We start from the raw sequence: 72089 nt of genomic DNA on the forward strand, positions 1-72089 counted from the left end.
TCTATTTGTAAATGTAAAATATTTTAAGGTTGTATATATAATTCAATACTTATTTTTCTCCCAAATTCTATACGATCAATGAGAGAGTTTGGGTTCGCTTAAGTTTAATGAGCTCAGCCGAATCAAACATGAGTTTTGACGAGCTCAATTCGAGCTTAGATTCGGCTCGGCTCGATTCATTTGAGTTTAACGAGCCAAACTCGAGCCAAGATGTTCAAGTTCGAATCGAACCTGAGCCGAACTCGAGCTAGACTAGTATCTTAACGAACCCAACCGAGCCGAACCCGAGCCTTGAAAAATTTTAACGAGCTGAACTCAAGCCAAGTTGTTTAGGCTCAAATCGAACTCGAGCCGAACTTGAGCCGAACTCATACCTTAACGAACCCGAGCCGAACTTAACAGGGTTCAGCTTGATTCGGTTCGTTTACAGCCCTACCCATCGATTTGGCGTAGACGACTGAACTAACCGACAGAAGCCCGGTCAGATTCGTTTCCGTACCGGCGTAGCACAATGTTGCTAGTTATACTTCTTCTCCTTGCTTTTTTCCCTTCTTTGATTCAATGTAGAGTCCGCCACCCCATCTCCTCCCTACCCACACTCTCCTCACCACGAGACACCATCTTGTTGACACCACCCACTCTCTCCTCACCGCCAGACACTCTCTCCATACCACCACCATAGCCCTTGATGTCGCCCTTTCCGGACATGCATGCCGGTAACTACTTATTCTCCACCACCACCCATTCCTCAGTATTGTTGTGTACTGGTTGCTCCAATAGGTTTTCAGAACCACTCCTTCTCAGTATGTTTCTTTCCAAATATTATTCTCATTTCTCTACGTCTCTTTTCACTTGTTACGTGCAATATAAACCAACAAATTTTCTACACCATAAAAATAGCATTCACAAACTATATAACTCTAACAATTATTATTGAGTGGGATAAGGACATTCAAAATTTCAAATACAGAATCTACTCAAGGGTTTTAAGCCCCTTTATTTCCATGCTTCAACATACTCTTTACCTACTACTATTTTGCAATACCTACTTTCCTAAAATGGACTTAATCCACCAAATGCCCTTGGTGTCCTTGGGGCCTTCTTCCTCTGGTGGGGGATTGATGTGCTTTGTCTTGTGAAGCTTGCTCACACCATAACCCTCCTCTTTGACTTTCTGGACTAGCTAATTGTACATCTCTTCGTCAAGATGGTTCTCTCTGCATAGTATCTAAATAGACAAATAACACAAAAAGAAAATTAATTGGTTAATGGAAGATTTGCCGATCGCTAACTTTAGGGCTCCGAAGTTTGTCGGGGAGCGCACAAGCTGGTCCAGACATCCAATTTTTTTATAAAAAAAACGTAGAGAAAGAACATGCATAGTTACAAAAACATACCCGAAGATACTTCTTGAAGGGCTGCCCAATCAAAATTTAACTGATAATCCCCATTAAGATATAAAACCCAGTAATCCCCAACAATAGGGATTATGGGCAAGAAGGGGGAACATAGAATTTGACCTTGAGCTTGGCCTCGTCACTTGAAGGGTTGGCCTTGTAGGCCGTCCCTTCTATGGACCCTCTCTTCCCGTTAGTCCAAGTCTTGTTCAGGACATGCACGGTGCCATCATCCCTTAAAGTGTAGAAGGGGGAACATAGAATTTGACCTTGAGCTTGGCCTCTCCGCTAGAAGGGTCGGCCTCGTAGGCCGTCCCTTTTATGGACCCTCTCTTCCCGTCAGTCCAAGTCTCGTTCAGGACATGCACGGTGTCATCCAAGAGCGGATTCAATTAAGACACAGATGGGTCACTTGACCAATCTGAAATTAACGGGATTTTTTTGGTTTGTGAACCCAAAAATAAGTAATATATATTAAAATACCTGAAAAGTCTTGTTCGAGTGGTAGGGGCTTCCTTTTCCACGCGTGTGGTCGTGGTTCGAGGTTCGGTAGTATCCTTCTACTTTTTGTTTTTAACGTTTACGTGGTTTGGGAAAATATTACCACAATTCCAACATGCAACCTCTTTCACCAATAACAGTATAGGAGTAATAAGTTATCAAGTACAAATACAGAAAACATCAATATATTTTTATTTTTGGTTCTCGTTATATTATTTCACGTTCTTATTATATTGGATTGTGAGAATCTTTATATTCCCTCCGTCCCTAAAAAAAAATTTAGCAGGCAAATTTAGGTTTTTAAAAAGATGCATTTTTTTATTAAAAAAATTCAACATTTTTTTACAACTTGAAAAAACTCATTGATATCTATAGATTTTTGAAAAAAAAATTAAAATTTTTAACGAATAAAATGCATCTTTTTAGAGATTTAGATTTGCGGTCTAGACATTTATTTAGGGACAGATGGAGTAAAATTTATGCTCAAAAAGTGACCCATTTGTGTGAAATTTCTGGATCCACCACTGGTGCCATCATCCCTTAAAGTGTATGTAGCCCTAGTGTCGGTCCCATTCTTGGGCTTGTTCCTTGATGGGAATGAGGCAATTTCGTACCAGCGGCCCATGTACCTGTTTAGGTCCAGACCCTTCACCACTTCCATCTCTTCACAATTTGAGGAGAGAGAGAGAGAGATTTTTATGGGTTTAGGGACGTGGAATGTTGATAAGGTGAAGAGATTGGATATATAGATTTCTGGGGCCAACGTGGATGGATGAGAACCTGACATGTGGGCGGTGTAGGTCTTGGGTAAGGCAAGGACTACGAGAAATGGATCATTCTGGAATGAGAATTGAGAAGTGTTACTTGTTTGGGAAGTTAGCCAAATTTTGATGGAAGATAGATAGAGTGGGGAAAGGTCCAGTCCAGCTTTTTTAATGTCTAGTCCGGTCGAGTTTTGAGCCGCTGGAGAGGTCCACAACACCAATCAAAATCGTCAAAAGAGTTTATTTTAAATTCGAATCGTCAAAATCACTTATGGACGACCGTAATTGTGCCTTGCAGGATGCACTAGATTTCAGATTCCTACAAAATACTAGCGAGATGTTGTACAAAAAAAAGTTCCCTTACAACCATGAGCATACACTAGCCACATAATACTCTGTAGTCTGCGTTTCCTACAAAAAAGTAATTTCCTCTTGCATCTTGGTTTAATGGTTTCCAGATTGAAAATGAAAGCTAATAGTACTCTGTTATCTGCATTTCCGTTCATATCCTGAACACTCGTTATCTTCTGGTGTTATACACGATCTCATCCCTCTCCTGTACAGATGTGAAAAGTAAAGGATTGATTGGAATATTTCAATCTATTAACACGGTCCTGCATGCTTGTGGTTATGAACACATGTTTTTATGAGTTGGGAGATCCTTTACCTTCTGGTTTAGTTTTTAACCAGCAAAGTTACCGATCCAGATGTCCCGAGACACATCTGTACACAAAGGTGTTTGAAATTGACCTACACATGTTGGATGGTCCTGGACACTTCTATTTCCAAATGAACTAAGCAATTTCCGATTTTAATCACGTCCTGAGTTTCATAGCCTAACTTCTTCTTTTTTCTTTTTTGACAAAAATAGCCTAAGTTTTTATGCGTATGTAGTATTGCTGGATCTGTTTAGAGCAACTCATGCAGAGAGTAGATCCTACTGATTTGGTCCTTTCCAAGCTTACATGGAGAGATGGTGGTTGTGAATGTATTCGATCTGTCGACGCCATGTATTCATTCTGGTTTATATGTGACACTGTGTTTGGAAATGTGTTCGCGTGTTCCTTGATTACTATTCCATAATGCATTGGGTTGTAGATTAACCGAGTTACTCTCAAGAAACTCTAGGCTACTTGAAGCTTGGTAGACTTGTTCCAGCTTAGTTCGTAAGACATAATTTTGGACTTGTTCAGTGAAAGAGGCATAATTTTGGGCATATTCTAATACTAACATAGTTGCTATTTTTACTCTTCTATGGAATAGTAGTATAAAACACTAACAAGCTCGAGTTTGAGCTCAATTATTCGAGCATGAGCTTAATTAATTTTTAGCGAGTCACCTCGAAGCTCGGTTTGAGATACTTCAAAGCTTGACTAGATTTGGCTTGTTTGTAGCCTTACTACGATCCAAACTATGTGCACTTCTATTGACACAATAGGCATCATACGATGCGCATTAGTTTTTCAGAACCACTCCCTCCCTCTCAGCATGATACCCAATAGGTTTTCTCCCCAAATATTATTCCCATTCTCTACATTTCTTTTTATGTAAAAATTGTGAAGTTATTATTCATGAAATACTTAGACTATAGCGTATAATCTCTGAGAGACATTATTCTTATGAAACGATCAATCTTAATGAAAAGCTCTTTTTTAGGAGGGTGCATGGCATTCCTCATCCCCTTAATTAAGTGTAATACCCGAATTTTGAATACTATGATTATTTATGCAAATGGTGGGTTTTAAGTGGTGCTTTGAATGCATTTACAAGTATAAAGAAAATGGTAAGTTAAGAGAGATTAGAGAAGAAAATGTCTAAATTGCACAAAAGACAGATTTTGGTCACGTGGATTTGTGCACTTGAGGTCATGTGGTGTGTGTAATGGATATTTATGTTTCCTTGTATATCTTTGGAGGAGGGAGTTTGTCTTATACGTGGTAAATGTTAAGACTTAAAAGAGAGAAGAATTGGAACAAGGAAATATGGATGAATGAGGTGGTGTTATATGTCTACGTGGGGTATGTGCATGGGGACACACGTACATTTGAGTTTCTATATATTATGTAAAAAGGAAGCAGTGGGGGAGGAAAAAAAAAAGAGAGCCAGGGGGAGTGGCTTAAGTCTTGGGTGGTGAATTTTTGGTAATTGACATGGGAAAATCATCTATGTGTGCGTGGGAGTTTTGGAAGCGAAGTTTTTGCGTCGAGTGGTTGATTTTAAAATAAAAGTATTTGAGGATCCAAGTTAATACATCTAAGTTTTACAAATTTAATTTTTACGTTTTGGGTGCTTGTGGGTTGGGGTGTTACATTAAGGTTCTACTGATAAGAGGTGAGGAAAGTGTTATATGGATGGTGAGTAATTTTAAGTTGTGCACAACATGCATTCACCAAACAATGGTATATATTCACAACCTCGGTCACTTGTCAACACGTTGATCTCTTTTTGCCAAGTTTATTGTCAACTTCATTTTTCCAAATAAATAAAGAATGAATTTGTCCAAAATCTCATATTTGCTATTCCCGTTGTTTGAACCATTTCTGACTCAGAACAACACACACACACATGTATATAAGCATGTAGTGTGCATATGAAGATCCCATTGGTTATGGACACCGTGTTTCAAATACTAGTAGAATTCCGTATGTTTATACCAGGAGTATATTGGAGAATCACTTCTAGTGAAGTTGGCAAGGCCCTGTTCTAGTTTCTTTCTGAAAGTACTTTTTGAAAAAGAATGTAATTTCAAACTTAAAAATTATGTGTTTACGTAAATAATTTTCCTACCGATATAAATCTTATTTGATAGATTTCATTGAGATCTTTTAAATAGTGCAAAAAAAATTGAAAAATTATTTTTCATTTTCATTATATTTGAACTTGAAATTACTTTTTTTTTTAAAAAGAAGAATTAAAAAGAAAGCGGAATGACACCTAACTCATCTCCCTCCCCCTAGTGGTGACCAAAGTTGGTGTCCCACGAGGGACCGGGCTTTGGGAGCCAGGGCTATGGATAGCCTCTGAACCCCCCTGTGCTAATCTTAACACCCTCCACTAACCCCCGTTAATGTATATTGCCTGACAAAAATAAAAATAAAAAAATACTAGGAGTATATTGAATATTGATGCTAATTATTCCTTATTTATTGATGGAGGAGAAACGATTAGTTAGTTTGTGCTAACTGCCAAGGGGCACAGGAACCATTTTTTGACTCATTTTAATGGATCTATTATATTCAGACTATTATGGAAAATCTGTTGTGGGTTCTTGTGACTATTGGAAGAACATCAATCGCCGCATATGAAAGTATCATTTGGAAAAACATGAATGTACGCGAAACTTTTGAGGTTTGTAGCAAGGGGTTTGGTCGGCGGAATTTTGACAGTAATGCTACACACATAGCAAAAATGTACAGATTTGTTGTGGGGCCCACTATGGGTCTCACACAAACGATCTGAGCTGTCTATTAAATGTAAAATATTTTTTCAAGGGTCCTTGTGAAAAATCAACTTAATCCGATACCTATAGGTGCTCGATTTAATCATCTAACTTTTCATTTGAATTTCAGGATAATGAAAAGATAGATGATTTAATCGAACACCTATAAATATCGAATTGAGTTGATTTTTCAAGGAAACCCTTGAAAAAGTGAATAAGTTATTCTCATTCTTAATTTTTACACCCATAAAAGTCTCAAAGTTGATGGTACACGGTTTCGGCCAACCGTGGATGTGCTTTCGCGTGAAGTGGTTCCGCGAGAGATAGGTCTCCATCAGACTCGTTCAACTCAATCTTGGACACGGTGGGTGGCAATTTCCAAGAAAACCCTTGCAAGAGCCTAGCCATAAGCATGGTTGTAATTGTGGACCCCAGATTAACCGCTGGGCATCCACGCCTCCCTATGCTGAACGACAACATTTTCAAATCGGGTTCAGTTAGCACCACGTTTGAGCCGTCTTTTTTCAGGTGGCGCTCTGGTCTAAACTGAAGTGGCTCATCCCAAACTCTAGGGTTGCGCCCGAGCCCTGGGCGACTTAGCAAAATGTGGCTACCTTTGGGGATGAAATAACCAAGAATGGTGGCATCAGTATTTGAGACATGGGGGACATTGAAAGGTGCAACGGGGTGGAGGCGGAATGATTCCCTCACGCATGATTTGACATAGTTGAGTTGTGAGAGATCGGATTCTTGAACCAGTCTCTAATCCCCCACCACTCTGTCTAGTTCCTCCGTGGCTCTTTCAAGTGTTACCGGTTGATTTATCATCTCGGCAAGTGCCCACTCCACCTACTGGATTAAGTTTTCGAATTGGATCCAAATTTGAATATGAAAAAAAAAAAAACCCTCAATAAATTAGCATCTTGTGATGGCAGACCCAAGAGAAATACAAAAATGATAGAATTAAAAGAAGTTAGAGCATCTCTAGCGACTGAGTTGCTATTTGGTTCGCTATTGCGATGATATAGTAATAAATAGAGTCAAATTGCTATGCTATAGCAATTAATGTTGCTCCAATGATGCATGTCATTTTTCTATTTTTTTCACAAAATATGTCAATTCGATTTGTCATTTATGAGTCCCATAATGAGAAAGGTAGAAACAAAGGGGCAAAATTATATTAATAGCTATACCTTGTGTTTTATTTGGCACAAATATAAATACATGTAAATATGGCATGCGTTTTATCTCACCATTGAAGAAGGAAATTTTGAGCTTCATGCTATAATGTAGGTATAATACGTAACACATGTAACCTGCCATTGGAGATGCTCTTACAAGTGCATACCTACAAATTAAACAGCTACACATTTATGACATTGTATTGATTCCTATTACATGCAAATTGATAACAAAATGTGTTTCAACTTTTAGATTTCCTGTTTTACAAGCAACGTTGCTGTAGTTGTATGTTGGCAGTCTATAAAAACTAGTAATAATATTAAGTGCCAAAATGTACACGTGAAGGTCCCTTGATTTATATTCGTTAAGTTCTCAATAGATGTTATTGTACTTTCGCTTATGGTTGGCTTCTCGCCGACCTTTTTTCCTGATAGCGGGTGGCATATATATGATTGTCTTCGGTTAGGTGTCAACCTTGTGTTGAATGTAGGTGTTAAGATATAATGTCTCACATTGCTTGGGAGTGGAATGAGTAATCACTTAATAATAGTTAGAACATCTCCACTCATTGCCAATTGGTTTTGAGATAGATATAAAATTTCTACATGGTATTAGAGCGAAATCCATTCCACCCCACATTTTATAAAAAATTTCAATCCACACCCTGCGATGACAGACCAGCAAAAAGGCTGCGCGATGATAAGACCCAAAAGTAGCCACACGTGACAGACCTCAAAAGCGGCTGCAAGTGAGGGGGGATGTTAAGATATAAAGTCTCACATTGCTTGAGAATAGAATGAGTGATCATTTAATAACAACTGGGACCTCTTCACTCATTGCCAATTGATTTTGAGATGGATATAAAGTTTCTACGGTAAGCCTTTGGTTGTGATGTCTTCTCCCCGTTTTCTTTTAATCTTTGTAATTATATTTCTTTGATTAATATTTTTTTTTTCCGATGAAATAAAGAGTTCTCAATAGATGTTGACCTACTTTGGTCCCTTTCCAATATTCTTAGGCTGGGTTCCGGAAACAAGTTAAGAAAACAAGTTAAGAACTTATTTTTTGTTGAATAAGAAGGGTTGTTTCGGAAAATAAGAAGGGTTTTACTTATTTTGGAAGAATTTATATAGGTACCAATGGGCGCCGGGAGGGAAATCATACTGGCGGCCGTGCCGGGCCGTCTCCGGCCACCGGACGGCCGATCCGAGCCGTCCAAAAATTCTATAAAAAAAAATCGAGGGGGCCTTCGCGGGAATCAACGGCATCCGAGGTGTGTAGGGTGCTTGATCCGAGCACCCCTTTTCCGTGTATATATGATTTTTGGACGGCTCGGATCGGCCGTCCGGTGTTCGGAGACGGCCCGGCACGGCCGCCGGTACGATTTTCCTCCCCCGGCGCCCATTATCATAGCAACAGTCTTATTTTTTGTATAAAGCAACTTCAAGCTCAAAAATCATGTGTTTACGCAAATAATTTTCCTATCATTATGGATCTTGTTTGATAGATCTCATTGAGATCTTTAATACGGTGCAAAAAAAATTGAATTTTTTTTTCATTTACATTATTTTTGAGTTTAAAAATGTGAAAGGAACTTTTTTATTTGAATTTTGTGGAATGACCCTTCTTATTTTTTGAATAAAAAGTGGCAAAATAAGTACTTATTTTTTAAGAAAGTTTTCGGAACGGAGCCTTAAAAAATGATGGGCCGCTCCGACTTTTAAAAATGGTAGCTCAGCAAGTCCTTTCAGCATAAGTGCATTTTCCCACTAGGTACTGTCTATAAATTATCCACGCGCCTCTCTATGCATGTGCCCAGCATTTAATGCTAATGCCCAACTGGTCTCAGCATATCCGCCCGCCCCTCTCTCTGTACATATATATATATGGAGAGCAATTATTCTAGGACCATACCTAAATACACACTTATACACACAAGTGCATGGGCCCCACATACACTAGAGAACAATTATTCTAGAACCACATCTAAACACACCTAAACACACACTCATACACATAAGTGCGTGAGCGGGGCCCACGCACTTGTGTGTGTAGATGTGTATTTGGTTGTGTGTTTTAGGTGTGGAGGTAGAATTATTCACGAGAAAAAGTACTACCAGTTGAATCCAGGAATCCTGATCCCCCTCCCCCCTCCCTCTATCTCTCCTCTTTAAATCTCAAAATTTTTAAAAGATTTTGTTATTGTCAGCCTGCTGAGCTGACAATAAACACCTTAAAAGACAAGAAAAACATATATTTTTGTGTACTTTATATACTCTTTAATACACATTCATACACTCATTATTGTCAGCCTATTGAGTTGATTTTAAAATTTTCCATTTTTAAATAGTCATAGTTTTAATTTTGCTTATCCAATTTTGAAAAACATAATAATTTTGAAATCTACTCAAAAAAGATCTATGAAAAAAGCCCCATATCAATTGTGAAATTCTGTAACATAAAAATTATTTTTTGTGTGTAGGTTCCTATTTTTTATTTTTGCAAACTTTAAAAACGCTATAACTTATATTATCCATGTCTATAACTTTATCAGTAATGCTAATTTTTAATTGCCTTTTAATTATTAATTAGTAGTATTTTTAATCTCCAAATCATACAATTATAATTTTAATTGTTAATTACCAGTAATGTTAATTAGCAGTGTTTTCAATCCCAAAATTCTAATTCTAAAAACCCTAAATCCCAATTGTAACTGTTAATTAGATGTGTTTTCAATGCCAAACCTTAAATCCTAAACCCAAAAAACTCTAAACCATAAACCACAAACGTACCCTATGTGAGAACCCACCTTATGGAAATAAGAGTCCCACCTTACGAAAAAAGCTATTGACCTTACGAAAAAAGCTATTGACCTTTTTAATTGTTAATTAACAGTATTTTCAATCCCCAAACTATAACCCTAAATTCTAATTTTTAACTATTAATTAGCAGTAATTTCAATTCCTAAAACTCCAAAAGCCCTAATTTTATTTGTTAATTATCAGTGTTTTAACCTTAAAATCTACCCCCTCCGTCCCAAATTGTTTGTCCGGTCCGGAAAATGATAACTTAAAAAAATGAAAATTTTTTAAAGAAAAAATTTAAACTTTTTTCACGAATTAATAGAATTCATTGATATCTAGTAAGTTGTTAAAAAACTTTTGAATTTTTCTTGCAAAAATTGTATTATTTTTAAGACTCCGTTTTGCGAACCGAACAAATATTTTGGGATGGAGGGAGTAATTTGAACAAAATAAAACAAATAAAATTATATTTAACATAATTAATTATGCATTTAAACTATTAATTATTAGTTTTAACACTATTAATTGCAAATTTAGATTGTTAATTACAAATTTAAACAAAATAAATCAAACATTGGAAAATAAAAGTTTAATTTTTTATAATTTTATATTCAATATTGATCTCAATAGATAGAGCTCTATAAATAGTAAAATATAAATCTTATAAAAGCTAGATATGCTAAAAAAAAGTTATAGACATTATAAGTTTTAAATTGTAAAATATAAAAAGGAAAGAGAAGAGAGAGAAGAGAGGGAGAGAAATTTGGATGAGAGAGGAAACTACGGATGTGAGAGAGAAAGAGAGAGAGAGAGAGAGAGAGAGCGAGGGGGGGGGGGGACCACGTGCGAGGGGAAGAGAGAGGAGAGAGAAAGAGAGGGAGAGAGGGGACAATTTCTACATGTGCATGCGCGTGTGAGGGAAAGAGAGAAAAGAGAGGGAGAGTCTCCAGCTGGGCGTGCGTGGGGAAGGACTTGGTGGGAAAAGTAATTATGGGCATTTGTGCGTAAGGACCCGGTGGAGCAGAATCCACTCACACAGGACAGACTGGGAAGAAGCCCCATGTTATTACAGAGATCACCGGAGCCATTTGCATGAAATGGGCCTTAATTTGGAGGTTTAAAGACACAAAGCCGAATCCGGTTGCAATTAGGAAAGCCCAAGTGAGAAATAGAGGAAGAAATTAATACAATGCTAGAAGGTTTAGAAGTCTTGGATATATACTTGTTGTTCAAGGAAATTAATCTAGCTCAATATAGTCATGCAATGGTTCTAATTAGTACGTGATTGGGGTGATTAAGATAGATTATGATTGGAGATGAGTCGTGTCCAGCCTAAGATCGTATGCCCGATCGAAGAATCGTAATAATCTTCGTGACGATTATTGATAGGGATTGCAAACCCTAGAACTAATCTTAATTGATATGAACATTAACCGGATTTATATATAACTTCTTTATGCAATGGTGGTGGATTCGAAACCCAAAACTTCTCTTCTTTAGCTTTTTGCCACTTTTATTATTTTGTTTAATCTAGTTCTAGCTGTCTTATCTTGAATGAATTTAAAAATTAATTGAATTTAACCTTACTCAGCTATTCAATCCCCTTGAATGCTATTCGGCCTTAACACTTGTTCTTCGGAGTCGTAGTTAACTCTAAAGTTTTATAAATTTGTATTGATACCAAAATGACATGATGAAAAAACCTACCTCATAATCTCTTCATGTGTAGTGTGGTTTTCGAGTGTAAGGTTGGGCTTTTCGCTCTCGGTTTTTTTTTTTTTTTGGGTGGAGGGGAACCGAATGAGGCAGATAATTGGGGGAGAGAGAGAGAGAGAGAGAGAGAGCTTACAACTATTTGTGCTTTGATCTCTTCTGGTGAGAGCAAGGCGCTACCATCTTTCCTTTTAAGGCCAATGAGGACGTCGAGGAAGTCCTCTTGCTCGGTCCTACTACCTTCTGTCCAACCTTTGATCCTCTCGTCAATCTCAGGATCTTGATATCTTGCCACGCTTGCAATGGCCGTTCTGATGGTCTTCTTGTTGCGGAAACTAAGGATCAAACCAGAACACAAACACACACACAAACACAGAGACAAAGATTTACGTGGTTCCCCAAAATCGGGTACGTCCACGGGGGGCAGCCAGATTATATTTAGGAGGAGGAGGATTACAAATCACTCAAACTCACACTCTCTCAAACTGATACAAAATCAGATACGTTTCTGATTTCCCACTCTCTGGTCTCTCACTCAAGAGAGATACAAAAACATGGAGCAAAGCTCGAATTTTATAGGCTGTGCAAACTTCACTGTTCATGGCCATGCGAGGATCAATGCAAATCCACGCCTGAGATTTTTCCTGATTTGAGCGTGGCTTGAGAAATCTTCATAGGCTGCCAATCTTTGACTTCAATCACCCACATGGGAGAATGAATTGCATTCAATGCAACCCACGCCAAATCTTCTGAGTAAATGCAAATCTGCATTTGTATAGGATGGAGCCAAAACATGGCCTCAAAAGTCAACAATCTCCACCTTGGCGACAATTCTCCAAGATCCGATGCTGCCCCCAATGCGCCCTTAGGCGCTCTGAACCGGAGAGATGTTGATCAAGTCCAAACAATGATTGAACTTGATCCCAGTAACAACCTTTGTCAACATATCAGCTGGGTTGTCTGCAGTGGCAATCTTTTCAAGCAATATGTCCCCTTCTTCTAGAATTTCCCGAACAAAGTGAAAACGGACATCTATATGCTTTGTCCTGGTATGGTGCACCTGATTCTTTGCCAAATGAATGGCACTCTGACTATCGCAATAGACATTGATGTGCTCCTGTTTGGCACCCAAATCACCAATCAAACCCTGCAACCAGATGGCTTCTTTTATGGCCTCAGTCACCGCCATATATTCAGCCTCCGTAGTAGATAGTGCAACCGTGGACTGTAAAGTCGAACGCCAACTAACTGGTCCTCCTGCCATAGTGAAAACATAACCAGTAATTGACCGCCTCTTATCCAGATCACCAGCGTAATCTGAATCTACATAACCAACTGCAAGCTGATCACCAAATTTCTGATCTCTCCCAAATTTTAGGCCAACATTAACTGTTCCCTGAATGTATCTGAGAATCCATTTCACGGCCTGCCAATGACCCTTTCCTGGATCATGCATATATCTGCTAACCATACTGACAGCGTGTGAAATATCGGGTCTGGTACATACCATTGCATACATCAAGGATCCCACAGCGTTGGCATACGGAACTTGGGCCATCTGTTTTCGTTCCGCATCAGTACGAGGTGACATCGAAGCGCTGAGCTTAAAGTGCGGGGCTAACGGTGTACTAACGGGTTTAGCTTTGCCATCTATGCCAAACCGTTGGAGTACAGTCTTTAGATACTGAGTCTGCGATAAGCAAACTGTGCCCTGCTTCCTGTTGCGCTGAATCTCCATCCCAATGACCTTCTTTGCTTCTCCAAGGTCTTTCATTTCGAATTCTGAACTCAGTTGTGCCTTCAACCGAGAAATCTCCACCTTGCTCTTAGATGCAATTAGCATATCATCAACATATAAGAGCAAATAGATAAAGGAACCATCCCGAAGTTTACGAAAGTAAACACAATGGTCAAAACTGCTGCGAGTATACCTCTGCGTAGCCATAAACTGATCAAATCTCTTGTACCATTGTCGTGGCGACTGCTTTAGGCCATATAGTGACTTGCGAAGACGGCAAGCCCAATTTTCCTTTCCAGAGACCTTGAAACCATCTGGTTGTGACATATAGATCTCTTCGTCCAAGTCGCCATGCAAAAATGCAGTCTTAACATCGAGTTGCTGTAACTCGAGGTCGTACTGCGCAACCAAAGATAATAGAATGCGAATCGATGCATGCTTCACCACTGGAGAGAAGACCTCATTGTAGTCAATCCCTTCGCGCTGAGCATAACCCTTTGCCACCAATCTGGCCTTATGTCTAACACCACCCTTGACCGAACTGTCCTCTTTGTTGGCGTAGACCCATTTGCATCCTATTGCTTTATTCCCTTTGGGAAGTGGTACCAGCTCCCAAGTCTTATTCTTGTGAAGAGAACTCATCTCCTCATTCATAGCCTGCTTCCATTGAGAACTGTCAGAACCTGAAACGGCCTCCCTATACGTATTCGGAACACCTGTGATAACCGGAAGGGCGTATGCAACCATACCATCATATCGGGCAGGTTTTCGAATCTCCCTCCTCGGACGGCTAGTAGCAATAGACTGTGTTGGCGCTATAGCCTCGGGAACTGAAACATCATCAGACTCAGAACTCGAATCTGAAACATCACTGTGGTGCTCCTGTGGTGGCGAAATGGTAGGAACTTGAACTACAGGAACCTCTAGCTCCACCTGCTCTGACTGCTCCACCTGATCTGAACACCTTGGAATGGTGTTAACCTTTCGAGAGTTGGTTTGAAGCATGGCCGACTCATCGAAAGTAACATCTCGGCTGGTAATAATCTTCTTAGACTCCGGGCACCAGAGTCTATAGGCCTTTACACCTGGAGTAAAGCCAACAAATATAGCCTTCCTAGCTCGAGGATCCAGCTTAGATTCTGTGACATGAAAATAAGCAGGACAACCAAATACATGCAGCCGATCGTAATCAATCGAAGATTGACCAAAGTATACCTCCATGGGAGTCCGTCCGCCAAGTGCCTCTGACGGTAGCCTGTTGATCAACTGACAGGCATAGGCGACTGCCTCTCCCCAAAATACTTTGCTCAAACCGGCGTTGGACAACATACACCGCACCTTAGTCACCAAAGTACGGTTCATCCTCTCTGCAACTCCATTTTGCTGTGGAGTCTTCGCGGCGGTGAAATGTCGGACTATCCCCTCCTCCTGACAGATTTTGAGAAAGGGATCTGAAGTATACTCACCACCGTTGTCTGACCGAAGTACCTTGATTTTTCTGCCAGTCTGAGTCTCCACCCTCTGCTTCCAACGAAGGAAGGTGTCAAGGACCTCGTCCTTGCGTTTCATGGGATAAACCCATACTCTCCGTGAAAAATCATCAATAAACGTGACAAACCACCGTTTGCCACCAAAAGTTGCTGTCGTTGTGGGCCCCCAAACATCTGAATGAACATAATCCAGAATACCCTTCGTACGATGAACTGCGGTGCCAAATTTGACCCTGGTCTGTTTGCCCAGAACACAGTGCTCACAGAATCCAAACTTCCCTGTCTTGGCCCCCTTTAGGAGACCTTTCTTCACCAATCCTTGTAAAGCTTTCTCTCCGGCATGACCTAGGCGCATGTGCCAGAGTCGGGAAATGTCATCTGTAGCATCATCTGAGCTGCTGTTGGAGATGGCTACTCCTCCTGTAACTGTGCGCCCGTCGAGGAAGTATAAATTTCCCCTCCGAGTGCCTTTCAGGACCACTAATGCACCATGGGTTACTTTCAGGGCTCCACCTTCTAAAGTAATCTTGTAACCTTTTGCATCCAAGGTTCCAAGAGAAATCAAATTTTTCTTCAAATCCGGGACATACCGGACATCTGTCAAAAGCTTGGTTGTACCGTTGCGCAACTTGAGTCGGATTGTACCTATCCCCTGAGTTTTGCAGGCATTGTCGTTGCCCATCAAAACTACGCCACCGTCAATCTCCTGAAAGTTTGAGAACCAGTCCCGATGGGGACACATATGGTAGGTACATCCCGAGTCCAGAATCCATTCATCTGAATTCGTGTCTGATGAAACAATCAAGGCTGACGCCAAGTCGTCAACCTCTCCTCTTGCAACATTCGCTCGTTGTTGTTGTTGTTCCTTGATTTTGGGGCAATCCTTCTTCCAGTGCCCCGTTTCATGACAGTAAGCACACTCATCCTTTGCAATCTGCTTCCTGTCACCGGATTTCTGATTCCTTTCAGCTGATTTGCCTTTTGACCTGGACCTGGACTGTCTCCTCCCGGACTGTCTATTCCTCGATTCAGTCCTTCCCCTTACTGATAGTGCTGATGAAGAGGGATCTCGATGAACTTGTTGATCCTTCTTCCGTACCTCGTTGTTAATCAAAGTAGAGCAAACGTCATTAAAACGAATTTCATCTTTTTCATACAGTAAGGTAGTAACCAAGTGGTCATATGTATCAGGCAAAGAATTTATCAACAAAAGTGCCTTATCCTCATCGTCAATTTTAACATCAAGGTTTTGCAAATCGGCCAAAATTTTATTGAAACTATTTAGATGTTCGTTCATTGACGCACCTTGTTGATACTGAAAACGATACAGTCTCTTCTTCAGGTAGAGTCTGTTCTCTATGCTCTTCGTCATGTACTTGCTCTCTAATTTCTGCCACAACTCCTTGGCTGAATTGTCCCTCATGATGGAATACTTGATGTCTTTGGACAAACAAAGACGGATCGTGCCACAAGCTTGCCGATTAAGCTTGTCCCAATCGGAGGTGGACATATCCTCAGGACGATCCTCCAAAGTGAATTCCAAATCTTGTTGATTTAGAATATCCAAAACTTCGCATTGCCACATGCCGAAGTTAATTGTGCCATCGAACTTATCCACTTCGAATTTGGCATTCGAAACCGAGCTCCTCCTCATGTAGGAACTGACCGAGGGCTCGTCTGAAGTCTTCTTATCTGATGATTTGTCCATAGGTGTTGAAGAAACAACACTAGGGCTCTCCTCGTCAATGCTGGACATCCAACGAAGTCAAAAACGAGAGTTTTACCGCTGAAAATACTCCCAACAGATTTTTTCGGAACGGAAACTCGAAAAACGGGGCACGGGGTTGGATCTGGAACGTCGAGATAGTCAAAATCGACTACTCACGGGCGCAAAACGGAGTTCGGACGCCTCCGAAATCACAGAAAAAAATAATCTGGCAGTTTGACCATTGACCAGCCACTGTACCGCTGACTGGACTGCCACGTCATCGTTGACCGGCTGACGTGGACAGTTGACCGCTGACGTGTCACCAAAATGGGACCCTTCTTGCTGACGTGGCACCGCCACGTGTTCGATGACGTGGCTGCTGACTGGGCCGCTGACTCATCGCCTAGTCAGCGTTGACTGCCCATGTGGCGTTGACCGGCACACGCTCTCCACACGCCAGCGTGTGCTCTCCGCGTGCCAGCGTGCGCTATCCACGCGCGCGCGCAGATCTGACGCGCTCCGCACGCCCCACCTTTGACCGGCGCGTGCTCGCTCCTCCGGCCACCTCCGGCGACGTTCCGACCACCGTTGTGATCGTCTCAACAATCCGAATTTGGGTCTTTGATCAAAAAAAAATTTCCGATCACTTTTCGGAACTGGGTTCTATCTGGACAGAACTCGCGGTGAACACGCCGCCGTCGAACGGAGCGTTCTGCTTCTGTGGTGCTCGGTTCGCGACGGGCCTTGGTGCGTTGGAATCGTCTCGGAGAGACGCACGAGACTCAGTGATCAAACTGAGTTTTTGATCAGAATTCCGTGACTGTAATTTTCTGGACAGAAACGGAAAACAGAGCCGAAACAGAGTTTGTGTTCTTGGTAACCAAATGCTTTGATACCAATTGTTGCGGAAACTAAGGATCAAACCAGAACACAAACACACACACAAACACAGAGACAAAGATTTACGTGGTTCTCCAAAATCGGGTACGTCCACGGGGGGCAGCCAGATTATATTTAGGAGGAGGAGGATTACAAATCACTCAAACTCACACTCTCTCAAACTGATACAAAATCAGATACGTTTCTGATTTCCCACTCTCTGGTCTCTCACTCAAGAGAGATACAAAAACATGGAGCAAAGCTCGAATTTTATAGGCTGTGCAAACTTCACTGTTCATGGCCATGCGAGGATCAATGCAAATCCACGCCTGAGATTTTTCCTGATTTGAGCGTGGCTTGAGAAATCTTCATAGGCTGCCAATCTTTGACTTCAATCACCCACATGGGAGAATGAATTGCATTCAATGCAACCCACGCCAAATCTTCTGAGTAAATGCAAATCTGCATTTGTATAGGATGGAGCCAAAACATGGCCTCAAAAGTCAACACTTCTCATGACCATCCAAATCAACACGGCCACGCAAGCATGGAAAATAATCAGACACGCAAAAGGCATATAGGTATTGGAGAATTGTGAACAATGCACTCACGTGCTCTTCTTCCTCAACCCCCGGCCCTCCATCAGCCCTTCCCTTCCCAAAAAATCTCTTGCCGAAAACCATCTTCCTTATCACATTCCCGCAAAACTGTCGGGCAATGGCTCTCACGTTCACCACACCCGCGGTAGCCGAGTCCGTGGCTTGATTATACACAAACCTAACGAGGTGGTCGGCTTCCTCTGCTCGTTTGCCCTGAAGCCACCGACGCCTTGCTGCTGAGAGAACCTCGGAAGAGAGGACTCTCCTCATTTTCTCCCATTGTTCTCCCAACGGAGCTAAGACCGTTGTTAGATATCCTCTGCTCGTGAGTTCCGCCGATAGGACAACTGGTCTGGATGAGAAAACAGCGTCCTGTTTTCTCAGGAACTCGATGGCAATTTCGGGGGAGGTGACGGGGATCACGTGGACATTCCCTAGACGGATGCACATGATTTCGGTGTTCATTTCCTCCATCATTTTGTGCACCCAGCGGAACGTGGGCTTGTTTTTTAGAAGTTCTGGGAGGCTCCCGACGAAGGGCCATGGTTTTGGGCCCGGCGGAAGTGAGAGAGGTACTGTGGCTCGTCTCTTCCACAGGATGAAAAGATTTGATGCCATGGAAAGGAGAACTAAGCAATAGCTCAAGAGAGACGGTGAAATGCCACTAATGCTTGAGGTTCGAGTGTTGTGGAGCCTGGAGGCATTGGCAGAGGGGGTATTTCCCATTTTTGTGCGAGAAATTTCCCATTTTTGCTGCTATTTTTGTCTTCCCAAATTTTTCGGCCATAATTCTTGACTTTGCGATTTTGACCAGCCTTAATTCTTCACTTTGTGATTATAGCCTAATAATAGCAATTTAATGTTACTTACCAAAATGCACTGATTATTTACTTCAAAATTCTAAAATATCTTGTAGATTTGTTTAGTGCAGCTTTATATAAGCTAGAATAAAGTTAAAACTGTTCGTTAAATAAAGTGAAAAATGACTTATTATTTCAACTATAAATGTCTAGATATTTGACCACTCAATCATTCTATAGAAGCACCTTTCAGTTAAGTGGTTTTTTTTTTTTGTAAAACGTGTTTTTACAGCTTCAAATAGTAAAAAAAAAAAAGAGTGGAGATTATTCATAAGCTAGAAAATCGCAATTAGTGCTAACTCTATCTCATTTTTGTTTTTTGTCAAATAAGCTAGAAAAACTAACTAAATAAGTGATTATTCATAATTGATATCAAATACCATTCATCAACTTTTTTAAGCGAATAAATTAAATTATAAATGCTAGTACATGGGCCGATGTGCATAGATTTTATAGGTCATGACTACCAACTAACTTGAAAGCAAATCAAATATAGAAATTGAATCAAGTAGAAGCGCCCCCCCCCCCCAAAAAAAAAAACTTGCAAAATTTGGTTGAAGCCTATTCCACCGAATTAAGGAATAAATGGCGAAACAATGCTGTTAAAAAATTTGCTTGACCATATATTATTGATCGTAATTTGTTGCCCCATGTTAGAAGAATTCACACTTTATTCTGAAGTACCATAAGGAAAAGAAGAAGAAGAATTCGCAAGAATATTAGGAGTCACTTTTTCTCCATGATGGTAGTACTCAAAATCTCATTACAGTTACACAATCAGTTACCCACGTGAGAGTGACAAAATTGGGATCGATAAGCCCATTTATTTACACTATTGAGGGCTTATCACTTTTCCCACTCACCGGTCACCACTACCACCGACTCCCTCCAATCAGATCTAGTCTCCAGAAACCCTAACCCAATCAGATCCAGTTTCCATAAACCCTAACCCAATTAGATCACAGAATGCTGTCGTGGACGTGCCTCACCTGCAAAAGGGAGTTTAACACTGCCCTTGCTCTTGTTGCCCACAAACCTCAAGGCGTCTGCAGTCAACTGTGATCGAATCTCAATTGAGTGAAACCGTGAAAAAAGAACGCAATGTTTTCCAAAAAAAAAAAATGCGTAGTTCTTAAACTGACATGTCAGATTCTCAGTACTCAAAACATAAAACAAACACAAGACCACCCAAAAGATAACCTTTTTTCCTCTATGGAATAGCATACCAGCAGCACCAACACCTGCAAATTTAAAGTTGAAACCAATCATATTAAGGAAAAAAATGGGCGAATTTCCAATAAGAAAACTAGGATAGGGAAACCAGTCTCATTTTTATCCTATGTAGCATTGACACTCCATCGAGGGTGACATACAGAGGATTGAACGGTTTGGATCATCTTTACGAGATCTGAGACAAGTCCAGTAAAAAATCGCTGTAGTATGTGCTTAAGTTATTTGTGTAAGTAGACTTTTCAAATCCATTATAAAAGGACTCGGCCCAGCCCGATGGGAAGGGTTATAGAAAGGAAATCATCTCTCCGGCTTAGAGAGAAAAGTTTAAATCTAGAATCCCAAAACGAACAAATAAAGCATTACTATTTACTAATGATTTTTGCTTCAGGCCACTGCTTGTGCTCCACGTGCTGCTTATGTTCGACGGGCTCCTGCTTTACCAGTTGCTACTCCCACTCTGCCAGCAGCTGCTCCCACTCTGGCTAACCATGGTTAGCTATGGGTAAGAATGCAAGCTTTATTATCTGTTTTAGGGCACAAGTTAAATTAGTGTAAATACGATATTGGGGCAGATCCAAATTTAGAGTAACTCATACTATAGGCAAACCAAACACAAGTATATTTAGGTTTGCTGATCAGCAAGGTTTCTTGGTAGTGATGAATTTAATTTTTGTGTCTTTGCTAAAAATGAACTTAATTTTCATGGCATATATGTATGTATGTATGTATGTATATGTATATGTATATATATATAAATGTTGCAAAGTGTATACCGGACAGGGGTCAAACCAACCCTGCTATAGAGAGCTTTGAAAGAGTGAGCTTTATCATTGTAGTGGATCACATGAACCGACCCAATTTCTTTTGGTCATTTTTACAAACGCATGGAGAAACGAAAACAAACTTGAAGGTCATGATTAAATGTTGGGAAAAGAAAACCGCCCAACCTAGTGCATGAGGGAGTGTATCATTCCTAAGATTGCGTGCCTTGCCAACCCCACATACTTTTTTGTAAACACTTACCTATGGATAGTTTGGTTGATAATTTGACTAACTATTTCTATTAGAAAGATGTTGAGGTTACTCTAACAAAAAATCATATATCATGAGAAGAAGGGAAGAATATATGTCCAGATGAAAGATGAACACATCATCACATGGCCACAAATAAAAAAGAATGCACAAGGCATGTAACTCTACGTGTAAATAGTCGATATGAGTGGAAAATCGAGAACATAAATGAAAGTAAAAAATTGCAATACCTGCATGTATATTTTTCTTTTAGATTCTTGATCCACCTTTACCTTTACATTTACGGACTTTGTGCCAATTTATAAGGTGAATTCTCTTAGAATTATCAGTGTCTTTTGCTTGTTGGTTCTGAACTAGGCATTGTAAGGGAAGCATTTCCAAATCGCACCCTCTGCCATTCTTGGATCTCTCATTGGAGAGCTCAGTAATGGGTTAGGGTTTTGCTTTGGTAGTGGAGAGTAATGTGTGTTAAAAATCAAGATAATGATCTCTAATGATTTAGAGGGATTGATCAACAGAAAAAAAAAAAAAAATCAAAATTGCTACAGCTACTGGCCGGAGAGACCAATCTTACGTATCAACAGCACGCAGGGCCGACTCCGAACCCCGGACAGATGATCCGAGCCAACTAGGACAACACAACAACCCAAGAGAAGAAAAATGAATATGTAGTGAAAACTCTTCAATCGGCATGACCATATATAGTCTTCGATCTCTTCGGTATATGACTAGATGTATTATTTGATCTAAGGGCTAACATTCAGTCTTCCAAAACATTCCCAAACTATATTGTTGAATCATCCACTCTGTTCAACGTTTTTAGTGGAGCTCTCTATGCTTTCTAGTTTCTAGGATGCTCTATCAACCTTTCAGTCAATTTTGAAGATTTCGATTTTGGCACTCTAAAATTTATTGTCAGCTCTCCAAAAGTAGAGTGCCAAAATCAATCTCTATTAGGAATCGAATTTAGCACTCCACTTGTTAGGGCGCTTGTAGTAATTTTTGGAACTCAAAAATCAATATCCTTTTGAAAATTGTCTACCTTATGAATTTGTTTAGAACCGATGAAAAAACAAGTTCTTTATTTTAAATAGGTTATTTTATGATATGAATTAAATTATAAAAAGCAAGTTCTTTAATAACCTGCGAAAAAGTAAATACTTTTGTGGTCGTCTTTGTTATATAGATTAAAAGGGAAGTGCTACAACACACACCCCTTATTTGGGTGTGTATCATATGCATCCTTATTAAAACACACTAAAATGTTATGATTCTCAAAATGTTATGAATCTATTGCTAAAAAGTTACGAATCATATTGATAAAAAGTTACGAATTTTTAGTATAAAAGTTACGATACGAAATAAAATGTTATGAATGACCGGTCCTACAAGGAATTTTTTATGAGGTGGCACAATATGAACCACACAAATAGGTGCATATAGTACACACCTTAAAAGGGTGTGTATTGAAGACTTTCCCTAGATTGAAATTATTTGGGTACACAGTCCAAACTTTTAAAGAAAATCACTAATGGCTGAAAGCGAAAAAAATTATACGAACTTTGATTTCCGTCTTTAATAAAGAAAATGGAACTTTTTATTGATTGTAATAAAATTGTTTTGGTTTATCCGACGGAGAAAAACCATGAAAACAAATTTGACCAGAAAGTGAAAAGTCCATTATAGTGTAGGCGAAGATTTAAAAGATAAAGCTCCGTTTATTTGAGCGTAAAATATTTTTAGGGATGGCAATGGGGCGCGTCGGAGTCAGATTTAGGATGACCTCACACTATATTTTTTTGTCTCCAGACTAATGCCAAAATATCACTTGTTTCCCCACTAGAAATATCAGAAAACCATTTAGGCCATTTATATAAGGAAAATGAATTGTCTTAAATAGTGAACAATTTTGGACCATATACCATTATATGTAGAGAGCTGCTAATGGTACAGCAGTGGGGGTACAGCAGCCCCGTACAGATGGGTTTTGCGCCCATCTCGGGTCCCGCAAAGATGATCGGAGCCGCTCATTTTATTCAAAACATATTGTTTACGGTCCCTGTAAAAAATCATCTCAATCCGATATCGGAAAAGGCGTTTACGAATCATCCAACTTTGCTTCAGGGAACGTAAACAATATGTTTTGAACAAAATGAGCGGCTCCGATCATCTTTGCGGGATCCGAGATGGGCGCAAAACCCATCTGTACGGGGCTGCTGTACCCCCACTGCTGTACCTCAATCTTTACTGTTATATGTAGTCCTCAATCTGCTCATGTATTTGTGGGGGCATTGACAGAGCGGGATAAATCGCAGAGATGCCAGAGTCGAAGAATAATCGATCCCCATTCAATGTTTGTCCAATCAAAAAATACCCATTCTAGTCGGTGCAGGAAAGTTAGAGACATCGTAACTTGTCTATTTTTTATTTTTTTTTAGTAAGAAGACTATCATCTCCCTATTGGAAAAATGAATGAGATCGAAATACTCCCAAAAAATGGGCTTGGGGTGTGTTCGGCCTGGGCTCGGGCTATTAAGCCCGTAAGACTGTGGGCTATTCTGTGTAGCAGCTGGAGACTCCAAAGGTGAATTACACAGAATAGCCCACAGTCTTACGGGCTTAATAGCCCGAGCCCAGGCCAAACACACCCCAAGCCCATTTTTTGGGAGTATTTCAATCTCATTCGTAAATTCACACAATGCCTTGGAGACTCCTAGGATCTTTTGAACTAACTCCCAATAATGTATTCAACTAAGAATTAAATTCACACGCATTTCTGCTGTAAGTTTATCCTTGTTGAAAATTATTTCAAAATTTTCCTTTTGTTCATACAGGATTCTATCAATTTGTTTTTGAAATTTTTTCTTTTCCAGACTATGGCATGACTGAGAATGTGTTCAGACTCGAAAGCTCATTTGAGGATAAGCTGGAGATGTTTGCAAGCCAAGATGGTTTATTGCAGACTGAGATGTGTGATCCTCACAACTTGACACTTCTGACACCATCATTCCAGTTCTCTGAGTAAGATTGCTCTCAATCTGGTTCCTTGATTATTTTGTATCTACTAGATAAATTCTAACGTCATTCCTACTTTAACCATCTAGCCATCAAAAGGATGCGTCAAAATCCCAGTTCTCTACCCAAAGATGCCTCCCATCACCTGAATCCAATATTACTTTCTTTCCACCCTATGGAAAGTCACCGGTTTCCGAAAATTCTCATGGTCATGCCTTGTTACTGAAAGATATGAAAAACATTGAAGACATATCTTCTCATCAGGACTTGGATTATAGCAATGGAGAGGCCATAGATGAATTCTCATTGGGATATGATGGCCTTTTCGATTCATGTGATCTCAGTACATTGCCCAATCTTCCATCGTCAGTGAATTCCCATTGTTGGCGAAATACACCAATCACTTCTTTTGCTCAATTTAGTAGGACCCAACTTATTTGGGCAGTTGCCAAATCCCGGGTTCAAAATTACTGGATGAGGTAAGTCGTATGTAAGGAGGGGGTTCCCCTGGGATTGAAGATTGAACCCTGTAAGTTTCCAATCACATATGCAAGCTGAACCTTTTCTGCGACTATGTCCTCTCTTTCTCTCTCTCTGTAGAGAAATGAAAATGCATAGTACTCTGGAAATGTATTTTGGCAAACAATGCTCACTCATGTAGAACTTGTCTATGCGTATTTTGTTTGGGGATTGATGTATATTAACCAGAACTTTGTCTGTGCTTTACAGTAAGTAATAAAGCCATGGCCTGCTGTCTTTTGTGGTATAAAAAGTACTCTAGCAGAGCTTGCTTTGTGAAGTGCCTTGGTAAATTTCTGCTTAAGAGCATACAATTCTATTAAGCTATGCAGAAATATTGGTTGATTTGCTCAAGTATTCTTAGATAGTGCTTATGAATCTGTTTGTTTCTGGAAATACTGGTATGGCTTCGGATGGAACTGAGGAGAGAAATAACAGAGTGCCAAAGAGCTTGAATAAAGGATCCTTTTTGTTAACTTGTTTGGCAAACAGCTTCTAACCTTTTTCCCAGGCGAATGTTAGAATTTTTCAAATACATAAGATCAAAAGATATTGGGATTTTTGTTTTAAAAAGTAGTTCCGAAACCTGTTCTGCAAACCTGTATTCAAAGAAAGGTACCAAATTGGGCATGTTTTCGTTTTACCTGTCCTTTTTCCAAGCTGTTTGTAATCCATATTCTTCTCTCTGGTTTATGATCATCTTCTTTCTTTGAGTGCATCCAGTATTTTCTCTGTTTCTTTTTGTGATTTTTTTTGGGGCAATTTCTTGTATTGCATTGCAGCCGTCATTATTGTATCAGCTGGTCTGGCGGCAGTTCTATTTGTTCTAAGATTTGACAATAAAAGGCATTGGCTTCACTTGGCATTGGTGGTTCTGGTAAGTGCCTATCCATGTTCACTTATCCTCTCCACACCAATAGCCACTTTCTGCACACTTTCAAAGCCAGCAACCTTTGGGCTTTAATCAAAGGGGGAGAGTATCTCGAAACTCTCTCTAAGATAAAGATCTTGGCTTTCGACAAAACTGGTACAATTACAAGAGGAGAATTCGTGGTCACAAATTTTCATTCGGTGTCCAATGAAGTTACACTGAACACACTGCTTTACTGGTAATTACTATTAGTACTTCATTAAATAGATTATAGCCAAAAAGGAAAAAGGATACCCTGTAGTTTTGAGAAAGGAAATAATTCGGACTTCAGACTGTCACAAAGTTTGTAATGCATTACTGGATGCTAAAATCTAACATATCTGTTATTTTGAAGGGTTTCAGGCATCGAAAGCAAATCAAGTCATCCAATGGTGGCTGCACTTATTGACTATGCACAGACGCTTTCCATCAAGGTGAAACCTGAAAGAGTGGAAGAATTTGAAAATTTTCGAGGAGAAGGGGTTCATGGGAAAATTGATGGGAAGGATGTCTACGTTGGAAACCAAAAAATTGCATTGAGAGCCAGGTGTGTGACAAGTGAAGAGCTTCACCCATACTTTTCAATCTTATTCTGAAACAACAAGATTTACAATAATGCAATTGAAAGCGTTATCTCTGGGGGAGTATTTTATTTTGAGGGGTAAACTTCGATTGCCCCGTTGTGATTAGTGCTCAAGGAGGATTACCTTCCCAACATTTTGAAACTAGCACATAATGCTGCATGTTTTGTGGACCAAAGCGCATAGGCAATCAAAGTGAAATTTGCTCTATTTTTAACATGAAATTGTTGGTGGACTCCAATCCTACTGCATTTGCGGCTGGGTCTTTTTCTTTGTCCTATTCGACCTTATCATCAGACTCATTTCAAACTATTTTCAGCTCCAAGCATAGGCCACTGTGGTGAAGGAAAGTCCGTTGGTTACATATTCTTGGGAGCGGCTCCAGCTGGAATTTTTAGCCTCTCTGATAGTTGTCGAACTGGTGTAAGAGAAGCGATCAACGAGCTAAAGTCAATGAACATCAAAATTGTAATGATGACCTGAGATAGCCAGGAGGCAGCCATAGAAGCACAAAAACAGGTGAAGGGTCAGCCTTGAAATTTCAAATTTTGGCTGGCATACAAGTTAGTATTTTGCAAGCAGTGGCAAATTGCAGTAAGCCACTAGGGGGGACAACGTCCCCACAAATTTTTCTAAAACTGCACTTTGGTCTACATATTTTAATTTTTATTTCAGGTTATATCCTCCAAAATAGCATATATGCCGCCATTTAGATTGATTTAATAGTTGTTAACTCTGAACAAAATATTCCTGACTGCATTGCTGCTTCCAAACATTGATTTTTCTTCGTGTTTTTATTATAAATTGCTAAGAGAGGAGATGAATTTTTTTGAACAGCTAGCGGGTGCTAAGGGCGTAGTGCATGACGGTCTATCTCCCAAAGACAAGGCACAAATCATATCCAACTTTTAGAAAGAAGCTCCAACAGCCATTGTGGGTGATGGAGTGAATGATGCCCCTGCATTATTTGCAACACATGTCTACCAACTACTGCTTGCTAAGACATCATTGAAGTCATAGCTGATATCAGATACTACGATGTGCTACTTCTACCAAAACAAAGCCACGAATTGTAAAATGTTTTCTTTTCTTACTTGCTTCTGACTTCCTCTTCTTAGAAGCGTAAGATCATAAAAGAAATTAACATAATTTCTCCTACAATAACACCTCAATATTTCACTATTAAGAACCACTACGAGAACAAAAAAAAACTTGCAAATAACAAATCAACAAATGAGCACGCGAAAAAGTGCGAAGCACGTGCATTACACTAGTATTTGAAAAGTTTCTCCCACTTTCTTACTGTATAATTTGGTTCCTCCCTTCATCATCCGAAACAATCTTACACCAACTATTCTTTGGAACACAGAACTTACTCTCGTTGTAAGCAGAGAAATGAAGATAAAATTGGTACTTTCTGATATGGCAGGAAAGGGGATTACAATTTCGTGTACATAAAAAGTCGAGTCTTGCTATTTTCAAGGAAGATTTGCAGGGAACCACGCAAAGAAAAACGCGTTTGGGTTCATTCCGAGTCCCACAAAAATCTAGAAAAATATCCATAAATTTTAGAATATTATTTTATGGGGCCCTATAAAAAATCTGCTCCAACGGATATCGATAAGTATTACTTTTGGATTCGTAGGGGCGAACTGAGCAAGGAATCACTTAAGGAAAAATGTGTTTGGGCCCATTCTGGGTCCCACAAAAATCTAAAAAAATATTCATAAATTTTTGAATATTATTTTATGGGCTCCTGTAAAAAACCAACTCCAACGGATATCGGTAAGTATTACTTTTGGATTCGCAGGGCAAAACTGCTCAGTTTGCCCCTACGCATCCAAAAGTAATACTTATCGATATCCGTTGGAGCAGATTTTTTATAAGGCCCCATAAAATAATATTCTAAAATTTATGAATATTTTTCTAGATTTTTGTGGAACCCAGAATGAACCCAAATGCATTTTTCCTTGCGTGGTTCCCTTCAAATCTTCCCTGCGAATAGCAAGACTCAGAGCCCGTGAGACTTGGGATATCTTAGAACAACAATGACGTTAGTTATTTATTTGTCAAAACATATATAAACGATGACGATTTTGTAAAGGATGTATCTCTGTAATTTTTTCCCCCTCCAGTAGAAAGGTGGGCTGAATTGGAATCAGCATAGCAACCTCCGATCAACAGGGGAACTCATCCAATCTAGAATGTTTGGACTTAAGCCAGACTCGATCGGGAGGATATATTGTTCTGTCACCATGTAGCGGGCTCTGTCATTAGACCCCCACAAAAGTGTAAGTTAAATTGAACCCTCCTCTCCCAACCATCTAGTCCAATGTATCGAAATTGGGACCGGTGGAAGAGGAGCAACCATATGTTAAGAAAAAAAATAAAAGTAGTACGTCCAGGGGGAGATTTCGATTAAATCCATTTTGGGCTATACAATAAACAGATTCCATTTGTGTATGTGCTCCCGGAAAATATATGGTACTCTATTCCATATTCTGTTCCCTGGATGGGGAGCAATCAAAAAATCAGACCTAGTAGCTCTATCTATCTCTTGAAATACTAAATATAATGCTACCAAGAATTGTACTAATCCATGTATGTCTTTATCCCATCAATCAGTATCTCTCTTGTCCAACGAATGACCGAACAGCTTAGAAGTTCTGTTGATCTCCAAAACCAGCCCCATCTGCCAAATAATATACGACAAAATTACATTTGTTTTCACACTAATGGTGAATGATCATAGCCAAGCAAAAAAAAAAAAAGGTGCTGATAAAGATGAATTCATTTCATTTTGAAACCCCTAGCACACATTGCAAAAATAAAAGCGGAATTCATGACAGAAAAATATAATCCAACATGAAGCCGCTTATCTAGTCGGGCCGACTTCGTCACTTTTGTGCTTTACTTTTTCCATATTAAGTTGGGATGATTTTCTAAAACGTTGTTGGATACATAAATTAGTGTGTGAAAACCTTGCTGAATGATTAATGCTAATAACAATTCATGCATAAAAGTGTAACATTAATTATGGAAGATGAGATTTTCGGAAGTAACAAAAAGGCAATAGGAATAAGTCCCATCACTCGCGTGCGCGTGTGAGAGTGGGAGCACGAGTGTAGAAACGGCTTCGAAATACATCCAAACTACTAAACTTCGTGAAAGCGAGATTAGAGAGTGTTGATTGAGAGTGCGAGCACAAAGCAAATTTCATCTTTTCTTCTGTTTTATCAACGATGAAAATATCGAATAAGGTAACTCCTCTTCCTCCTCCTCTCTCTCTTTCTCGATCTGTCGATCTGTAATTTTTAATTTCGAGTTAGGGTTTTTTATTTCGTTCTTTAGGGGTTTTTTCTTACTTCAAGTTAGGGTTTCGTTTTTTAAGAAAATTGGTATTTTAGAAAAAACTCATCTGTCGATCTGTAGTTTTTTTAACTTTGAGTTAGGGCTTTTTTTGAAAGAGAAAAAACAATTGTTATACTGTTGATTTGTAGTTTTTTAGAAGTAACTCATCTGTCGATTTGTAGTTTTTTTAATTTCGAGTTAACTTTCATTCTAGCAAATGATTAATCTGTGTTTGTTTCTTGGCTGGAGATTAGTTTGAATCACAAGAAAATGGAGAATTTGAGTAGTAATGGTGGTGGTTGTGCTTCTTGAAGTGTTATAGGAAATCTGCATTTATTTCATGTTAAAAGAGATTGTATTCTGCGATTTACATGTTGCTGCTTTTCACAAATCTGTCTCAAAGTGTGTTCATTTTCAACATCTTGTACCATGCATTACCAATTAAAAATGGACCCACAAGTTATGGAGGACCCCCAAGTTAAAAATGGAGGCGGCAAAACACGAAATGAAAACAAGGAAGGAGAGATTTTCATTCCCACTCCTTGTTCAAATAAGGGGTAATTTTAATAAGGGGCAAAAAATTACAAGTGCCAACTGGTTTGATTTGGGAAATTACAAAGCTTCAATTTCACAAGCCTCAAAATTATATAAGTGTAACCAAATCCTAAAATTGCTAAAACCTGTGAAATTTCAAAACTTAACCGAAACAGATTTTCATTCCCAATCCCCCCGTCGCAAAAAAGAAACAAAAGTCCCTGTTTTCCAGATCAAGTATCAAGTTTCCAAACTTAGATGTAAACCACAAAAAAAAAAAAAAAATCATTCCCATTCACAAGAGCCAAATATGGGGCAAAAACTCACAAGAGCCAACTGGTTCGATTTGGTAAATTACAGAGCTTCAATTTCACAAGCCTCGGAATTATAAAAGTGCAACCGAATCCCAAAATTGCTAAACCTATGACATTTGGGAGCTTTAACCGAAACAGATTTTCATTCCCATTGCTCACGTCGCAAAAAAAGAAACACAAGAGTACTTTTAAGTATATTGTTCTAAGTTGAAGCTCTAGTCCAGTACGTGTGGCCACCCACAATGCACATTCTTCCAGCTAACGTGCCGACCTGCACAAGAACTCCATAAGTTAATAAGATGTGTTGCTCCACAAAGAACTAGATATCTGGTAGTAAATTGAACCAGAGAGAGAGAGAGAGAGCCCAATGTCACAAACGAACCAGAGACTAGAAAACTAAATATGGCATTCGAAATATCACAAACGAAAACAGTTTATACACCACACCGCTTGATTCTTCTATATTTTCTCTTTTCTACTTCCGCTCCCGCTCCCGCTCCCACACCGTCTCCGTGCAACAAGCTTACAACTCCTGTAATGGTAGCAAGGGGCTCTATCCTCAAATTGTGGACCAAATCCAATAGTTAGGAATGTAGTGATCATGTAGGAAACTAGCTAGCTAGTTTCTCTGATGGTTCTGTGGTTAGTTTCTCTGGGATCCCATACATATGATATATAGTATGTGTGTATTTGTGTGATTCGTCTTCAAAGACCAAGACTTAGGAAGTCGTCTTGGGTCTTCCTTTTTGCTTTCCGGCCAATAGTAGTTAATGGGAGGAAGCGGGAACATTAATAATGGCTATTGCTTGAAGACTTTGACTGCTGTACCACAAGAAGTTTATGGTCTTTGGCCCTAGTCTTTCATACTTTTTTTGATCATTCTGACCACAGTTTTGGTGCAATTTTTTTTTTTTTTTGTAAAGTGCAATTTTAATAAGTTCAAACAATCAAGGAAAACAAGGCCTAAGCCAGCAGTACTATCCATACTTAGTACTTCACAAATCTATAAAAAAAAAACAGTAAGCAGCAAAAATTCTAAAAGGAATCCTCCATCTGATGGCAAGCAGCCTGTTAAGAGTCACTCTTCTTGACGCACCTCCAAGAGAACATACAAGCCCTAACGTCCTCCTTAATTTGATTGATCAATCCTCCAACATCCCTGCTTTGATTCTGGAAAATCAGAAGATTCCCTCTCCCTCCAAATTCAAATCCAGTACAGAGAGGCAGTCAAAGACAACAAAGCCCAAGTTCTCTACCCAGCTAGGCCAAGCACATTCCTTGCAACATTGTTCTTACCCAAGAAATAACCCCGAACTTGACAAGAAAATGGGCAAGCAAAAAAACAGAAGTTAATTCATGGGACTCCACTTAGCCATTACAAAGACATCATGCCATATCTGCCTGCAAGCCCCAACTGGGGCCTGTCCTAATTAGTAGATAATCTACCCCAGAAAATGAGCCATTCAATGAATGCCCATCTAGGGACATGATGGAAGAACCAGACAACAAGAGGCTCCAAGTCTCGGTATTACACTGTCACTGTCATGTTTATATAACTTTCCCCTCTTTGTCCTAGGTCAGCTCTCATAGTGTGAAAAGCTGATAAAAAAGATCAAATGGAGTGTTTAAAAAGGAAGGTTAGTTGTTAGCATGCCATTGTCGACTTGGTGGATCATTGGAGTCATGTCCAACATCAATGAGGTTATTACAACCCTTTATGGCTCAACTTGACAAGAAAATGGCCAAGCAAAAAACAAATGTTCATGGGACTCCACTTAGCCATTTCAAAGACAGCATGCCATAACTAACCTGCCAGGCCCAACTTTCCAGCCTGTCCTTAGTAGATAATCTGCCCCAGAAAATGAGCCATTCAATGAATGCCCATCTAGGGACAGAATGGGCGAACGAGACAATTTTTTTTCAAAGAAATGGTAGGCTGGACCTCCCTCTAAGCATTCCAGTTGGTCCAGAATTAAATTATTGAAACAAAATTTTGAAATAAAACACGAAAGCATTATTGAAAATATCATCAGAGCTTCTATTTATTAATTGAACACTCACAGATAAATAGTACACTCTCAGTTTATTACAAATCATCGGGTTTGCTAAGGCCAACTAGAAAAGGGATAAATAGACAAGTAACATGTCATGCCATATCATAACATGCTCGCGATTCATTTTTTTGCCCTAGTCAATAGAAGAGATCATTTACATCATATAGTATAACATGCTCGCAATTCAAGTAACTAAAATAACTAAATGATACAAAAGAGGGATAGCCAACTTAGTGCCAAATGCTAAATCTTGTCCCCTCCTCATGATCGCCTGAAAAGGGATAAACCAGCCCACAAAGGTTGCGAAAAAGTGTGAATAAGTTTGGGTTTTCAGTTTGGATTCCAGGTATCCCACTTAAATAGCCGTAGGCTGGGTTGTACTTAGACAAATCAAGCTTCTCCAACCTCGTCAAGCGCAAGAACTCCATTGGAATCTGCCCAACAAAATCAGTGTTTGACAAATTCAAATATTTTAGATTTGTGAGGATTCCAAAACTGGATGGAATTTGCGTTGGGTCCGGGTTGAAGCTGTTGCAAGCCAAGTTCAGCTTCTCTAGAAACTTGAGCCCGAAAGTGGTTTAATCCTCTGGAGATTGATTCCGTGTTCAGGTCGAGACCTATGGTTCCTTCATAGGTATACCTTTAAGGCCAAGTGTATAGGCTAAAAGAGGATCCATGGTTAGTTGGGTCTGGTCATTACATTTTTTCCATTAGAGAAGCTACTGGGATGTTGCTATATTATATATTCGTTCAAGTGATTTCTCCATATTTGACAAGTCTGTTTTGATAGCTATATATTTGGAATGCTGCTATATTAGCAAGGCCGGCTCATAAGTTTTGGAGGCCGGAAGCAAACCTCTTGAATGAGGCCTCCCTATATTTTTCATACAAAAATGAAAACCTTTCTTGCAATTCTCTCTAATTTCCTCGCTGTTTATTTAACATTAGTCAATTAGAACTTAAAAGTGAAACGAAACAAATCAGACAATACTAAGAAGTGTAAACCTCACTTCTAGAAACGGGAAAAGAAATGCAATAGATTATGAGCTACGTTCACACTAGTTTCATAGAAAAGACTCAGGACTCCTTTACAGCATTGGGCCAGATAACACAACAGAAAATACTCACACATTCTTTATGGTAGCATTAATTTCTTGAAGCTCTTCCAATGCCGCCTTGAAGAGGCCTGAGAAAGAAAAAATAAGGCATTGTTTGATTTATTGAATGTGAAGTACATTGCCTCCCTTCAAATTAATTAACACTGTATTGCACTAAAAGAGTATTATGATGTCATGACAATACCATTGCTACGATTAGTAGGAAGCTCTCTAGTTGGAATATGCATCTTCTCTCTTCTAATGCATTCACTCTGCTCCAACTTCTTGGCTTTCTGTTGCTCCATTTTCTTGCGGAGCTCTGATGCAGTTTTGGTCAACTCTGTCGGAAGCATTAAGGCATAAACACATTTACTGATAGCAGAAATCCAACACAAACTATCAACCATTCTCACAAACAATCTAGACAGAAAGTCCAACACAAATTGCCATGCTTATCCAGTGGTTTTCAAAATCATGAAAGCGAGTGATAATTACCAACGAAATCTATGATTCCAATTGGTATTTGCACATTAACCTAGTTCGTGGTTATCTTAGAAGAGCGAACACAATAGTACAGTCCAGGAGCATATTCTAGAAAATAGAGTCAGCTCAGAAGTTTAATCAAACAAGATTTCTGTCTTGGATAAAAGGGTCTGACAGCCTAGAAGAAAGTTTCTAACATAAACCTTATCTCGGAGAATGCGAAACATCTCAGCAAATATCATAATCTGACCCCCTTACAGTTGGCAATTGAAGCATGTCCATCACAATTTTTCAAAGAACTGATTATAGAACAAACTACATTAGTAAAATTAACAAGTGGCATCAAATATGATGCATTGACATGATTCAATATCAGGACAAGAACATCAAAAACAATCAAAACGTGAGTCTCAACACAATCGGGAGTAGGGATAGTGAATGATATGGATTGGGAATTAATTGTTTCTTCATTTACCTTGGAACATGTCGTGCACAGAGTGTTGCTCATATAACTGCAATGCTTCATTCACGGATCCAGCATAACGATTACTTAAAAGAGACTGTCTTTCCAGTGCTCTACGCTCTTTGTCCAGCTCAGAATTCTCCTTTCCAAGCTGGTTCAAGTTTAAAACTTGAAGTTAATCCAAGAAAAAAGAAGAAAAAAAGGAAGCAATTGGAGACTGCAGGATCCTTCTTACCAATGCAAGCTGATTCCTCAGTTAGTCCAACTGTGCATCAAGCTCTTGATCACTTGAAATATCAAGATCCATAGAACTATCGCCAGCAAATTCATTCTAGAAAGCATTTTTAAGAGACATTTTAGCTATAAAAATTATATCTCAAGAGTCAATGCAAAGGAAACTACTGGATACCACAGATGATCGCATATCGAAGCAAAAACAGTGTCAGTTTTTTTTGAAGGACAATCACAAACAGTTTGATAACTTTGATTGAGCACAAAAAGCCTGACAGCGACACATGTCTCCATACCATCAGTGCCATGCAAGAAAATCAATTATGCGAAAAAGTTGACATATAACCTGCATAATCCAATACTTAGTTGCACAAAGCGGGAGTGATGCGGATAGTGTGAGAATATAGGAGAATCTAATGCTGAGACCATCTAATCTATAGGAGCATATATACGTAAAATGTAAAATAATAACCTAATCACTCTGGTATAAATGCAGGAATTTGGCTGCAACTGCAACTTTTTCGATATATAAAAATAAATATTATGTTTACACTACGTACTTGAGCGAGTTAAACTACCATTTTTTAGTATCTAATTGTTATTCCATATTTTCTATCGCTTGGTAGCAGTTCTTTTGATTTTTTGGGATTCATGTACCTCAGATATTCAATCCTTGTTCAGAAAAATATGGTTCTTTCTCAATGGAAGTGAGGTTCCTAGGAAATTTTGAGGTGAAATCAGGTGGATTCATCATCTGATAGGAGGATGTTGTAACTAAGATTCAATATCGACCGCCCAACGAAAACAATTGGTCAAAGTAAACAAGGGCATCATATACATCTCAAGAAGGAGGGAAAAAATTATGGAGCATTGCTCAGGAATCCCAGAAGCAAACATCCCTATATCCCAGAAGCCAATATCACTGGCTAATATTCACGAAAATGCTCCAGCTACTTACAGTCAATCAAAAGTCTATCAATTCAGCTATTCATATGCCCCAGCCCTCCCCTTTTATGGGACCAGGTGAATGAAAAGTGAAAACCTTTAGGACCAAATCAGATAATTATTGAAATGCTTGTTTATATTCAAATCCACATGTACCATAACTGATAATACCAATAGCAAATGGCATATAAACACTCTGATGGCAAACTCAAATCTATGAATTTTGAAAATTAGGCACTTTCCCGCTCATGCCCCTCACCCCACACCTGATTAATCTAGAGAATATAACAATGATGAGAAAGGATCAAAACAGAAGAGTACTTATAGAAGAGCTTTATTTAAACAAAGTATGAGTAGCACACCAGAAAGCATGATAATACAAGAAAATAAAGACAAGAAAACTTCAAATCTGAGGTCTTCAAGGAAAGGCAACACTGTATACAGTGGGGAGAGTTCTAGTTGGATCACGGGTTCAGACCAGAAAGTTTCAGCTTTAAGTACATTGATGCTATGGCTCCAGCATAGGCAGATAGACTGTAATGGTGCAGAACATCTACTTCTACTGTTTTCTTTTAAAGGTTCTCTACTAAAACGTGTGATAGTTGACAGGGTACAAGGTTGCCCTAAAGGCTTTAGCCCCGAAAGTCTTTTGGAGCTGGTTACAGACTCCAAGCCATTCGAGCTTTTGCTTTTGTCGTTTCTGTTGACTCAGTCCCCCAATTGAGAGAGATTGAGAGAGACATGGGTGGCCAAAACCCACCACCAACCACCGACATGGGCACCCTTCGGCACCACCCCAAAGAGTTATCTATGTTCAATAGCTTAATATACATTATTGGATCCAATCTAACAGCCAATTTATACCGCCTGTGGTAAGTCTTTTTGCTGTAGACCCTTAAATTTAAGTACACCAACCTTGCTGATTGTCCATGTCAAAATACCAGGCTGATCAGATGTACCAATCTCCCAATTACATAAGTAACGTTTTATCCAATCAAAAGTACCACGTGTTATTAGGTACGAGAAAGCTATTGCCTTTGGACACAGAAGGCAAATGCCCCACTTGCTTATCTCTATGGCTAAGAACTGCCATGGGTTAAACCAAGTTGTATGGCACCACAACAAACCAATATTTATCATTTAGTAGAAAGGAAGGGAAAAGCTATTCATGGTGATCTCACTTTTGAAAGAGCGTCTCGAAAACTCCAACTCTAAATGTTTGGCATCAATGGCATGCATGTTTAGTGCAAGATTAGACGTGAACCAAAGGTGGACACTATAACATACGAGTTCTATAAACTATATAACCAAGTATTCAGAAATAAAGCCGTTTTTTATGTCATCACGAGTAATACACAAACAAAAATGTAGATGGAAAGATAAACATGGATAATTAACTCCAAAACTCTTTTTTTCCCAAAAAAAGAAAAAGAAAAAAACTTACAGCTTTGGGCAGTGAGAATCCTTCTGGGACAACAAAACATTGCCGCAGACAATAGTTCTCCCACCGTGCCATTGGCTTATCCAGCGCCGAGTGCACCATTTCCCGGAGGTAAGCAATACCCTGCAAGTAGAATTTGTACCAGAAGTGCCAAACAAAATGGCAGAGTTTACAAGGCAGCCCTAATCTATTTGAGCAAAACGAACCAATGTTCTCAAAATCGCTAGGCGGTAGTCGGGTGGAAAAAGGGCGCTAGCGCCTATGTGCCAACTACTCGGCTGCCTATCGCCTAGACAGTCTAGGCGTCGACGATTCAGCTGCCTGCCTAATTTAGGTGTTGGTCCTTAAGGTGTTAATTTACTATTACTAATCGGCCTAGGTGGCCGACTTTTAGAATGCTGAATCGAACAGCACCCAAACCCTAAAAAAAGACCAAGAGCAATGAATTTAAGAAATAGTAATAGTAAATCAAAAAAGAGGCGTGAGATTGGATTTACTTCGCTTATATATTGGGACCTTTCTGTGCCTTCCTCGATTTTCAACATCTCCGAGGCGTTCCTGGGCAGTAATACTCCCTTTGGAACGAGTGATTTCGAGCGAGAAGAAAGGAGGGGGTGAGGAATCCGACTCTCTCCCACGTTTGGGAGAGCCATCAGGCGAGAAAGGGTTGGGGAAGGAGAGAAACCGAAACCTCTCAAGACCCCATTTCTGAATCGCGCCGGATGTGGCGCGATTCGGTGAGAAAGGAAAGGAAGGCGCGCATGCGGGCTACGCCGGAGTTGCTCGCTTGTTGCCGGAGTTGCTAGCTCGTCGCCGGTGTTGGGAGATCGTCGCCGGAGAAAGCTTCGTCGCCGGAGAAAGCTTCGTCGCCGGAGTTTACAGATCTTGGTCGCCGGAGAGGGTTTGATTTCTCACGGTTGTTTGGGTTGCACAGTGAGAAATCACTCCCCTCTCTTCTCCTTTCTCACCATTAATGGAGAAGACTCCCCTTTCTTCTCCTTTCTCACCCCTCCATCCAAAGGGGCCGTAACACTGATGATAGCAGTCGAAAGCATCATCGACCATGTCGTGGACACAATTGAATGCCACGTTGATGAAAAGCTGGGGGTTGAGGTTTAGCGCATCGAAGACCGCTTCGCTTTCACTGCCTTCCATTTTCGTACTCACCGGAGAAAGAGAGATTCTGAAACTTACGTAGAACTCGCATCATTTTCCCGCCAAAACATAAAAGAAGAAAAAAATCGATCACCTCTGAAATTTTAAAAGAGGAATGTTGCAAACGCATTTAAAAACACAATTTCAGAACTAACGGTGTCCGCAATCGGTTAGATGCACATGAATCGGTACTGCTAATTCGATACAAAGCTAACGGTTCTAAGTAGCATTATTGTGTTTGAAGTTGTGTTTTAAAAAATGCGTCAGTAGACCTTTTGTTCTTAAAATTCTGCAATCCAAATGATAAGAATTGCTCTGCTTTTGAGCAAAAGAGGGAGCATGTAGAGATTCATAATTGTTTTCTCAAAATGATTGTTTAACATGTGTTTGGGTTGTCAAAATGTGACTTAAAGAATGATGTGAATAGATATGTGTGGGGTCAATGTGGGATAACTTGTTAGTTGTGGGAGTTGTTGTATTAGTGAAGGGGTTTAAGTGTTATATGTGATATATATATACACATATACAAATCTTCTTATAAGGGCACTCTTACTGTATTACGGTAAGGACTTCCCTTTTCCGATCAATTTACGATGATCCAAGCCACTCAATATGTTCAGAACGTGATTTTTAGGGTATTAGCGAGGAATCAGCAAAAAATAAGACCGAAAAGAGCTTAATCCGAGCAGTTTTTGTTTGTATTTTATCGAATGGTTCAAATAAAAAATGCTCAAATCAAGCCCTTCCTGGTCTTTTTTTTGCTGATTTCTTACCATTATTTTTAAAATCACGTTTTAAACACATTGAGCGGCTCGGATTATCGAAATTTGGCCGGGAAAGAGTCTGAACTGGTCAAAACTTCACTATATGGTTTAGGTCTTGTTTGGTGTTTTTTTTTTTTGACTGGAAAAGCGAAATAAGAAGATAAGCAAGGGTAACATCCCTTGTTCTGCACCCTAGCAAATATGTTTTGGTACGAATGTTCCGAACATTGGTGCACTTTCGTTCCAAAATGGTAAGTATAGCGATCCAAAAGCGATCCCAGAAATTGTTTCGAAAAATTAACCTTTTAATGTAAAATCTAGAGTGATTGAAATTTTGATGAGAGAAAGTGTAGTCACATTATCCATTGAATTTTTGAATGAATAATTTTGAAAATCATACTTAGTTTTAGTAGATGTTCATCACTTGGTAGGGGTAAGTTTTGATTTTGTTATCACACAAGTCCGCCCTAGCGTTCAACAAGTTAGACACGTGGCAATCCACATATCCGTTCCAGTTCCCCATACCAATACGATCAGCATTCTAGGTAACATAGTTTTATCATGTACAATGTAGTTTTCTCAATTGGGAAGGTTCTAATCTTAACTTCCTTAAAAAACACACCCAAGCATGTCATATATCTAATCGCTGATCAGGTATTTACATGTTACAAAAGAATTAGCAACAAATTCACTTCAAGAAACCGTACTTTCATACCAAACTAACCAAGTTTCAAGATCCCATGTAAAGAACACTAGCCAACACGATTGCGAATAGATGAAAACCCACAGTAGCAACACTGTTGGCACCATTTGAGCCTGATTTTCCCGTCGGGGCAGTGGCGGCATAGAAGCAGAGCCGTTGGATGCAGCTCGTAGTGGTGGATCGACGACGTCCGCGACTTCGAGGACTGGTGCAGGGGCTTCTGCAGGCGGCAAAATGGATGGTGGAACCAAGTAAAGTAGGTGGCCTGGTCTAATTGGTAAGATGTATGACAAATTTGTGTCCGGGTTCGAACAAGGGCTTCCTGCAACAACCAAAGATGACAGTCATGTTATGTTCTTGAGCATTTGTACCATTTTAGCACAAGCTTTTGAACTCAACCTGTGTGAATTGTTTGTTAAGTTTATCCCAGATGTTGTTTCTGTGATGAATATAGAATTCTGACAATAACTTCTTTGTGGATATCGATGTTTATATAGCTAAAATAATGTCTTCTCATAACATGTCTATGTGATTCCGTTAATAAGAGGCTTTTAAGCTGTTTGATTACTACTACCACATATGGTACATGAACTCGGGCACTGGCCTCAGATGTGACACCTTTGTAGGGATCAGATTAATCTCTTTCCTGTTTATAAGAAAGACGAGCAACAACAAAATGTCAACGTCTGAGTATATATCTTTCTTGAATGCAGTAAGGTTCTAATGAAAATGTTTGTATCTCTGTCATACATGTAAGTAGCGTCTATAAGGTGTCGTAGAACATTTCGTGCAAAAGGTATATGGTAGACTGAACTCATGGACATACTTCGCTGGATCTTACTTATTAGCTTGACTCTCACACCTGTCATATTCTTACCCAAGTACGTACCCCTGACAGAGGTACAAGAAAACTTTTTTTTTTTTTGTTTTAAAACCGGATGTTCGGGCCAGGTTGTGCGCACATTGACTAAGAAGGGTACACGCGACATCACAAAGTATGGTAGCTTAGGAGTACCAATAACCAGCCGTTTAATTTACATTCCTACATCTATATTGGCATTCAGATGTATTGTTTGGTAAGGAATATCATTTTCAGTCCCCTCTCAATAACGATTCATTAGTCTAAACGATGATGGAAGAACAACGCACAATATTATCCCCAGATTGAATGCATACCTTCTTGAGAGGTCACAGTGCAAACTCCACATAATTTATTTGCATTTAGACTCTTGAAAATTTCACCGAAACACAAGAGTATAAGGTTCGTCAACTTGCTCAAGTATGCATTTGCTGTAGCAGGGAACTCCGTCATCACCCCATCGACTCCAAGACCATCGTGAGCCAAATAAGTCGCAAGCTCCATCATCGGATCTGAAAAGAAATCAAAGGCCAGGCTGGCAAATTTGTTTCTAAAAGGGAAGGCATAAACCGAAATATTCGCAGCCTGCATATCATCAACAACAGTGGTGAAAGACGTGGTGAAGGAATTAGAACCCTTAATCATCAAGGCTCTTCTGATTGAAACTGCATCCGCATACTTTCTGATTTCGTCCACTGTCATATTCGGTGCAGCACTTATTGTCTCGTTGATCAACAGTACTTTTTGAAAATTCCGGTCGCTCATGAACTTTGAAAGGACTTGAGTGTCGTCTGACTGGATCAAAACTTTTTGAGCACGTTGCTTAGCGAAGGTGGTGTTGGCTAAGGCAGTGGCAACAACATCTGTTATGACAAGACCCTTCTGGGATGCTAGGTAGGTAGCATTCTAGGAGAGAGAGTGTAGATGTTAGCACACAACATTAAGATGGAAAATTCCTTGACTAGAAATTGCTTCGGTGGCATTTTCTGCTGAGAACAACATAGCGAAAGGGAGAAGGAAAAAAAAAGACAGACAAAAATACTTCAAAGAAACAAGAAAGACGGCCAACTCCTCATCTATAGCTTTGGCCACCAACTCTGGAAGTTCTTCACCACTCGGTGATCCTTGAAATCCCAAAAAAAAAAAAAAAGAAGCCCAAGCAGCCAGTTCATGAGTACTTCAATTCGTAAAAAAATCCTAAGCAGCCAGTTCATGAGCACTTCGATTTGTTGCTCTCGGAGTATAGAGAAACACCAAAAAGGCTTATCAAACACAAGCAGCTGAATGTCCTTTACCAAAAGGGGCTATCTACTACCATGAGAGATCCTCTTTTGCATTCTGGCAAGCTTTAACTACTTCCAGGACATCCCCTTCAAAAATAGCATTTGACCATTGATCTTCAAGCGCCCATAGGAGATCCTCTTTTGCTTGGGTGGGATCTGGTAACATTGCAAGTTTTCTGCTTTTTGCTTACCATATGAAGGGAAACATGTTCTCGTTGTTTATGTACGAGAACATGTTTGGTACATACACGTTTTCATACCAGTATTTTCCATGTTCATATAGTTGCAACATTCAAATTTCTCACGCTTCACTTGTACACTCTGACTCAGCTATTTAAGGCTACTGGCGGCGGCAATAATTTAACCTGGTAGGGGCGAATGATCTTGCGGGCGGGTATCAGAATTTTCAAAAGATTCTTAGGGACTCTATATTCCTCAAACATATTCTCAAATATTGAGAAAATACCAGTAGGAAAATGGGGTTCAATCTGTCATGTTTCGGAAGCAGGGGCGGAGCTAATCAGGGGAGGTGGCAGGTGCCACCCCCTGTTTCAAAAAAAGAAAAAAGAAAAAATACACATAATAAGGTTATATATTAATACGTGAAGAAATCTACATAAGCGGTTTGGTTGGTCAAGTGGCAAACTCCATGTAAGGTTTCGACTGCTGGGGTTCGAATCCTCTGGCAGGCTTTCTCTCACACATCTTTGGTAAACTAAACACATACACACACAAGGACAGAAACAGGATTTTACCCTAGCAGTGGCGAAATGTATATTAAAAAAATAAAAAGATGCATTACAATATTAATAATTAATAATCATCGGCTCCAACAAAAATTAAAATGATATAATAAAAGCTATAGTAAATGATGTTTTTCATTTGCATATGGACTATAAAAAAGGACTAATTTTAATTTTGGACATCGATAATACAACAACAACAACAGCAAAACCCATGTAGTCTTTAATCATTGGCGGTATGAGCAGGGGAGGATTGGAGACAGACTTAACTTTTAACAATATGTACAAAGTGGCTGATCTCATAATATCACTTAAACAGTAGCCCCCCTATATGCGTTTTGGTGCGGAACCATGCCCCCAAATCAAAGCCAAATGGCATTAGAGAGGGCAAGTCTAGAGACCCAATTCAATTTATGTGCACATTATCATGTTTCCTTCATTGATAGTCCATAGCATCGGTATGCACAAAGATAATGCCACTCCCCAAATTTATAATGTAATTCCCCAAATCCCTATATAGATTTCCCAAATTGATAACCGCACTCCGTTTTGGGTGTGACATTATAAATTTGGGGAGTGACATTATAATTAAATTTCCTTAATTTTTTAGGGTTATAATTAACGTGAGTTTTTTTTCTTAATTACACATCATCATTTATATTATTTCACTTTGGCCTATTGAATTTAGTTTTAGAATACTTTTTTGGGTCTTCTTTCTTGAAAAAAATAGAAGATTTATGACTAGTATATAATAACAAATAATGAAAAAAAATTGGCAGTGGCGAAACTATATAAGTTGGGGATAAAAAAAAAATTTCACATATAATAATTGTGTTTTCTAAAATTCTTGTCGTGGCGGCTGCCACCACTAGACCCCCCTAGTCCCATCCTTGTACACACACACACACCTCCCCTCTCTCTCTCTCTCTCTCTCTCTCTCTCTCTCTCTCTCTCTCTCTCTCTCTCTCTCTCTCTCTCTCTCTCTCTCTCTCTCTCACACACACACACACACACACACACACACACACACACTTGTTGTACAAGTTCTTAGTTCTTACAAGATTTGTAATTTTTTTTCCCACTAATTGGAAAAGAAAAGAAGGTAATCCATTTGGAAATTAAAATTTTCAATGATTCATTCGAACAAATAATTTTTTTTTTATAGACTAACTAATGTGGTTCAACTAGGTATTTGTGGGTATGGAAAAAAAACTAATATGAATACGAATACTCTAAAAAAATGCAACTTAGGTTTGGACTAAGAAAATTAATATCATAATGTCTTGCACTTACATACCACAAGAAAGTTTAAGAAAGCTTTTATTTCTTTCTAGAAAAAAAGTTCACGACAAAATCTAATTATACAACTTCACAATTAATTTTTTTCTTCATAATTTTCCACACAACATGTAATGAGATTTTCATTGAACGGTGCCACCCCCGCGTTCGAATCTTGGCTCCACCGCTGCATATTAAACCCATTTAAACCCATGTACGAGACAACCACGACGAAGCGGTGGGTCATGTTGACGTTAGCAAAAAGCCAAATATAAGACATAGATCACCCCAGAAATGATCACCCCAGTGCAAATCCAACCGAAGGTACTCACGAACAATTGATGTAGCATGGAGTACTGTGAGTTCTCCGTGGGAGGTGGCGGTGCAGCCAAAACACAACAACAACACTGGGGAATGGTGGGGGCAGCGGGGAAGGGGTTACCGGCATGTTCGGGACCGGCGGCAACAAGGGCTGTGAGGAGAGTATGGGTGGGGAGGAGATGAGGTGGTGGAATCTACAAAGAGTTGGAGAAGGAAACACAAGGAGAAGAAGAAGCAATGGTTTTCGGAAATTAGGATATTTATAGTTGATTCTCACCAAATCCATGAAAAAAGTACCGGCACGAAAAAAAAACGGAAAAAGCACTGGCACAAAAAAAGTACGAGCACAAAAAAAGCACGGAAAAAGCACGACAAGGGCACGGAAATTAAACTTCGTTGGTCAATTTGTCTTTATTTTTGAAATGTATTTGCTAGCTGTACGTCTATGTATATCATTGCATTCAATAAATTAAAATCACGGGCTTATATACTTTATGTTGTCAAGTAAAATACATGATTTAGTTTGAAAACTACATGCTACTCAATCATTCGTCTCATTTTGTTTGCTTTGTACAAAAAATCGTGTCCTTTTTATCTTTGAAAAAATGTCCTTTTGAGAAATGCATGTGTCTTATTTCACTGCCTTAGGTAAATTCTTTTTTTGTTTTTTTGTTTTTGTTTGGATCTAAGTCACGAGTTATAAAACTCACGTGTGCGTGTGAGAGCGGGAGCACGAGTGTAAAAACGGCTTCTAAATACATCCCAAACTAAACTTCGCGAAAGCGAGATTAGAAAGTGTTGATATAGAGAATGGAAGCACAGAGCAAATTTCATCTTTTACTCTTTTTTTATCAACGATGAAAATATCAAAATAAAAATCTGTAGAAGCAATCCAATTCATGGAGTATTTCATAACTCCAATGGGCCAATGGCTACATTAATCAATCCAGTTCCTAAACTAAACTGTTGACCATCCCAACTTCAAAATGGCACAAAGGCACATCTTTTTCTTATAATTAATAATTCAAACAGAGCATAAAAAAGAAGTTTGTAGAAACAGGATCAATAGAGTGCCGAAAAAAACCCAGAGATCACTAGAGATTTAGTAAACTTCCATGTCATTAACATTCCATACAAAATATATAGGAGAATTAAGCTCTTAATTACAACCACTTTCTTATAATTAATAATAATAATAATAATTATGTATTTTGATTTGGCAAGTTAATTTGTTTCCCTGATAAGTTGATTTACTTGGAATTTAGAAGAGAAATCTTTAGTAGTCTTTTAATATTCTACTCCTATGGGTTTCCTACTCTAGTACTTTCCTAATGAGGTTCGGAATTTTAGTAAAACTACTATGATTATTATATGAATTGGCTGGAGTTTTAAATTCTCAATGTTTTATTTGTTCATGTGTTTTGAGAAATGTTTGGATGTTAATTGGATAAAATCAGAATTGAATAGACATTGAACAGATCTTGCAGTTTGGTTCTTGTCAGGTTCCACATATATTAGGTTTCGCTTCTCAATTTTGTAGAACTGTTTGAAACAATCCGGTTACATATTTTCTACAGAACTAGACCAATCCGAACCGCGTACACCCCTAATTTGGACCTAGCCCAAAATGGATGTATGTAGTAATGGCATCACAAAATCACCATTTATATCAAAGCATTTGCTACAAAAATAAATAAATATGCTCATACTTTTGAGGTAAAAATACAAACTTATTAATGCATTCATCTTTTTCTTAATATTCTTCGTTACGCTTTGTTTAAGTATTTTTGCAAGCTCAAATTAGCTAAGATTAATAAGAAGAAATATATATGCTTGCGATCTTAATGTGTGTTGCAATAAGAATACCCCAAGCATAGGGTTAGGTCGGTTGAAAGCAAAATAATACCCGGAAGACCGGGGTCGAATCCACAAGGAGCGTATCCATAACTTGATTCGGAGATTGGCTTGCGTAGAGAATTTTGGCATTAGGACCGCCAACCAAAGTTCGGCGTTGAGACGGCCAACTGAGCGATTTAGAAAGTGGCTTCTTAACCTAACTATGGCTTTTTAGCTGGAGATTAAACTAAAGGCTAGGTTTAGGGATAACTAACACCCATAACGCAAGGATAAGCTCGATTCTTCTCTTTTTAACGAATGCGTTAAACATGTCTAGGGTCTTTTTGGGGCATTTAGACAAACACAAGGAGGGACATAGCTCTAGGTATCAAATGTGGCAAGAAGATTAACCATTGCCTACATTTGATCAAAGAGAGTAACACCTCAAAGTTTTGATACGTAAAATCGGTCATTGCCATGTTTAAGCTGGAAAACAGGGGTTTTTGAGAGGAGAACGAGCCACAACCCTGGTTACGGGATGTTAATCATCCCATAACCTAACCTTGCTACACTACTCACACATAATGAGAGGAGAAGTGAAATGGATTAGGATTCGGATGAGAGAACACGAAATCATGCTGAAAACAGAAATAGCAACTAGACTAATAAGGATCTTGAAGGAACTTACAACATTAATGAAAACAATCACCCTCCGGTGAAATGGATTAGGATTCGGATGAGAGAACACGAAATCATGCTGAAAACAGAAATAGCAACTAGACTAATAAGGATCTTGAAGGAACTTACAACATTAATGAAAACGATCACCCTCCAAATCCCCCAATCAATGCTCAATTAACGAGGGAGAGAAGAGTTGGTGAGAAGAGGCGGTAGAGAGAGAAAGAGCTAATGACCAAATAACATAACATAACCCTAAAAACGTACAAATGGGTATTTAAAGCACCCCTTTAAAGTTACAAAAGAAAAAGAAAAATAAAATCAAAATCTGCAGAAACTGGGGACTCCTACCGGTAGGCATTGATCTCCTACCGATAGAACGGCTTCGAGCAAAAGGGAGTTACTGAACAATCTGGTTTCCTACCGGTAGGCATTGATCTCCTACCGGTATAACTTGAATGGTGCAAATTTGTGACCTCTCTGGACAGGCGTTGAACCGGTAGAGAAGGCCCTCCTACCGGTAGGAATGGGATTATACCGGTAGGCATTGATCTCCTACCGGTAGAACTTCCTTTTCTACGAATCTTTATCAGCTTCTTCTGGGCTTCTCCAAACTCTCCGGGGCTTCGACACAGCTCCTCCGGACTCCGCTATTGCTCCATTTAGACCTCACGGGCCCCCGATTCACAGTGAGATAAGTTCACGGTGTACAATCCGCCTTATTAACGAAAAGAACCTGTATACACCAAAAACGCACCCTTCGCGCAATATCATTCAAAAACATAGAGTTATGCACGCGCACGTACCAAAAAATGAGCGAGATAAGCCCGAACATAACCATAATTGTGGGCTTATCAATATATATATATATATGCAGTCAGTCTCAAATGAGGGAGTCCACATTTTAACTAAAATGCGGACCTCCTCATTTCTCCCATTTTCCGATCGAATGTTGATGATCCGAGCCACTCAATGTGTTCAGAACGTGATTTTAAGGGTACCCGCGAGAAATTGGCAAAAAAAATGATCGGGAAAGGCTTCATCCGAGCAGTTTTTGTTTGAACCGTTCGATAAAAAATAAACAAAAACTGCTCGAATGAAGCCCTTCCCGATCATTTTTTTTTCTGATTTCTAGCGGATTCCCTTAAAATCACGTTCTGAACACATTGAACGGCTCGGATCATCAAAATTCGATCGGGAAAGAGAGGTCCGCATTTTATTAAAATGAGGTGGTACTCATAAGAGTGAGACTATATATATATATATATATATATATATATATATATATATATATATATATATATAACATGTGTATGTATTTTATAATTCATTTTGGAATTTGATAAATATTAGAGATCGAGTGCCCGTGTTAAACTGTGAGTTTTGCCACTGGTTGCTTGGGCCAGTTTCACTTTATATTAGTACAAAACAATCCTCCAATCTGTTTCATGAGAAATTATTCGTTGCCCTTGGGGCAACGCATCATTTTTGCCAGATAGTGCTTCTCACCAATTAAAATCTGTCCCATGGACATGCTGTCAGTACTTTTGCTATACAAACAACCCTCCACTTTGACGACAAACAAAGCAAAGAACGGTGTTAAAGTCTTACCGCCCCTGTCTTTTCAACTTTAACCCAACCCCTGTATTTATAATTTTTAATTTGGTGTCAAGTACTTTAGCTCTGTTTTTCTCTTTTTTATGACTATTTTTTTGCTCGGCCACTCTATTTTTTTTTATTTTATGATCCACTGCAACTCTATTTAGAAACGAGAAATTTTTAGGTGATAGATGGGTAGCATGTGGTGCTTGTTCAACGCATCTGAGCCATCTAATTAGGTATTGTATGATTCAGACTTAGTGAGAAAGAGGAGGGAGAGTGGTGGGGTGAGAGGAGATAGATGATTTTAATCTGAACCGTCCAACACACTTTCGGACAGCCCAAATGGGCTGTTCGAGCACCACGTGGTACCCACCCGGTACTCAAAAATTTCTTGAAACGAAACTACTGCCAGTGTAGTTGGTTATCTCGATCACTTGTCCCTCCGTAGAGACCTCGGTTTGAGTCCTCCGAGGGACGAGCTTTAGGGGCCAGAGTTATAAATAGCCTCTTGACTCTCATGTGTTAGCCCTAACCCTCACTAACGTCTATTGTCAGACCCAAAAAAAAAAACTCTATTTGTCTTTGAGAGGCTGTTATCACTACTAACCAACAAGTTGTGAACCATAACTTGGGAATCAAAAAAAATGTGAATCATAACTTTTTAGTTTTGTCTTTATTTAAATTTTTTTCGTGTTTAATACTTTTGCATCAAACTTTTATGTATTATTAGTTCGTCTTAACTAGATGAATCGAAAAAATAACATTTATACAATTATTTATGAAAATATCTAAGAAAAAATCAAAAATAATAATTTTTTGAGGTTTTGCTTGGATATTTCTCATGCTTGTGTAAAAGTTATAATTTATTACTTTTTGAATTCTCTCGTTGAGACGAATTAATATTATGCAAAAATTTGGTGCAAAATCAACAAATGCAAAAAAAAATTGAATAAGAACAAAATAAAAAATGATGGCCACAACTTGTTAATTAGTGAAAATAAGAGACAAATTTTGATGGTTTAATGGCATTTATTTATAGGCAGAGGGACCCATTAGGCTTGTTTTGGCTCAAAAAGTTAAAAGGACTTTTTTGTCTTAATTAAAAAATTCGCATTTGTTAATTTTATTTCAAACTTTTGTGACTTATTTATTTGTCTTGACGAGAAAAATTAAAAAAATAAAAAAATAATGAAAAAATTCACAATTTTTTTAATAAAATAAGCCAATAAGAGGCTTATTTTCGTCTTTATTCAAAAAATTTAAGTTTCAATGTTGTTAATTATTTAATTTTTAAATTTTTATCGTCAAGAAGAAATAATAATTCACAAAAAATTAACGAAACAAATGTTAAATTTTTTTTAATAAGAACAAAAATTATTCAGATGAATTAATTTAGCCAAAAAACCTTGAATCTTGGTTTTTTAGGTAAATCGAAAATTCCAAAAAAGTCTTTGAGTTCGAATTTTTAGGTCTACGTGGCTATTTTAGAGAGAGAGGACTTTACTCTGTGGAGATAGAAAGGCTATGTCAGAGGACAGGGGAGTATTATTTTAACAGAAAGTCTACACACATATACAATTTGTGCACAGATTGTGCACAGATTTTGTTGTGGGGCTCATCACGGGTTCCACATAAATCATCCGAACCGTTCATTAAATGTAAAATATTTTTTCAAGGGTCTCCGTAAAAAATAATCTCAATCCGATACCTATAGATACTCGATCCAATCGTATAACTTTTCATTATCCGAAAATCTGAATGAAAAGTTAGATGGTTGGATGAAGCACATATAGGTATTGGATTGAGCTTATTTTTTACGGGGACCCTTGAAAAAATGTTTTACATTTAATGAATAGCTTGGATGATTTGTGTAGGACCCGTGGTGGGCCCCACAATAAAATCTGTGCACAATCTGTGCACAGAAATCTGTGTGGATAGCACAGCTCTTATTTTAATGACTCAAATAGTGGTAGCTTTATTTGTCTGTCAAAGGGGAGGGTTGCCTATGTGGCAAAAGTACTGACAGTAATCAATGGGGCAGATTTTAATTGGTGAGGAGCACCACCTAGCAAAAATGATGTGTTGCCCCAAAGGCAACGAATAATTTCTCCTGTTTCATGGTTTAGACTTGTTCTTTTGGGGGCCAGACCCAATGGGACTAGCTTCGGTCCTCCCCTTGAGTGGACTGAAGAATATGGGCTATATTTTGTTGCTAGTTAGTTTTGCATCAAATTTTGTGGATTATTGATTCTCTTGACAAGAGCACTTGAAAAAAATAATAATTATGACAAAATCCTCTTATTTTTTTAATTTCAAAGAAAAATCCCAAAAAGATTTTTTTGCAAAAGGAACAATTTTTAACTTTTCTGATTCCTCTCGCTGAGACTAACAAATAATCCATAAAAAATTGACCCAAAACTAACAAATGCAAAAATAAAAAATAAAAGAATAAGGACATAACATCTCTCTATCTTTTATCGAAGTACAATGCTCTCATCTTTTGTACCCATGCTTTTTCTGTGCTCGTGCTTTTTTGGTGCTTTTTTGTACCCGTGCTTTTTTCGTGCTAGTGCTTTTTCCTTGCATTTGGTGAGTGGGGCCCACCACTCACGTGAGTGTGGGTGTGTGTTTGGGTGTGGAAGTGGGTGTGGTGCAAAAATTATTGTTTTTACTGAATGTCTACTTTTTGAATTTTGAACTTAAGAATTCACGCCCTTGCTCCTTTGTTGGTTACTGTTCTTACTTTTTGGAAAAAAATTTGGATAAAGGGAAAAATTTTGGATTCTTTTTCATGTTGTTCGATTCGAGGAACTTTGCGCATGTGACCCACCGCTTCTTCAGCCCCCCCGGTTCTAGAGGCCCGCGGTCCTCCCCTCACTTCGTGTCCGGCTCCGAGGCCCAGACACCAAACCAGTCGCCTTCGCTGCCACCACCGCATTACCCCTTCGACATCGACACTGATCCCGGTTTGGGAGATTTCATCCCCGAAGGGTTTGGCTTTGGGTTTTGATCAGGTAATGAATGAACTTAAGTTGTAGTTTCTTTTGACTTTGTTATTAGCATTATTCATTCCGTGAGATTTAATTTGTTGTCTATTATTTGGCTTTGGGTTTTGATCAGGTAATGAAACACTTGTTCATGTTAACAATGAACTTAATTAATTTGTAGTTTCTTAATTTGACTTTGGGTTTTATTTTTTCTTTTTCTTTTGCCGCAGGAGTTGGTCTGGTAGTTAGAAGGAGATAGGGAAAGAGATGCATGTAGGAGCTGTTGGCCATGTTGGCCATGGTCGATCGTCCAGTTAATTTGGGAGATTTTTATTTTATGTTGTTAATACATGCATGGAAGTAGATTACTAAAGTGTTTATAATGAAGATCTTAACTGTCCTATATATTTGGAAAGGAAGTTTATCTACTGCTCTCTGTTTTTTTTTTTTTTTTGTTTTTTTTTTTGAATGGAATTGGTTCTCTAATTAGAACAATTAGAAGGCATTATAGTTATGTTGTCGTATTTTTGTTAGCTTAACACATAGCAACGTGTTTCGAACGATTGGTCATGCCCGTTGATTCAAATATGTGAATAAGTTTGTGAATATTTTCGTAAACAGACCACACCAGGATCCTTTTGATTATCCTCCACTGAACGCACCAACATACCAAACACCAAATGGACCAAATCAAGGTTTCACGCAGGATCATTTTTACTATCCACTTCCAAGCACATCAACAGACCAAACACCAAACGGACCAAATCAAGGTTTTGTGCAGGATCTTTTTTCTTATCCATCTCTGAACACGCCAACATACCAAACGCCAAATGGACCAAATCAAGGTTTCACGCAGGATCTTTTTTATTATCCACCTCTGAACACACCAACAGAGAGCAGTATATAAACTTCCTTTCCAAAGATATAGGACAGTTAAGATCTTCATTGCAAACACTTTAGTAATCTACTTCCATGCATGTATTAACGACATAAAATAAAAATCTCCCAAATTAACCAGACGATCGACCATGGCCAACAGCTCCTGCATGCATCTATTTCTCTATCGCCTTCTAACTACCAGACCAACTCCTGCGGCAAAAGAAAAAGAAAAAATAAAACCCAAAGTCAAATTAACAAACTACAAATTAATTAAGTTCATTGTCAACATGAACAAGTGTTTCATTACCTAATCAAAACCCAAAGCCAAATAATATACAACAAATTAAACCTCACGGAATGAATAATGCTAATAACAAAGTAAAAAAAAACTACAACTTAAGTTCATTCATTACCTGATCAAAACCCAAAGCCAAACCCTTCAGGGATGAAATCTTCCAAACCGCGATCACTGCCGATGTCGAAGGGGTAATGCGGTGGCGGTGGCAAAGGCGACTGGTCCGGTGTCTCGGCCTTGGAGCCGGACACGAAGTGAGGGGAGGACCGCGGGCCTCTGGAACCGGGGGGCCGACGAAGCGGTGGGTCACATGCGCAAAGCTCCTCGAATCGAACGACATGAAAAAGAATCCAAATTTTTTCCCTTTATCCAAATTTTTTCCCAAAAAGTAAGAACAATAACCATCAAAGGAGCGAGAGCGTGAATTCTTAAGTTCAAAAGTCAAAAAGTAGACATTCAGTAAAAACAGTAATTCTTTCACTACACCAAACACACACCCACATTCACATGAGTGGTACGTAGACCCCACTCACCAAATGCACGGAAAAAGCACAAGCACGAAAAAAACATGGGTACAAAAAGCACAGAAAAAGCACGGGAACAGAAAAAACACGAGTACAAAAAAAACACGACAAGTGCATGAAAATTAAACCTCGGTGGTCAATTTGTCTTTATTGTGGAAAACCCGTTTCTAATTAGTAAAATGATTTTTCTGATAAAACTGGACCCTTTGATTGGATGCATGTTGGGCCTTCATTTTATCTTTGGATGGACTTTTTTTTAAGTGTATACTACATAGGACTACTACACATTTTTGGCCCTAAAAATCTGCCATTTTTAGAGCCGAAAGCTATGACACCATGGGCTACCCAAGGCCGGCCCTGACCATGGCACGCTACATGATGGTGTCAGTCTAGTGCACTGGAGCTGGACCTAGAGTGAGGGCAGCGGCGGGAGCCTGGCCGTTTGTAGGCCATGTAGAAATTGTACCCGACCACAAAAATGATAACCCCGATACTAATCCTCCCAAAACAACTTGTGACCAACCTATGCAGCAACAAGGGAAGGGACTGCGTGCTGGCGGTGCAACCAGTACACAACACTAAGGAATAGAGGGTGGCGGCGAACAATCGGTGACTGACATGCATGTCAGGCTTCGATGGCATTAATGGCAACAATGGTGATAAGAAAGGAGTCTCCGATGGTGTGAAGGAAGTGGTTGGTACCGGTGGTGGTATGATGGCAGTCTTCGATGGCCGGTGGTGTGAAGAGAGTGACCAGTGTGAAGATCACGTAGCTTTTTTGTACCCGTGCTTTTTCTGTGCCTGTGCTTTTTTTGTGCTTTTGTGTACCCGTGCTTTTTTCGTGCTTGTGCTTTTTCCGTGCATTTGGTGAATGAGGCCCACTACTCATGTGAGTGTGGATATGTGTTTGGGTGTGGTACAAAAATTATTATTTTTACTGAATGTCTACTTTTGACTTTTGAATTTAAGAATTCATGCCCTCTCTCCTTTGCTCGTTACTGTTCTTACTTTTTGGGAAAAAATTTGAATTCTTTTTCATGTCATTCGATTCGAGGAGCTTTGCGCATGTGACCCACCGCTTTGTTAGCCCCCCGGTTTCAGAGGCCCGCGGTCCTCCCCTCACTTCGTGTCCGGCTTTGAGGCCCAGACACCGGACCAGTCGCCTTCGTCGCTGCCACCGCATCATCCCTTCGACATCGGCACTGATCCCAGTTTGGGAGATTTCATCCCTGAAGGGTTTGGCTTTGGGTTTTGATCAGGTAATGAATGAACTTAAACTGTAGTTTCTTTGACTTTGTTATTAGCATTATTCATTCCGTGAGGTTTAATTTGTTGTATATTATTTGGCTTTGGGTTTTGATCTGGTAATGAAACACTTGTTCATGTTAACAATGAACTTAATTAATTTGTAGTTTGTTAATTTGACTTTGGGTTTTATTTTTTCTTTTTCTTTTGCCGCAGGAGTTGGTCTGGTTGTTAGATGGAGATAGGGAAAAAGATGCATGCAGGAGCTGTTGGCCATGGTCGATCATCGTCTGGTTAATTTGGGAGATTTTTATTTTATGTCGTTAATACATGCATGGAAGTAGATTACTAAATGTTTGTAATGAAGATCTTAATTGTCCTATATATTTGGAAAAGGAAGTTTATCTACTGCTCTCTGTTTTTTTTTTTTTTGGAATGGAATTGGTTCTCTAATTAGAACAATTAGAAGGCATTACAGTTATGCTGTCGAATTTTTGTTAGCTTAACACATAGCAACGTGCTTTCCACGATTGGTCATGTCCGTTGATTCAAATATGTGAATAAGTTTGTGAATATTTTCATGTACTAGTGTCGGGGTTCATGCGGATCACGTGCTCAATAAAAAAATTTCAAAGCAGTGTCATTGTTTTGTGGATTGGAACATGATGATATTTGTTGCGAAATGAATGATGATTAGATTTTTATGCATGCATTCATTAGGTAGAAGTTCATGGTCCTTACATAATGATATCAATACCAACAGTAGATACATTCGCGGTTGTTCGCATCAAACACCATAGTCTATTAGTGATCTTTTCATGTAGTATTTGATAATTTCTTTGTATTTGTAGATCTATAAGCAAGTTTAAAAAATGGACAATGTTAATTCAATCGTAGGGAATGGGTATTGAAACTTTTTGAAGAATGGGTTCTCTTTGTTAATATTGGAGTAGGCGAGACGATTCAATCAAGTTGTCACTATGATTTCATGTAAAGTTGGAACCGTTGAGTCTAGATAATTGTTCTGGGAAGGTTTGCATTTGAGCTGGAAGCTCTGATGTTTTAGTTCGAATTATCAGCAATTGCTGCAAATTTGCGTGCTTCTTCATTTATGAGCTGAAAGTTTTGACAAATTTAGGCATCAAGAGATTAGGAAACAACACTTATCCCAAAGATCTGAAGTTTTTTTTTTCCAATAAATTATGCAACAGTAGTACGCAAATAGTTTAGCAATTCTGAAGCCTTTCATTTACAAAACTCGAGTTTTAAAAGTTTAGTACTAAATTACTAACTAATCTTCCAATGGTTTTATCAATAGTAAATCGATAGATGGTTACTGGTTTTAAAAGTCTGGTACTAAATTACTAACTATTGAGAATGCATAAATTGGGATTTATCATGTGATCAGAAAAGATTAATTGTGGGCAGTATTTCACTCACTGAAGTGCTTTCATTTGGGCTGAGTAACTGGAGAGCTTAATATCAAATGAAATTTTTAGTTAGCTTTGACAGAGTAAAAAGAATAGAGACCAACAATATCAATGGACATGAAATTAAGGTTGATTACCTACATGGATATATGGAATACCAAGATTCACAAGCTAAAGTCATGGAAACCAAAGATATATAGGCGTAATAGAAAGATTGTTTAATTTCTAGCCAAATACTTTGAAGTCTACTGACTTAACTTCCAAAATAGCTCACACGCTTAGTCGCTGGGAATTTTTACAAAATATATCATTCTTCTTGTCATTCTCTTCCTTCTAATATGCGTCATAAGTAGGGTGAATTTCCAAATCAAAGGGTTCTTCGTCATAGGGTATTGAATACCAATCATAAATCTCTTCATGATCATTCAAATGAAGCACCATAACATGCAACCGCAACTTGATATCGAGACATAGAATCAGAATGTGGCCAGCTCGTAAGTTATATGCAGCAACAAATGTTTCCCATATCTGACCATAGAAGTATGCACCATCATATTGCACAGGCCACTGTGCTCCACGTACTACCAACGTAATTTCTTTGAACCCAAATTGCAAGTAAAAGCCGTTTAGCCTTTCAGTCAATTTCTGTGAATGATAGATGCAAGAAAAGAGTAGCTGAAGCGGTAAATAAGTTTTTTTAGGTAGTGAAGTCATATTAGATAAGTAATGTTATCAGTTTTTCAAGGATGTCAGCTTTGATGAGGATAGCAGCGCCGAAAGCATGGCAGGTAGCTCGATAGCTTATTGGCGGACAAGCAATGACCATAACATCTATACACATCACTACCTTTTTTTGCTACTTATACAAGAATAATATGAAGCTAAAATTGCTCTCCCAGATGAAATTCTTTATTGAAAGATTTACTTTCCAACTCCTATAGCGTCAACTTCACTTTGATACTTATCTAATGTTCAGAATCCTAACCTCCATTATTAAGTTTTATATTTTCACATTTTGTCCAGCTTCTTATGGTATAGGATTAATGCATTTGTAACCCAATAAACATTTACCATTTTCTAATGGATTTGGTCGACATTGGCTTCATTTTAAAATTAGGAGGTCAAAGTCGGAACAAATTATTTTATTCCATTCTTCCAATGGAGGGTTCTGGAAAAAAAACCCCTCCTTTCGTTAATTGATGCAATACTAACAAAGAATTTGTTTTTAAAAAAAAAGACAAAAAGAAATAATCCTTCTAATGTTAAAATTGGTTTATTAAGCCAAAACACACTAATGTTTTGATTTCTAAGCGAAATGAAGTTAAAATTGGTAATTTCTAATACGGCTGGAAAGGGGATTACAGTTTTGTGTACATAAAGAGTCTGCAACCCTGTGACCATCTTAGAACAACCATAAAGTCTTTATTTTTATTTTATTTTTCTTGCTCAGAATGGGCTAGATTGAACCAATGTAGTGAGTCTAGCGACCCTCGATCAAGTTGGGAATCTACCCAACCTAGCTAGAATGTATGGACTTAAGTCTTAAGCCATAATTGTCTTACCAAGTTCAATTCCTACCAAGTTCAATTGGAGTGCTTCCTCTCCCGATCATCTGATCTCAAGTCTATATCGAACTCATGAACATAAATGATGACAATTTACTAAAGGAGGAATTATATGGACTATGGAGTAACTCCTAAAAGAGGTTAAACATAAATCGATTGCAAACACAAATCAACCACTATAAACAAACTAAGATTAGCATATGATCAACAATTCTTTTAGATCAAGGAGTTCTAAACTGAGCAACTTTCAAAATCCTCGAATACCAAACAAGAAACAGAGCAACTAAATAACTGCAAGTAACCAATACTATTATTAAATAAAGATACTAACTGAAGAATAATTTTTCCGAGGGAAAAAAAAACTGAAGAATAACAGCCCCTAGCTGCATCACCATTGACCTCTCTCCTTCAAACCAATTTCTATTGATTTCCAAAACCAGCCCCATCTGCCAAATAATATACGACAAATTAAAACTCACGGAATGAATAATGCTAAAAACAAGTCAAAGAAAGTACAACTTAAGTTCATTCATTACCTTATCAAAACCCAAAGCCAAACCCGTCGGGGATGAAATCTCCCAAACCGGGATCAGTGCCGATGTCAAAGGGGTAAGCGGCGGCAGAGGTGACTGGTCCGGTGTCTGGGCCTTGGAGCCGGACACGAAGTGAGGGGAGGACCGCGGGCCTCTGGAACCGGGGGGCCGACGAAGCGGTGGGTCACGTCGACGTCGGAAAAAAGCGAAATATAGGATGTAGATCACCCTAGAAATGATCAACCCAGTGCAAATCCGACCGAAGGTACTCACGAACAGTTGATGTAGCATGGAGTACTGTGAGTTCCCTGCAGACGGTGCAACCAAAACACAACAACAATACTGGGGAATGGCCGAGGGCGGCGGGGAAGCGGTCATCGGCATGTCCGTGACCGGCAGCAACAAGGGCTGTGAGAAGAGTGTGGTTGGGGAGGAGATGAGGTGGCGGACTTTACAGAGAGTCGGAGAAGGAAACGCAAGGAGAAGAAGAAGTGATGGTTTTCTGAAATTAAAATATTTATAGTCGATTCTCACCAAATCCACAGAAAAAGTACCGGCACGAAAAAAGCATGGACACAAAAAAAGCACAGAAAAAGCACGACAATGTAAATGGCTATTAGCTCAAGTGGAGTATTGCTTACAATATGTGCTCAAAAGGCAGTGAAAGGTCAATCATTGGCTGACTTTTTAGCATACCATCCTAACATGTTATTGGAAAATGATGAATTTGAGATAAAATAACTGTGCCCTAACTTTACAAGAAGGGATATATACGTTTGAGAGCCCATGTGTGAATCACGTCTTTAGAGGGATTATTTACTTGAGTTAAATATTTTAACTTAATTAAATAAGGGGGACATTGTTTGCTCCATAACTGTTATTTTCTTTTCCCCCGTTGATTGGATGACACGTGGCAAAAGCATAATTAGAAAGTTGAAAGGTGACTTTGGTTCACCGTAATATAGTGAGTTTGAGTTGGATAACTTGATTAATAATGATAAAACTATGGTAAAGTGTTAGCGATTATTTGCCCGTCAAGTGGCCAATATATGACATGATCCCTTTGTTAATTAAATATTATTTGGTTTGTTTCCTCTGTCGATCAAGTGACAGGTGTCATAAGGGAATATATTCAGTTTTCCCATGATCGAAGGAGCGGTTATTCATGATCAAGGAGGCAGTTTTCCAGACGTGGATGGTTCATTGTTCGTGGAAGTTATTTGCCAAAATTTGGAAGGAGGCTTAACTGTCACCTTGGAGGGAAGATTCAAATTCAAATTTGAGAGGGCCTCTATTTATGTTTGAGATCGTGACAGTTTTCAGGACACAACAAAAAACAACACCAACATGCCTTTATCTTTTCTTTTCTAGGAGTACGTAGGAGTAACTATTAAGTAAATTGTACCCTGTCGATTCTGTACTTCTACTTGGAGATTCAATAAAAGTCTCTTTTATTAAGTCTTCAATTCCATTTCCATTTCATCCCATAATACTACGTTTACTTCAAAAAAAGTCCTGAAACAGGGCAAGGAACCAAACTCCAATTCCCTACACAATAATGAATGATAAAAATCCAATTTCTCGCCTCATGTACGAGACAACCACTTTTCGGTCTTCCTTATTCAATCAGATATTCTCCCTCCTTCTCTTTCTCTTCCATTTCCAATGACTATGATAACAATGTGTTCGACAGTGAGTTTTTTGTAATTCCATGCCGTGATGTGATGTACTCGGGATTCGATTTGAGGAGCTTTGCGCATGTGCTCGACAGTGAGTTTTCTGTAACAATGTGTTGAATATTTTTTAAAATTATTTGCTTAAGTCTCCTACTATTACTTCTTTTCAGTATAATTTTTTCATGCCCTTGTTGTGTTTTTTTTGTACTCGTGTTTTTTTTGTGCCCGTGCTTTTTCTGTGCTTTTTTGTACCCGTGCTTTTTTCGTGCTGGAGTCTTTTCCGTGCATTTGGTGAGTGGGGCCACCACTCATGTGAGTGTGGATGTGTGTTTGGGTGTGGAAGTGGATGTGGTGCTAGAATTATTGTTTTTATTGAGTGTCTACTTTTTGACTTTTGAACTTAAGAATTCACGCCCTCGCTACTTTGGTGGTTACTGTTCTTACTTTTGGGGGAAAATTTTGGATAGAGGGAAAAAATTTGGATTCTTTTTCATGTCATTCGATTTGAGGAGCTTTGCGCATGTGATCGACAGTGAGTTTTCTGTAACAATGTGTTGAAACTTACGAATTCGAGGGCTCCTTTGCTGGTTACTGTTTGGGAAATATTTTGGATTTTTTTTATGTCGTTCGATTCGAGGGTTTGATGTCGTTCGACTCGAGGGGCAGCTTTGCGCATGTGATCTTTTTTTTTTGATCCACAAAAGACATTTGCGCATGTGATCGACGAGAAATTCTTCGGTGCCGAGTGGGCACCGGAAAGCTAGTGCCAAGCATGCATCTTGGCCGTCCAAACGTGTTTTGGACGGCCCAGATCTGTTTGGGCTTGAGGGGGTATTTTGGTAATTTTACACTTAAAAATTACCCAAACAGATCTGGACTGTCCAAAATACTTTTGGATGGCTGATATGGTGCTTGGCACCAGCTGTCCCGTGCCCACCCGGCACTGAAGAATTTCTCGTGATCGACAGCGAGTTTTCTGTAACATTGTGTTGAATATTTTTTAAAATTATTTGCTTAAGTCTCCTACTATTACTTCTTTTCATATAATTTTTTCATGTGATTTTTACTATTAAAAGTTAAAGGGTTTATTGGGTAAATTAAACTTTGTTGTTATAAATCTTTTTATGTTTGGGTCAAACTATTTTACTTTCATATTTCTTTTGATTACAATACGTTATATAGACGTTAAAATGCCTATATTGATAAACACACCACGGTTCAACTCAGGGATCCCTGACTTTGCTTACAGTCCGCACCTTTCCTTTCCCGATCAATTTGCGATGATCCGAGCCGCTCAATGTGTTTAAAACGTGATTTTAAGGGTACCCGTGAGAGATCGGTAAAAAAAAATGATCGGGAAAGGCTTGATTTGAGCAGTTTTTTATTGAACCGTTCAATAAAAAATAGTTCAGATGAAGCCCTTCCCGGTCATCTTTTTTATTTAAAATCACATTCTGATCACATTGAGCAGCTCGGATCATTGAGATTCGATTATTTGGGAAAACGGGGTCATGTTTCGTCACTTATAAAATGGACAAAATATTAAGCAATTGCATCTCCTTTTTTTCTCCAATTTATTCCCCGTGAATAACCATGATCCAAATGGAGAACTTTATTTCGAACACTACATCTATACTTATTTAATAATTTTTTGAATAAAGACAAAAAATATTTTAAAAAAGTTTTAGGCCAAAACACTTGTTAATAAATCTTAAGGATAATTTTTTTTTTGTCTTCATTTAAAAAAAAATTCACCTTAGTTAGTTTTGTGTCAATTTTTTGCATATAATATCAAAGAAAAAAATATGAAACTAAATATTTTAAATAAAAGAGAAAAATAATCCAAAAATTCTATTTGGTTTTGAGTTATTTGGCTTATGTGAAATTTTTTAAGATATGATCATAATTTGTTTTTTTTTTTTACTTTTTAGATTACTCTCTTGAAAGTTGAAGACGAACAAATAATTCACCGAAAATTGACGCACAAAACAATTGAGTTTTTTTTTTGAGTAAAGACAGAAAAATAATAATCCTTCTAATGTTAAAATTGGTTTGTTAAGCTAAAATACACCAATTTTGTAAGCAAAGAAATGAAGTTAAAATTGGTTATTTCAAATATGGCCGGAAATACTCCATGAATTGGATTGATTAATGTAGCCATTGGCCCATTGGAGTTATGAAATACTCCATGAATTGGACTGCTTCTATAGATTTTAATTTTGATATTTTCATCTTTGATAAAACAGAGTAAAAGATGAAATTTGAAAGGATGAAATTTGCTCTGTGCTTGCACTCTCTATCAACACTCTCTAATCTCGCTTTCGCGAAGTTTAGTAGTTTGGGATATATTTAGAAGCCGTTTTTGCACTCGTGCTCTCACACGCACACGCGAGTTTTATAACTCATGACTGTTACTAAATTTTCTGGTTTCTATCCAATCGACAAAGAAAGTTAATTGACAGAACATAATTTTATGTTTGCTGGAATGTGGGTGATTTATGAAGATGAGTCTTTTAACCTCAATCCATATTGAACACATTTAAATTCATGTACAGGACAACCACGACGAAGCGGTGGGTCACGTCGACTTTGGCAAAAAGCCAAATATAGGACGTAGATCACCCCAGAAATGATCACCCCAGTGCAAATCCGACCGAAGGTACTCACGAATAGTTGATGTAGTATGAAATACTGTGAGTTCCCCGTGGGCGGTGGCAGTGCAGCCAAAACACAACAACAACACTAGGGAATGGTGGGGGCGGCGGGGAAGCGGTCACCGGCATGTCCGGGACCGGCAGCAACAAGGGTTGTGAGGAGAGTATGGGTGGGGAGGATATGAGGTGGCGGACTCTACAGAGAGTCGGAGAAGGAAACACAAGGAGAAGAAGAAGCAATGGTTGTCTGAAATTAGGATATTTATAGTCGATTCTCACCAAATCCATGAAAAAAGTATGGCACGAAAAAAGCACGGAAAAAGCACTGGCACCAAAAAAAGTACGAGCACAAAAAAAGCACGACAAGTGCACGGAAATTAAACTTCGTTGGTCAATTTGTCTTTTTTTTTTTTAAATGTATTTGCTAGTTGTACTTCTATGTATATCATTGCTTCTCTCTCTCTCTCTCTCTCTCTCTCTCTCTCTCTCTCTCTCTCTCTCTCTCTCTCTCTCTCTCTCTCTCTCTCTCTCTCTCTCTCTCGTTAGTGGGTCATGTGGAGAGTAAATTCTCTTTCCTAACTTGGTTTGCTGGAATTAAAGTGCGTTTTTTTTTTATCATTTAACAAGGCCCATAGGCTTACAAAAGAGAGTCAAACTCTAAAACAGAAAGAAGAGATAATGGGGGATTAGACACCCAATTAAAAGGTAAATTTCCTGACTTGGCTAAAGCAGCAACAGTATGGGCAGCTTTGTTGGCTATGCGACAAGCCCAACTGAATTTGATTCCACTTGCTCTGGCCAACTCCCTTATGTCCAGAACCACTGCAACTATTTCTCACGGGGGAACAATTCTGAAGAGCTAAGATGGATGGTTTCCTTACAATCTGACTCCACCGTGACCCATTGCCAGTTTGACTTGGAGACCATGAAACAAGCTTCCCTGATAGCAACAAGGGCTGTGAGGAGATCGAGTATGGGTGGGGAGGATATGAGGTGGCGGACTCTACAGAGAGTCGGAGAAGGAAACACAAGGAGAAGAAGAAGCAATGGTTTTCTGAAATTAGGATATTTATAGTCGATTCTCACCAAATCCATGAAAAAAGTATGGCACGAAAAAAGCACGGAAAAAGCACTGGCACCAAAAAAAGTACGAGCACAAAAAAAGCACGACAAGTGCACGGAAATTAAACTTCGTTGGTCAATTGTCTTCTTTTTTTTTTTAAATGTGTTTGCTAGTTGTACTTCTATGTATATCATTGCTTCTCTCTCTCTCTCTCTCTCTCTCTCTCTCTCTCTCTCTCTCTCTCTCTCTCTCTCTCTCTCTCGTCAGTGGGTCATGTGGAGAGTAAATTCTCTTTCCTGACTTGGTTTGCTGGAATTAAAAGTGAGTTTTTTTTTTATCATTTAACAAGGCCCATAGGCTTACAAAAGAGAGTCAAACTCTAAAACAGAAAGAAGAGATAATGGGGGATTAGACACCCAATTACAAGGTAAATTTCCTGACTTGGCTAAGGCAGCAACGGTATGGGCAGCTTTGTTGGCTATTGGACGAGCCCAACTGAATTTGATTCCACTTGCTCTGACCAACTCCCTTATGTCCAGAACCACTGCAATTATTTCCCACGGGGGAACAATTTCTGAAGAGCTAAGATGGATGGTTTTCTTACAATCTGACTCTACCGTGACCCCTTGCCAGTTTGACTTGGAGACCATGAAACAAGCTTCCCTGATAGCTACCAATTCTCCTTGAAGGGCAGAGAGAATATTGAAAGATTTAGCTCTACCATCCACAGTGGCTCCTATATGATCTCGTATCACCACTGCCACTTTGTTAATTATTGGTGTCCCCCTCTTTGAAAGCTATATCACAATTTGCTTTGAATTTCGATACGTCCAGAGCCACCCAATTAGATGCAACATCCGCTATAGGTTGGTTATCCATGTGGACAGACGGAATCACGCAAGTACTTGAGAATTCCAGCTGGGCAAAATTTGCTCTGGCCATTACTACTGTAGGGTTCACCCTTTCATTTCGAAAAACATAATTATTTCTCGCCTTCCAAATGTTCCAAGCAATGAAGGCAATTTTACTCAAAAAATTCATGGCAGTTGGTTTTGACATTGATTCCAGAATGTGCGCAGTCCATTTGATCGTTGAGTTCGGCCTCCCGATTTGCTCTTCAAACATAACATTGCACCTAAACCATACAGCTCTCGCCCACGAGCAGAAGAAAAGCAGATGTTCGATTGACTCCACCTCTGTATTACAGATCAGACAGGTATTAGATTGCGAGCATTTCTTTCTAAAGAGATTCTCTTTGGTGGCCAAGCAATTTCTACAAACACGCCACCAGAAGTTCTTGATTTTGTTGGGGATTTTTAGCTTCCAAGTAGCCCTCCAAAGGTTGGCTCCTAGTTGAAAAGAAGAGCCCGGTTTGCAAGGGGAATTTGTAACTTGAGAGTTGGTGGCAAGATGGTATCTAGATTTGACCGAGTATACTCCGTTCTTGCTATGGTGCCAAACTAACCTGTCCCTCCTGTTGAGATACGAAAGAGGGATCTTTTGGATTGCCTGTAGCGCCAAAGGACTTATCACAGGGGCTGGTTTTGGAGAGTTCCATCCTTTGCCAGAATCAATCACATCTGCAACAGTTTGAATATCTGTGTTTAACGGCCGGACTGATTGCACTTTGAAACCTTCCAGCGTGGGAATCCAACCATCTTCCCAAAAATTAATGGAAGTCCCATCTTGAGTTTGCCACCTAAGACCTTTCTCCAAGAGCCCCCTTCCGTGGAGGAGACTAAGCCATACCCAAGAGGCATGGCTTCCTCTAGTAGCTTGAAGAAACGAGGAGTTTGGAAAGTAGATTCCTTTTAAGATTCTTGCCCAATAAGCTTGTGGGTTCATGATTAAACGCCACCCTTGTTTGGCCAACATTGCTTCATTGAAAGCTCTGAAACTACGAAAACCCATTCCCCCGTCATCCTTGGAGCAAGATAAGCTGTCCCATGCAACCCAGCAAATTCCTTTTTCTTCTAGATTCCCTTTCCACCAAAAATTCCTTGCTAGACTATCCAACTTATCGCAAATCTTCTTAGGTAGTAACAAACATGCCATGGCATAGGTAGGAATGGCTTGGACTATTGATTTCAGAAGAGTTTCCTTCCCAGCTTAGTTCAGGCGTTTAGAAATCCATCCATGCATTTTTTTGAGAGCTTTTTCCACCAGAAAAGTGTAAGCTTCCGTTTTTTATTTGCCCCAGAAAAATGGTAGACCCAGATACTTTGCATCCCCCCTCATTAATTTGTTCAAAGCCCATGAAATCACAAATAAGATGTTTATTCATCGCACACATATTAGAAGAGAAGACAATACTAGATTTATCAAAGTTGATGGATTTGGCCAGAGGCAGCTCCATATTGATGCAGTATATTCTTTAGAGTGTTGCATTCTCTCGATTCTGCTTTAGCAAAGAGAAGGGCATCGTCTGCAAAGAAGATGTGGGACAGAATAGGGCAGTGGCGATTGATGTGAAGACCCGATAGATTCCCTTGGTCCAATTCCTTTTGAATAAGCCTAGATAGCACATCTTTAACAAACAGAAATAAGTAAGGGGATAGAGGGTCGCCCTGTCGAAGCCCTCTCTGCGGATAAACTTTAGCCCTTGATTCGCCATTTGTACATACATCGAACTGGATAGTTGATATGCATTCCATTACCCATTTAACCCATCTCCTGTCAAAACCCATTTGATTCATGACTGCCTCCATAAAATCCCATTCCACCCGATTGTATGCTTTGTTGAAATCCAGCTTGATCGCCATAAATTCCTCTTGGCCTATCTTTTTCCTCTTCAGAAAATGGAAAGCTGCATGAGCAATAATTACGTTGTCTTGTATCATTCTCCCTGGGACAAATGCTGATTGATTCACAGAAATGAAACCATTCAGCAATCCCTTAAGACAGTTGGCCATTACTTTGGTGATAACCTTAAGATTGAAATTGCACAGACCAATAGGCCGGAATTGAGCTAGAGATTCAGATGCCAACACTTTAGGAATGAGAACCAAATTGGTGCGATTTAGTTCTTTAAAGCCTTCCTCGAAAAAACGTTTCACAACGCTACACAGATCAGCTCCTACCACCTCCCAATACATTTGGTAAAAAATTCCTGGAAAGTTTATATCTAGTTTCTTAGACAATAAAAATAACAGAGGTAACATAAACTCCAATAATGTTTCTCACTCTGGAATATCCCTCCAGTGAGCAACATGCTTCAATGTGCGTTTCAAGCCGTACTTTCTAATGGCTCTGTGAGCCTCTCCAAATTCCGCCGCATACCTTCCTTTTTTAATGGCAGACATATCTTTTATCTGCAACCATTCTGCAATTGCAACCTCCTTTTGGGTGTACGATGGATCACAATTAGGAACTGTGTACTTTAGCCACTCGTAAGCTATCGCCTCACATATGCCTTCTTCTACTTTCCTTTCCAATATAAAGGTCCAGCCTATATCAACAATTAGTAGTCCGATATATTAAAAATTAATAGATATCATTAGTAGTCCGATAGTAAACTAGGGGCGGAGTCAGAGATCTCAGGCAGTGGGGAACCTACACGTGTTTTTTATCAAAAATTCTCAGCTACTGATCGCTTTTAGAGCACCAATTGATGTGTAAAAAGTGTATCGATATTCGTAAAAATTGAACATAATTTTTTTAAAACACGGAGGGGTAAGAGAGTAATTTTACTTACCACCTCCACTAAACAAGGAAGGGTATGAGGACCCTCTTAATTGAACATACACACACTTAACCCAAATTTCTAATGTGAGAGCCAACCTATATTACAGGCCGAAGAGCCTTACTAGCAATCCACCTAGGACAACCCAAACTCTTGATGTTGAACATAAATTTATGAAAGTGTTCCTGTAAGAACGAAATGAGAATTGAAAATTTAACTTTTTTAGCATTTAGTGAAATTGTCATCACCTATTGATCGATTTTAAGGAAATTTCTAGTGTTAAAAGGAGGGCGAATTAAGTTATAAGTTTGATGTGGTTGCCATGCTTTGGGAAATTTCATATGACTTGTAGGGTCAATCTAAGAAAAAATATGAAAATGAAAATGGGCTCAAACCCCACTTGACCATATGGAACTCCGCCCTCATAACTAATAAACTTTTCAAATAATATTGTTTTTTTTATCCGCAAATAATATTGTTTATGACATTAAATTATCATGTGATGCGGTATATACTCATAAAATTTCAAAATAAATGGTACGTATGCCACATGCAACGATCGATAAGATAAAAAAGTAGTATAATAATCAATGGTACGTGTACCCATTATCAAGCTTCTTTGATAATATTTTTGCCGTTTTAAAAAAAAAAAGTATAGAACAAGGATATTATCACCATATATAAGATTATTATTTGTATATGATATGAGAGATTGAAAATTTAATCAAGAAAGGTACGAGGGCCTGAAATAATTATACCTTGGAGTTTTATCAATGCATGCCCCATCTCATGAGCTAGCGTTGCCCCTAGTATCAGTCTGCATGGAAGTCACATTTCACGTCAAAATTGACTGCAATGTGAAAATTGAATCTGTTTCTTGATACTATATATGAATTTCTCAAAAAAAAAAAAAAAGTTTAGAATTCAAGATGTATGTGTTTCTTGATACTATATATGAATTTCTCAAAAAAAAAAAAAAAGTTTAGAATTCAAGATGTATGTGTTGTACACATTGGAATAGCGGAAAGGGCATTACTGCGGCATTTGAGCTGTCCATCTTGGCAAACAATGGTCTGGATTTCATCCCAACCCTTGTCGATCTGAATCGTCCATTGTCGAGATGAAATTTGCACCATTGAATGCCGAAATGGACGACTCGATGCCGCACCACAAGGCTGTAAGTTATTAATAGTAATATTGTGAATTTCTACATGGATTGCCATATCTTCGTAATAGCATAAGGATTGAGAAATCACTTATCGTGAACGTTCAGAAATATAACGAGTACTACAAATAATAAGTACAAAATACTTGATACTCATTCGATTAATTCCAAATGTATTACTGAAGTATCACTTTTCTCCATTTTTTGCATGAAAAAAAAGCTCTCATAATCTTGTAATCAAGATATATTACCCATCACTTACGATGGATACTATAGAACCTATTACTAATTGATATATCGGCCTACTGTAATATCAATAAAAATTGAGGGCCTGCAAAATTAGATACTATAATATTAGGATCAGATAAAAAGAGTACTTTGGGAATCCAAACAAAAGTAAGATTGCAACCACTTTATCACGCTTTACTTCCTTCTTCTTTGTAACCACTTCCATATCAGTCCCTCTCCTTACACATCTTTCGACCTAGTTTGCACATATAAGTATATAAACATTATTAGACCAATATATGCATATATTTACTGAAAAAAATGAAAGACCATTTTGAGTTAGTAATGATATATGATTAAGTGTTTGGGCAGAAAAAGAGTGAACATACAAAACATTATGTGACAATTAAGTATTTCCTAAAATTAGGTCAATATGCTATATATTCATCGTGGAAAAAAAAGGGCCAGTTCTTACAATTTTTATCGTAGCTTTATCATCAAATAAAGTCAACCCTTGATCGTAAGGATTCTGTACAGATTACATCACACCAAGATGTTAGTAAATTTTGACTAACTCAATGAAGCAGAAATCTTACTGCTTAAAATCAATTCATTTTAATTTCTACACAGAAAGATCTTATAAATAAATGTATGTATAAACAAGATAATGAATACATGAGAAGGACATCGTGACTTTGTAGTTAGGATGGGAGTAGCTATTAGGTCCAATGGCTTGGGATTAGTCGGTGCATTGAGGGCTTGGCACCTTGGTAACTCTAACGATAAGAAACCTAACAAAATCGAACGACATATACAGTAAATTGTATAACACTATAACCTCGTAAGACTGTCGGGTCACTTTCATGATCTGTACCATAGCAGAGAAAGGCAAAGTATATTGCCGACGGGAGCCACCCCATGAGAATGAATAAGGATGAGGCTCCTACGACATCCAACAGAGTACAAACTTTCATGGGCTGCCTCTATGATATATTTATGTGTAAATTACAAATAACTCCTTTGATGTTTCTAACAATTTCAGATAGCGTTACCCTGTTTTATTTGAAATTACACTGAGCTCCTGGTAAGACTTGTCTCATGGATGCCACTTTTTGACATTTTTACCCTCTGATACCAAACTGAATGCACTTCCACCATTTCGCACAAAATTATTCTAGCTAATTCTGTCCACATTAAAGAAAAATACATAATCATTCATGTGAGTGATGTAAATTTGCCCGTCATTACCAGATCCCAACTGACCCACCACCATTAATGGCCAAACTTTAGCTCTTCTGTTTCGAAAAGACGAAAAGGTAGTTCGGTTATTAAGAATTTGTCTCTCTCCATAAACTTTTTCGGGTATTTTTTCTTTTGATTTTCATCATAATTTTATGAATCAATCATTCGTCTCGACGAGAGTCATCAAAAGGTATATAAAATATAGACTGAAGTAAAAAAAAAATAAAGAAAATACTCAAATAAAGTACCAGTTGCTTGATATTGTTTTCGTCTTTAGTAAACATTTTGTTTTTCTTTTGGTCATAATTTTTTACTTTTTCACTCTTCTCATTGAGACGAACACTTATCCAACAAAAAAAAAAAAAAAAACTTGAATCTAACAAGCATACTTCGTATATGGTGTATTTTATCAAGTGTATTTCATGGTGTATTCTACCAAGCAAATTTCATGGTGTATTTCTTCGTTCATGGTATCAAGCAGATACAAACATATCGGAAACCCCAAATAATTTGAACATGGTAAATTTTGGGTTCATAAATTCCACCCTTACAATCGATTAATTTACCATCATATCGAAGATCCAGTACAACGTTCGATCCATCATATCGAAGATCCAGTACAGTGTTCGATATATAGCACAATCGAATTACCCATGTCCTTAGTTATACCAATGGGTCGCTGGAATGTTCCCTATTTCTGACTAGGATGAGTGCTTGTTCGGTTGAAGATTTTTGGATATGGATTTTGGATTTGAATTTGTAATGATTAGTGTATGGAGATAGGGTACTGATTGGAGAGAGATAAAAATAAAAATGAAAATAGTGGTTGAAGAAAGGAGTAATTAGTGGATGTTGGAGTATGGTAATAATTTTAGAGTCCAAATCCTGAATCGAAGGTGATGGGGTTGAATATGATTATGGATGGCAACCATTACAATGGCTTTTGAATTTTGGATGCAATCCGTTATAGACGGATATATTATCAATCCCACTAGTTGAATTCCTCCCAATATTTCAAAAAGTTTTTAATTATGAAAACAATGAATTCCACTAATTTTGGAACCATCTTAATGAAATCTCAAGAAAATCAGAAATGAAAATGTAAGTATCCGTACAGATCGATATCATTGAAAAAGGGCAAGAAAGGTTTTGATCCACTAGAAGGATGAAAACATAAACATTAAGGGATGGCGTTTGGGGCGGATATGGAGATTTTCGTACCCGATCCCCGAAACCGATAATCGAACCATATCCGCCCGATACCCGAACGGGGAGAGGAATAAGGTACCATAACCGAACCAATTGGGGTTCGGGCAATCCCCGAACCGATTGGGTAACCAAAATAAACATTGAAAGTGGACAGAATGAAATCTTACATGGTAAGCTCACTTAGGGTGATTATTTAATTAAAATAAATTAGGAAAAATAGAAAAAATGTAGCAAACTTAAAAAAGCATAAAGAGTAATTTCGTCCGAACCTTGGAAGACTTCCCAAAACAAAAAAGACCAGTGTGGTACAGTTTAGTGTGAATAGGTTTTGGGTTTCTGTGGGCCAGCTTTTGGCTGGGCCTAGCCCACTTTGATGGGTTTAGGCCTTCACGTGTTCTAGGGTTTTATTTGTAAAATTTGAGCTTTGTAGGCTTTTAAGTGTCTCGGACTTTGCACATAAGGTGTGATTGGGCTTTGTCCCATCATTTTGCATTTTTTAACTCTTTGTTTGATATCCCTTTGTCTTTTTCTTTAATATAAAGTGTTACTTTTGCCGATTAAAAAAGATATAAAAGTATAATGAAAACTAATTTACTAAACCTTCTTCAAATCGGCTAGAAGAATGAATGCAATGCCTGCATCAACATTATAAGGGCAAAAATAGGTAATTGGTTAACGTAATTTTTTGATTTCAGCAACTTCCGTGAGTCAACGGATGGTCAACTAACGGAAGGGGCTAATTTGATCTTAAAAATTGAACCATTAGGGAGAGCACTGTAATTTCAGATAAAGTAGGGTAGGTACCTGAGAATATTGTCAATAACCATGGGAGAGCTAAGGGGGTGTTTCCGGTAATGAAAAAATTGTAAATTTTTATTTGTGGTAGAAAAGTTGTTAGATGTTTCCGATAGCGAATAAGTTGTTGAAAAATATCAAGTTATTTCCGATAGTGAATAAATTGTTGATAGGTTTGTTAGTCTCTATTGTACCAAAAAAAATAGGTTTTGTTGATAACTTTTTCGTTAGTGAAAACGAGATTGGTAAAATGCTGAAACTTTTTTTGTTAGTGGAAATGCGGTGGTAAAATGCGTTAAGTTTTTATAATATATATATATATATATATATATATATATGGTTATAGTGGACATGGGATGTAACTTACCCCATCATGTTTACCCATCTCATTTGAGTCTATGAAGAAAATAGGAATGTC

At 38.6% G+C, this 72089-nt stretch overlaps 1 protein-coding gene, 1 non-coding gene and 4 pseudogenes across 2 annotated transcripts; 1 reads left to right on the forward strand and 5 right to left on the reverse strand.

Moving 5' to 3' along the window:
* Positions 1-1031: 1031 nt before the first annotated feature.
* Positions 1032-5879, reverse strand: LOC131304018 (temperature-induced lipocalin-1-like; annotated as a pseudogene).
* A 399-nt stretch (positions 5880-6278) lies between these two features.
* Positions 6279-20569, reverse strand: LOC131304024 (tryptophan N-monooxygenase CYP79A68-like; annotated as a pseudogene).
* Positions 20570-24068: 3499 nt separating this feature from the next.
* LOC131303992 (cadmium/zinc-transporting ATPase HMA2-like) lies at positions 24069-27640 on the forward strand (annotated as a pseudogene).
* A 3470-nt stretch (positions 27641-31110) lies between these two features.
* On the reverse strand, positions 31111-38642 carry LOC131304000 (protein MIS12 homolog; annotated as a pseudogene).
* Positions 38643-43118: 4476 nt separating this feature from the next.
* Positions 43119-43226, reverse strand: LOC131308663 (small nucleolar RNA snoR100). Its single transcript, XR_009194522.1, has one exon. It is a non-coding gene; the product is annotated as a small nucleolar RNA snoR100 (small nucleolar RNA).
* Positions 43227-66529: 23303 nt separating this feature from the next.
* LOC131326542 (LIM domain-containing protein HDR3-like) lies at positions 66530-69698 on the reverse strand. The gene is made up of 6 exons (XM_058359363.1): positions 69674-69698; positions 69101-69216; positions 68901-68954; positions 68575-68681; positions 67791-67849; positions 66530-66798 (listed from the first exon to the last, which is right to left on the reverse strand). Exons 1-6 carry the CDS (start codon positions 69696-69698, stop codon positions 66530-66532), a joined length of 630 nt encoding a protein of 209 aa, XP_058215346.1.
* Between the last annotated feature and the right edge of the window lie 2391 nt (positions 69699-72089).

This window comes from Rhododendron vialii, chromosome 1a (genome assembly GCF_030253575.1).
Source record: "Rhododendron vialii isolate Sample 1 chromosome 1a, ASM3025357v1".
Lineage (NCBI taxonomy): Eukaryota > Viridiplantae > Streptophyta > Magnoliopsida > Ericales > Ericaceae > Rhododendron > Rhododendron vialii.

Coding starts and splice junctions, on each gene's coding strand:
- LOC131326542 (XM_058359363.1), bottom strand. CDS start 69,698: ATGGTGGTGGGTCAGTTGGGATCTG. Junction 68,955..69,100: donor AGTCACGATGTCCTTCTCAT/GTATTCATTATC, acceptor TAATCTGTACAG/AATCCTTACGATCAAGGGTT. Junction 67,850..68,574: donor CTTTTGTTTGGATTCCCAAA/GTACTCTTTTTA, acceptor ACTTCCATGCAG/ACTGATACTAGGGGCAACGC.